The 71459-nt window shown below is 39.3% G+C and overlaps 2 long non-coding RNA genes across 4 annotated transcripts; one reads left to right on the top strand and one right to left on the bottom strand.

Moving 5' to 3' along the window:
• Positions 1-17447: 17447 nt before the first annotated feature.
• On the top strand, positions 17448-44123 carry LOC135205302 (uncharacterized). Of its 3 annotated transcripts, none has more exons than XR_010312514.1 (3): positions 17448-17500; positions 37941-41069; positions 41848-44123. It is a non-coding gene; the product is annotated as an uncharacterized LOC135205302 (long non-coding RNA). The 3 variants fall into 3 exon arrangements; XR_010312522.1 differs by having other exon boundaries at positions 17499-17633; XR_010312516.1 differs by lacking the exon at positions 17448-17500 and adding an exon at positions 17864-18053.
• On the bottom strand, positions 44071-54641 carry LOC135205378 (uncharacterized). The gene is made up of 3 exons (XR_010312526.1): positions 54405-54641; positions 53401-53504; positions 44071-44158 (listed from the first exon to the last, which is right to left on the bottom strand). It is a non-coding gene; the product is annotated as an uncharacterized LOC135205378 (long non-coding RNA).
• Between the last annotated feature and the right edge of the window lie 16818 nt (positions 54642-71459).

Raw genomic sequence — 71459 nt, 5'->3', positions numbered from 1 at the left:
GCTATTGATCTTCTAAGCCGGTTTATTTTGGTGACGTATTGGATCTTTGGTTTGGCATACTCTTTTGTGGACTGTTTTTTGGACTTGGTTTTGGATATTTCTCATGATGTCGGATTCTAGCTTTACGGTTAGAAGACAGTGTGTAAATGAGGGATGCATGGTGAGGCTACCGAAAGCTTCGGTAGACCCTCACAGTTTGTAAGGGGTGTAGAAGGAATGAATGTTCAATTTCTAACACTGTGATGAATGTGTAAATATGAATGAGGAAGAATGGAAGAATTTAAATTCATATTTAAGGACATTAGATATGGATAGGGCTAGGAAGGCTTCCTCCAGAAGCGTAAGTAGGTCTCGCTCTAACGAGCCTATAAATTAAACACCTAACCCTAAACCTGTATCTTCTTCCTCTAGTACTAAGACTGCAAATCCGGCAACGGAAATTGCAGATCTTAAAGCTGCACTACAAAGGATGGAACGTCAAATGCTGACGTTGAAAGGTAAGCACAGTGATAGTGAATTAAGTGTCCCTAGTGCAGTGGAGGGTGCGTCTGATCGGCTTCATCTCGCTCCCAGGCCTAGACCTCTCCAAGCTCACAGGCCCAGAGGAGAAGGAATGTCAAAAGCCTTACGGAGGTTATGGAGAAATCCCCACCGATCAGGCCCGCCCCTCGGCAGACTTCTGTGACGACCCGAACTGCCAAGGATCGCTATCGAAAAAGCATCCTAAAGAAGTGTTTTTCTTCGTCAGATTCTTCACCGAATGTAAGGGGCTGGAGTTCTGATGAACTGTCACGCCCCTTAAAGAGAAGTTGGAAGGCTCCAACTTTGGATTCAAGCCCTGAACTTTTCTCCGATCTATCACCTTGTGAGAAGAAGAAAAGGAGATTGGTTCCTAAACGGAAATCGGAGTTTCCTTCCGCTTCTAGACCTCCCTCACCTGAATCAGGGAAGGAAAATGAGAATGCGGCTGCGAAAATTCTCCTAAATGTGCAGGAGCAACTTTCGGCCTTAGTAGGAGTTTTTACTAAGGATACTCCCAGAAGAAAGGACTCTTTCCTGCCTATAAAGAAGACGAAGGGAAGGAAAGAAGAAACGAAAGTTTCGGCTTATACTCAGAGGAGTATGAAGAATGTGCCAAAAGCAACCAATGGCGCAATGCCCAGATTGATGCGTTTGAGACTCCATACGAGTCAGAAGAGCCAGAAGCCGCAGATGCGCCAATATGCGCCAGAAGCGCCAGCCTGGCGAAATGCGCCAGATGCGCCAGAAGCGCCACCCTGCCGAAATGCGCCAAGCGCCAGCTTGGCGCAAGGAATCACGAGTGCCAACCCGGCGCAATGAGCCACAAGTGACAAATAAGAGACGGACTTCTTCCAAAAGACAACTAAGCCAAGAGGATTTGTTTAGCTTTCGGAAGGATAAAACCTTTTACCTGGCAGGGACTTTAGTTGTCGCACAGGCGGCCGTAGCCCTTGTCAAGAAACATAGGGTGGTTCCGGAGAAAGCGATAGGAGAGGACATCCTTCGTCTGACAGGAGAGAAAGGTGTCGCACAGGCGGCCATCGCTCTTGCCAGGAGAAGGATAAGGTCGTTTTGCAGGATCAACCTATCTCTCGTAGGGACGCAAGTTATCGCACAGGCGGTCGTCGTTCTTGCGAGAGTGGGTGGATGTTGCAAGAGGCCAGCTCCTATTGAAAATAAACAATCCTCTTCGGAATTGGATTTGGAAGAGGTTTCAGACTCTGAAGACCACTCGGCGGTCCGGGTTTGTCAGATTACAAGACTCGGGCAGCCCTCTTACTTCAAGAGTTGGGGACTCTTTAAGCCCGACTGCTGCTCCTTCTCCAAGGTCCTTATTTACAAGCACGAAGGTCCCGAAACAATCATCTTTTATTAAAATGAAGCCAAACATTTCCATGAACAAGGCTCTCCGATTCGTAGGAAATTGGTTGGAATCCAAGGAGAAGGCGGGGAAGACAGTCTTTACCTGCCCTCCTTCCAGACTATCAGGAAAGAAGGGAATTTGGTACGAGACGGGCAATCACGGGGTCTAGCTCTCCCGACCACTGCTGAAGCAGATTTTTCGAATCTGGTAGATTCGTCTAGGAGACTAGCCTTGTCATCAGCAAAGATCCACATGGGGGACTTCTGAGATGGACCATCTCCAATCAAGGGATTGTTTAATGTCTTAGAAGTTTTTAACTTCTTAGACTGGTCCCTTGGGGTGTTGGCCAAAAGACACAAGAGAATGAATCTCTTAGTCCAGAGTCCTTCATAGTGTTCTTTCCTGTATGGACAAGGCGGTCAGGATGGATCAGGAGAGGTGGCCTCTCTGTTTGGAACTGGTATTCTGAAGAAAGAGAGTCTTATTTAGCTCTTTTCTGAACGAAAGCAGTTACTCCTACTCAGAGGTCATCTCTTCTGTATGCTCCTCTGTCGGACCAATTGTTTCCTTCAAATCTAGTGAAAGATATTTCTCATTCTTTGACAGAAAAGGCCACACAAGATCTCTTGGTCCAATCTGCAAAGAAATTGAGAACTTCGGGTCCTATTAAGAGAGAGAATCGGACTCCTCAACAGCCCTTTCGAGGGAGCTCCTCGGCCAGACCCTCTTTTAAGAAAAGAGGAGTGCAGAAGAGAGGTAGGTCTTCTTTCAGACCTATCAAGAAAGCGAAATGAGACAACAGTCCTTCAAGCACCGGTAGGAGCCAGACTTCGGAAATTTTCCAAAGAATGGACTCGGAGACAGGCAGAAATATGGTCCCTTTCAGTGGTAAACGGGATATATGATCCCCTTTCGAGACAGACCTCCCTTGACTATGAACCCGAGGGAACTGTCAGCCCAATACATTGGACCCTGCCAAGAAACGAAGCATTATTGCAACTGGTTAGAAACAGATGTTGCAAAGGAGGCCATCGAAGTGGTTCGGGATCCGCATTCCCGAGGATTCTACAACCGTCTTTTTCTGGTTCCGAAATCCTCGGGAGGGGTGGAGACCAGTCCTGGATGTGAGCGCATTGAACCGATTTGTGGAGAACACAAAGTTCTCTATGGAAAACATCAAAATCGGTTCTTGCGGCTCTTCGTCCAGGAGATTGGATGGTCTCCTTAGATCTACAAGATGCATACTTTCATGTCCCCCTGCATCCATCATCGAAGAAATATCTCCGATTCATGATGCAGGGGAAAGTATACCAACTCAGAGCCCTATGCTTCGGCCTTTCTACGGCCCCTCAAGTGTTCACAGGCTAATGATGAATGTTGCGAGATGGCTACCATCTGAGGGGATAAATATATCCCTTTATCTGGACGATTGGCTAATAAGAGCAAAATCGGAACTTCAGTGCTTGAAGGACTTGGAGAAGACTTTGAGCTTGACAAAATCTCTGGGACTGCTCGTGAACCTCGAGAAATCACAATGATCCCCAGACAGAACATAGTCTATCTGGGGATACAGATGGATTCTCGGGGTTTTCGGGCATTTCCATCTCAAGACAGAATTACTCGAGGCTTAGAAAAGATCTCGAACTTCTTAGGGAAAGAACGGACCTCGCGAGGGAATGTCTCAGTCTGCTGGGCACCCTTTCCTCGTTAGAGCAGTTCATTTCCCTAGGAAGATTAATCTCAGACCTCTGCAATTTTATCTAAAGAGGATGTGGAGTCAAAAGACAGGAGACTTGTCAGACGTTTTTCCCATCTAACAGGGGATAAAATCTGACCTAAAGTGGTGGTTAAACCCCATTAACAAGGGGAACGAAGGGGTGTCCCTCTTGATTCGGAACCCTCACCGAGTGTGTTTTCCGATGCCACGGAAACAGGTTGGGAGCAACACTGGGTCCAAAGGAAGTAGCAGGTATTTGGACCAGACAACAAACTACCCTGCACATCAATGCGAAGGAACTCCTGGCAATTCATCTAGCCCTGGAATACTTCGAAGCGGAAGTCAGAGGGGTGGTAGTTCAAGTCAATTCCGACAACACCACAGCTCTGGCTTACATCCGGAATCAAGGGGGCATCACTCTTTCTCTCTGAACGAAATAGCGAGAGCTCTATTAAACCTGGACAGAGGAACGGGGCATTATTCTGCGTACAAGGTTTTGTCCAAGGAGTAAAAAACCTAAGGGCAGACAGGTTTGAGCATAAAGAACCAGGTTCTCCCGACAGAGTGGATGCTCCACTCAGGAGTCTTCAGACAAATATGGTCACTCTGGGGGAGACCCCAGATCGACCTGTTTGCCACGTAACTCTCCAGGAAAATGGACAACTTCTGCTCGCTAAAAGAAGATCCCAGAGCCACAGCGATCGATGCCTTCCTCATGGATTGGTCAGGCATAGTAGTAAGGAAATTTGTGGCATCGGAGGGAATGAGAATGACTCAATTGCTCCCTTTTGGCCTTCCCGAATCTGGTTCACAGAGGTACTGGAATGGATGGTGGACTTCCCAGATCTCTACCAGACAGGACAGATCTGCTCAGACAACCCACTTCGAGAGGTTCCATAAAAAACATCCAAAGTCTCTCCCTGACTGCCTTTCGACTATCGAAAGACTGGTCAGAGCGAGAGGCTTTTCAAAGAAAAGTGGCAACTTCAATTGCTAGAGCCGCAGAGCCTCTACCCTGCGGGTCTACAATCGAAGTGGGAAGTTTTCCGTAGATGGTGTAGGTCGAAGAAGCTGTCCTCTTCCAATACCTCTGTAACCGAAATCGCGGATTTTCTCCTCTTATTAAGAGAAGAATCCAAATTGGCCGTATCCACTATCAAGGGATATAGGAGCATGCTCTCAGCGTTTTAGAAACAGAGGGCTGAATCTCGAGAATAATAAGGATCTTCATGATCTCATCAGGTCTTTCGAGACTACGAAATTGAGATCGTCGATTCCCCCGAGTTGGAACCTGGACGTTGTCCTAAAGTTCTTGATGTCGACAGGTTCGAACCTTTAGATAAAAATCTCATTCAGAGATCTTACTAGCAAATGCATATTCCTGTTGGCTCTCGCAACTGCTAAGAGGATCAGTGATTGCATGCTTTGGACTCTCAGGTGGGATTTAGAAAAGATTCGGCTGTCATTTCTTTCCAGGATCTATTCCTAGCAAAGAATGAGAACCCTTCTAAACCTTGGCCTAGAAGTTTCGAAGTCAAGGGACTCTCTTCTCTGGTAGGTAGAGAGTTGGATCAGTCCCTTTGCCCAGTGAGGACCTTAAAATTTTATTTAGAAAAGAAGACACAGCTTCAGGGATGTCGATAAGGTCTTTGTGTTCGGTAAGAAAAACCCCAAAAGACCTATGTCAAAGAATGCACTGCGTTCTTTGTCAGAAATGTAATTACCGAAGCTCATAGGAATTGCCAAGAGAACTCTTTAAAGCTGCTGAGAGTGAAAGCTCACGAAGTCCGGGCTGTGGCAACGTCCCTTTCTTTTACGAAGAATAGTCCATGAGAAACATTTAGCAGCAACTTATTGGAGGTGCAATTCAGTATTTGCATCCCACTATTTAAAGGATGTTAGAATAACATACGATAAATGTTTTGCTCTTGGACCTTATGTATCAGTGGATACTATGCTGGGAAATGGAGCAGACGCTGATCCTTAAATTGTTTTTTAATATTTTTTAATAATTAGTTTTAATATTGTTGTTGAGATGTGGGTTGCTTGAAAGGATGTCGGGGATGACTCCTTTCAATCTTAGTACTAACCCCAATGAGGATCAGGTGATCGGGATTAGTGTCGTGCTCTATGATCATGCCAATAGGCAAGGTGTTTTGTCATGTAAGTGGATGGGACCCCATTGACAAAGATCCTAAGGCTCTGAAGCGTAAGTGGTAAGACCCCTGTAACAGACCATCAAGAACTACCTCGCTGAGGCTCTTGAAGCGATACGGGCTCCTTTAGGCAGTAGCCATGAAGTCTTTCACTAACACAGGTAGGAATCAAGGTTTTTAATTTTATTACCTACAACATATGTTGTTTCCTGTCTATTTCAGTAAATTAGCTGTCTCTTACCCTTCGCCAAAGGTGCCAATCAGCTAAGTATATATCTGACAGGTAAGTTGAATGCATAAAAATGTTATTGTCATGATACAATAAAGTTTTATGCATACTTAACTGGCAGATATATACGGTGTATGGCCCACCCGACCTCCCCTCAGGAGACAGGTGGAAGAGAAAATCTGTCTTAGAAAACGGGAATGATTCCTATTCCCGCCACCAGCGGCGGGGCGGTAGATCACCTGACCTACCGTAGTAAGTGTGGCCGCGAAATTCGAATTTCTTATCGGTGACGACGGAGTCTATAGCTAAGTATATATCTGCCAGGTAAGTATGCATAAAACTTTATTGTATCATGACAATAACATATTATATATCTATACACGGTTTTTTACATCTGGTATTTACACATCTGGTACTGAAGTATAAATTATCAAGTACAAGTCTAAGACCATTTTAGTGAATAATGAATAGAATATTATCAAGTTTCAAGGATCAGAGTGGCCAGTTCATGGGGGTGATTGAACATAACAAGAAATGTTGAGGGCAATTGTAAAAATTGTGTAACCTAACCAGTGGGCTTCCCCCATACCCATAGCCCCCCTTAAAGGAAGGCAATCTTAGAAGTGTAACATATAGGTTAGGATAGTAACCAAACCAACCTAACCTAACCTAGTAGAACATGTTGCCTGACCGGGGGGCTCGGACCCCCGTGCCCCCCTTAAAGGAAGATACTCTTAGAAGTGTAACATATAGGTTAGGATCGTAACCTAACCAACCTAACCTAGTAGAACATGTTGCCTGACTGGGGCGGCGGAGTACCTCCCCTTAAAGGAAGGTAATCTTAGAAGTGTAACATATAGGTTAGTAATAACCTAACTTGTAGAACATGTGCCTGACTGGGGGCTCCCCCCCCCCCCCCCCCCCCCCCCCCCCCCCCCCCAACGTAACCCCCCTTAAAGGAAGGTAATTTAGAAGTGTAACATAGGTTAGGCATGAACCAACCTAACCTAATAGTAGAACATGTGCCTGGGGGGGGACCCGTCGGAACCCCCCTTAAAAGGAAGGTAATCTTAGAAGTGTAACATAGAGAATAGGATTATAACCTAACCAACCTAACCTAATAGAACAAAATTGAAATTGTTATGGGTCAGACAAGCATGTAAAGGTGAATATAGAAAAAAGAAGGTAGAAAAAATGCATGTGTAAATTGGAATGTCTGTAAAATAAAAAGATGTAATACCAATTTCACGAAAAATGTAATACCATCAATTTAAAAAAATGCAATGCCATCAATTTCACGTCATTGACAGAAAGGTCTCGAAACGTCCTAAAACCGCCTTCTAGTCCCACCCCTCAGGAGACTTTCAGTGGCCTGCCCTCAATTGTAACGTAATATTGTAAGATATATAAGGCAACATTATGAAGTGAGAACAAGTCAGTGCACATATTAAACAATACTATGATAAACGGAACAGAAATAAAAGCTTGAAATAATATTACACAATTATAAAACAAATGAGGAAAAGGAATACATGTAACAATGCATGAATCCTCCCCAAAAACCTCCTATCGCAACGTAGGGTTAATAATGCAACATGATTGGTTAAATACATGTAACCCCCTACAAAACTCCGATCATTTATCTCTTTAGTTTGTGCCTGAACTATAAGCTCCCTTATATCTCGGCGCATGCGCAGTAGGATTCAGCGTCATAATAGCAGTAGCAATAAGTTAATTTTGGCTATGTAATGGCTCCATTATTGGTTTATTTATCGCTTTATTTAAGCTTGTATTTCGTGTTTCAAATGTCATAAATAAGAGGAAATGACACAATAACACTACAAAACTTTCCCCCAAGTGTTTTACCCCACCCAAAACTCTGCATTCCCATTGGTCCCCCTACCGTAGGATAGAGTTCAAAGGTAAATTACATGTTAATTACAGCCGGCCGAAAAAATATTATCTTAAATTCTTATTCAGGAGGTAAAACTGTATAGAAAAACATCAACTGGCATAGTCTAGTTTGCCACGGAATAAGGGCTTAGATCTACCATTTTTTGTTACGAGTCAACTCAGCGATTTTTGCATGAAAAACCATTTTGGTGAATATTGAGGAGAGGGCTGCACCAGGTTTTTAAGGTTTTAACGATGAAAAATGGCAAGAAACACCAGATTGGTAATGCAGACTGCGTAGAAACATGAGGAAACTTTTAAAACAAGAAACTATCACTTGCTCTTACACACAATCTAACCCTAATCCTACTACTACAATTAGGGGAAACAACCGACTGGACTAGCGGATCCAATATCCACCGTGTGTGAAGCCACCCTCCGAAAAAGTACTGTAACACATCCTGACACCGGAGATGGGCATCAGTCACGAGTTGTTGGTGGTGAGAGCAGGAGCTCAAGACCTCTACTCTCTTTTCGAAGTAAGTATTTTCTCTAAAGTTAGAAATGAAGGTCATATTTTAAGATTAAACAGAGGCTAATGAAAGTCTGGCTCTACACAGTGCACACATACCTCCATGACGCTTTCAAAATTTTTACTTACAACTCTGAATATTTAGAAGATTGACGCCATCTCGATGTTTGCAGAATCGCTTGTGTCAATAAACTTCCCATTCCATGTGCTAAATCCAGACACCACTTGTACCCATCATAGATGCTGGGGCACTTTCTTCACAAAAATCGTAATGACTTATCCAAGAAAACTACGATTATTTGGTAGAAGAAGAAGTGTGCACTAGAAAATTATTTAAATAAATAGTTAAACGGCAGTATAAGGTCATGAATTGCATAAATTTTTTTACATATCCATGATTATTAATTTGAAAATATTTGTTGTTGAAAAAGTAACTAGATTCTTGACTCAAATATCAACAGTTTTGATGTGAACGGTACCTACGGTGTTCTTCGCGCTCTTCTGTTGTTTATCAGTGTTGCCAATTGTTATGTGTTTACCCTCCAAACTGGGTATAAGACTTACACAAAACCTGGGAAATAAGTGAAATTAGCGTATCTGTTCGTAATATATATACAATTAGAGCAATTTTATCATTATTGCATTACTATGACAACTAGAATTCATGGAAACAGTTTGTAAATGCATCGATGTATGTGTGAAGCCCCACTAGATTGGCAACGGTGAGTCATTTTGATGTCCGCTCGTATCTACTTTAGAAATATCTGTAATTTTTCAGGGTTAATTTGGTTCCAAAAAATGGATAATAGACATGAATAAAATAAACATTTTGAAGGAACAAAGTTAAACTAATTAATGAGTAAAGTAAACAATTAAGGGAATAAAGCTTTGCACCTCATAAACCGTGTACTTGTATGCTGCCCGCAACTGTGTTTGTGGAGTGAGCGCCTAGGAACCAGGAACTGCAACATAGTTCAAGTGCAATTTGGAGTGAATTAAGACAAAAACATGCATAATTACAATCAAATAAGCACTTTGGAGTTTCAGTTGTGATGGCAGTAAGGATAAAACCACTGATTACAAAGTAAAAATGAATTTCAGTTCAAAATATGACCCCAGGAATAAGAAGTTAAATACTTACACTAACATATAGGCAACAAAATGTTTTACTATATTGATTACAACTGCAATCTTGCGTAAGATCAATAAACGTTACATATATATGCTAACATTGTTCAAATGAGTGTTGGGAAGGCTGGGAAAGTTGGTGGCTTCGCTGTGCTTACGAACGCCACCTCATGCGGGTGCCGCTATATTGGATTTCAAAACTGCCTTGAAAACATGTTTTACTAAGAGCTCACATGCTTATTTTAGTTTGTATGGCGCTTTCATATATCACATTATGTTGACAAAACTTCAATCTTTTGAATGGTATGCTTAAAGATGTAATTGTATTCTTGTTTCACCAATTAAATATCGAGTGAATAAGGCTGATCCATGTGATGACGATGGATCCACTGCAGTGTTTCCCCCTATAGGGGACCCCAGTGGGAACCAGGGTTTTCAGGTGAGGGAGCGGGAGAAAAGTGATTTGCGAGGCACTACCTAACCTAACACAACCGCCTAACCTAACCTAGGGCACCATACCCCTACGTAGGGCTAGGTGGGGGGGAGGGCTTTTCCCCCTTGTGACCCCCCTGAAGGGCACTACGTCTCTGGCACAAATCCAGTAATCTTGTGTATTTCCAGAATACACTGGACAAAAATCACCATAACTTAAATAACAGTCATTACAAGATGCTGGAATTTAGTCAACAGGATCTGGAATATTATCCCGTAAATTGTAAATGCTGCTAGGAAGTGCCGGCTACTGCCCCATGTCTAAAAAGGAACTGAAATAGCATGGGTAGGATAATGTGTTCTTGCACTGAGAAAACACCCGCACCATTGGCCAAAGTTTCTGAGGTGTCAAAAAATGAAACTGTGATTGGCCAAATGTGTGAGACATCATAGTGTACTCTTTTTCTCTGCGGATTTTAGTAGTTACATGGCACATTTGAGCTAAAACAAGACAGTAAACAATAACAATAGATTTAGGAAAAATCTGGGAGGAAGACAAGAGTAACACATGAGGTTTGATTCACCACTATTTTTTCGAGTTTTTATGAAGATTCCATCGAGGGAAGGGGGGGGGAGACCAAAAGTAGCATGGAGTTTGATTGCCGATATTTCGAGTTTTATTGAATTCCACGAGGAAGACAAAAGTAGCATGAGTTTGATTGCCGATATTTCAAGTTTTATTGAATTCACTACATTATCTCACTCATATACCACTATATATATATACATTCCAACACATTCTAGTAAAAAAAACATTGCATATATCACTGATATCTTCATGCGGCCCTCTCTTAAACATTTACCATCATTTTTTCTGTTTGCGCAAAACCCTTGTTTTCCATTGACTACCACCTTAAATATCACAATGGTAATGGGGGCACCCAGGTGGGAACCGGGGTGTTTTGGGTTGGGGAAAACGAAAATGAGCAATAAGCGGAAGATAACACCAGAATACAAAAAAGCAACAAATAAATTAACAGAAAAAATTGATTTCCTTGCAAAAATAAGAGGGTGAAAGAGCACTTACAGATTGACTTGGGACGAGGTAGCTATCTCGAGCTCTGTTTTCTAAATCGTCCCATTTTCTAAACCACGATTTACAAAAGCAGGTAACACAGAAAAAGGATAAAATAATTTAAGCTGTCTAACCTAACAAACCAACCTAACCTAGGAGAAGGTTATCCTTACTTAACGGGGTTTTGGCCCCCCTGCGACTCCCCTCCCCCTTAAAAAAATCGTGCATAAAATTATGTACAATGACAAATTGTCTTACCTTATTGATCCAACCTTAAGAAGCACGGCTTATCACACTTGGGGAACTTCACTTCTCTTGGTAACACAGCGTGTTCTCGTAAAAGGATAAACATTCTTCATTATTACGTATATATTGTGATAGTACCACATCAGTCTCGGTAAGAGTGCCTACAACTTTCCCACACGGAGGCCATCGTTGAACTGAAAATTTGTTTTTGTGGGGAAGAGCCTGTTGTCTTTCAGTTGTCTTTCATGAAAAGCCAATCAAAACTTATTATAAAAATATATAAGAATTGTGACTGGGCAAAATTCATTAACCCTTAAACGCCGAATGGACATATTAAACGTCGAGTCAAAATGTCTCCCGTATGCCGAATGGACGTACCATACGTCGACTCAAAATTTTTTTTTAAATTCGCGGAAAAATACTTATAGGCCTACCAGACAAAAACTTTTGAATCACGCGCCTTGGGGGATGCTGGGAGTTCACGGATCAAGGCGTTGTTTTGTTTACAATCGTTACGCAGGCGCGCAAGCGCGAATTTCTTTCTTATTGCACTAAAAAGTATCAGTGACACATCTCAAAAATTATTTCGTCACTTTGACATAATTTTTGCACCGTTTTAAATTATCCGTTACATGAAGTATTATATATGAACATGTGCGCAATTTCATTTAGAATACAACTAAAAAATACTCATGGTTGTAGCTTTTATCAGTTTTGAAATATTTTCATATAAACGATAAGTGCCAAAATTTCAACCTTCGGTCGACTTTGACTCTACCGAAATGGTCGAAAAACGCAATTGTAAGCTAAAACGCTTATATTTTAGTAATATTCAACTATTTACCTTCAGTTTGCAACAAATTGGAAGTCTCTAGCACAATATTTCGATTTATGGTGAATTTATGAAAAAACTTTTTCCTTACGTCCGCGCGGTAACTCTTCCGAAAAAATCATACATGCGATTGTGGTAATGTTTGCACCATTTTAAAATTAGCCGTTACATAAAGTTTTATATATGGAAATGTGCGCAATTTCATGCACAATACAACTAAAAACAACCATGGTTGTAGCTTTTATCAGTTTTGAAATATTTTCATATAAAAAATGTGACAAATTTTCAACCTTCGGTCAATTTTGAATCTACCGAAATGGTCGAAAAACGCAATTGTAAGCTAAAACTCTTATATTTTAGTAATATTCAATCATTTACCTTCATTTGTAACAAATTGGAAGTCTCTAGCACATATTTCGATTTATGGTGAATTTATGAAAAAAATAACCATATTCCTTACGTCTGCGCGGTAACTCTTCCAAAAAAATCATACGTGCGATTGTGGTAATGTTTGCACCATTTTAAATTAGCCGTTACATAAAGTTTTTTATATGAAAATGTGCGCAATTTCATGTAGAATACAACGAAAAATAATTGAAGGTTGTAGCTTTTCTCATTTTCGAAATATTTGCATATAAATCACGATAAATAGAAAAAAAACCACGTTCGGTCAACTTTGACTCTACTGAAATGGTCGAAAAACGCAATTGTAAGCTAAAACTCTTATATTTTAGTAATATTCAATCATTTACCTTCATTTTGCAACAAATTGGAAGTCTCTAGCACAATATTTCGATTTATGGTGAATTTATGAAAAAAACTTTCCTACCCTCCGCACGCGGATTCTCCGCCATAAATCTCCGAAATGCGTACATCGCATTCTCGGAAAATTTGCTCCGTTTCATATTATGCATTTCATAGAGTTTTATATTTGAAAATGTGCACAATTTCATGTAGAATAAAAGGAAAAATATTTGAAGGTTGTAGGTTTTCTAATTTCCGAAATAATTGCATATAAAAAAAAATTTATAAAAAAATTTTGACATTTGGTCAACTTTAACTCGTCCGGAATGGTCGAAAACTGCAATTGTAAGCTAAAACTCTTACAGTATCGTAATATTCCATCATTTAACGTCATCTTGAAACAAATTCGAAGTATCTATAACAATATTTAGATTTATGGTTAATTTTTTTAAAAAAAAAAAAAATATTTTTTTACGTCGCGCGTTACCAATTCATGCATCATTTTGTGATAATATTTTCTCTGTGTTGCTTTTATTGTTTTACAATGTGTTATATACCAAAATGATTGCAATTTAGTGTACATTACAACGAAAAAAAAGTAACTTGTTACCTTTAACCGTTTTGCGCACAGCGCGATTTGAATACAATTATATATGAAATTTTGTTTTTGCGCTATCATATATCGCATTATTTATATATGATGATGATAATTTTTTTTAATTTCTGATGGTTGTATACTAAACTTCAGCCAATGACAAAAGAAGGAGCCAAAATGAACTCTTAATCTTGAAAACTATGCGGGGTGTGTATTTTTGAAAAAAATATTTTTTCCCCTTCCGCGCTCACTCCGAAACACCTCCGGCACACGGGAGACAATTTTTTTTTTACCGCTTCGGCGTTTAAGGGTTAACCAATATTATTACACTACAAGGACATACAAGGCTGTAGTTAGAGGACTGCGATGAGTAGGCGGAGCTACTGTGCATGTAGGAGGAAATTGTCACAGTGAGCAATGGGGAGGACTCAAGTAGAAAGGAAACGAACATACAAACAAACAAGAGCGACTCTTTGTAACAGTGGAAACATCATCAAAGAACTTTGAAGAAATGCATACTTACCTTAATTTGATTATTTTTGCCTCCATTATTAAGCATTTGCGTAGGTAATGTATTATTTAGAATAATATCTTGCTTTCACGTCTTTTACCCAAGAAAAATATAAATTACAAAGTAGGAGGTGGGTGGACTCTACCGAAAAACAACCGAATTGTAAAGTACGTAATAGTCTAAGTAAGAAGTGAAAAAAGCAGAGGAAATGTCATAGTAAGAGTAATTATATGGGAGTTACCTAAATAAACATTTTAGGTTGGCCTCAACTGTACACTAGCCCATTAAGGTCATTATGGTAACTCAAATCCTAAAATGTAGGTATTTTGGCATCTTAGGCAACATGTCATACTTCAACTAACTTGCCATGCAAAAGGGAGCAGTGACTCCATACAAAAGCTGCAAAGTCATTGAACCCCAGAATGGCTACCAGTTTTACTATGCTGGGATTTTGTTGCCTTGTTAGCTATTTTAGTCAGAAATTTCATTAGGCTAAAAATGAGTAGCTAAGTCACCGCAATAGCTTATTTAGGTAAGAGGTGATTAAGGTTGAAGGATATGTTGATACTGCAGTGTTTAAGGAGCTGGTTCAGATTATTAAAGTGCTAGTAAACTAAAACAGTTGTAACTTTTATTTGCAAATGCTTTAAGTCTAGAAAATGTTATTTACATATAGTTCATGAATACTCTTTCCAAAATCTCGCTTCCATTTGTTTAATACAGTCAAACTTTGGTTTTTGTACACCTCTCTTTTCATATGTTAAGGTTTTCGTAGACTTTTTTCTACAGAATGTTGTCTCGGTTATTGTACGTTTCCTTGGTTTTTGTACACTTAGAAACACTCCATCTGGGGTCTAGCACGTAACCGGGCCCCATAATGAACGCCCAAACAAAGCATCCCATCTTCTTTCCTGACCCATTCTGCTTTTGTATTCATTTATTTTGTGATTTTTTATTTGAGTCCAACAGCTAAATAAGCCATCATGGGGCCAAAGATAGATCCAAGTTCTAGCTCTTGTGTAAAAAAGGCGAGAAACACTATAGAATTTAAGAAAGAACTCGTAGCAAAGTGTTGGAGGAAGTTGCTAATGCCAACAACAAGCGCTGCTGTGAAAAATTCAGAAAACTAATGGGCATACATAATGTGCCTACTTCAGGGATTAAGGACATGTTTGTAATATAAAATGGTGTAAAAGATTTTGTGGAGAATTATCATCCCAACAAATTAGTTGTAATCCGTGTCTCCAACAATTTTAATGACAATGTCGTACTTAGCTTTAGGCAATTTTAAAGAAATGCCAGAAACAAATGTCTGGACAGTTCTGTTGTGCGACAGGGGTCCAGTAACTCTCAAGCTGGTCCTAGTGCCAGTATAAAACAAAGAGGGGAAGTAACCTTAAATAGTGCAAGAAAAAAAAAAAAGAGAAGTAACCTCAGATAGGTCCTTTTTACCTGAAGTCCTTCTGTAGGGAGATTCCCTTTCCAAACAATAACCTCTCCTCCCTCTATCCTCCTCTCTGTCTTCCATACACTAACAAGTGTTTTCCATAAAGATAAGAGTGATGTTAAATGTTCATTTATTCATTTCATTAGTCATTTATATTTATTTCTCATTATTTTCTGTATGTAAAACTGTGTTTATTCCCGAGAAAATTTTTTTTTCAGGAGGCCTAGAATGCTTTAATGATATTTATATTATTCCTTATGGGAATTATTGTTTCGGTTTTCGTGGGAGGTTTTGGAACGGATTATGTACAAAAACCAAGGTTCCACTGTACTGTACTAATGTCTGGCTGCATACTGAACACAAAGCCATGATGGGTAGTATGTCATCCGTATACTAAGCTGGTAGAGTTACAGTAATGGAAACTTGTTTACATTGCCACATTTATAGTGCAAAAGCAAAGTGGAGCCATATATATTCCCAGCTGTCAACCTTGGAAATAGCTGGGGAGTTTTCATTAAAAATATCTTTTCTTTGTAAAAATTGTAAAATTAGCAAAGAAAACAAAGTGGTTACATAACCTAACCAGTGTGTCTGAGTTTGTAAATATTCCAAACAGTCGTGTTAAGTTAGGTTATTAAATTCTGGCCTTTGCTTATGTAGTTGATTAACATATGCAGACACTATCTTGTAAACACCTCTGAATTGTAGTTAATTGAAGTTAACAATCTTTCGGTTGAGATGATAATATTTTTTTGAAATCTAACTCACCTGGTAGTTCTATATATAGCTTACGTCCCTGACGTCAGCTATATATAGAACTACCAGGTGAGTATGTTCAAAAATTTATTTTATCATGAAAATAACATTTTACATTGTAAATAAATATGTTGAATAACATGTCAGTATGATAGTGACATGTTACATAGATTTATATATGATTACTATATGTCTGCAGACTGCAGCACATGCTAATTATTAGTAAATTAATATTTTGCCATGTTATTTCCCTCACAATATTTATGCCCCTTTATATTAGAATCCGTATTAACTTGTGTTTTATTTTTCATTACTCTTTTTAATGGAGCCCCTCTATTCATGATAGAAACCTTTTCAGAATTATTACTAGTATACAGTTCACCAGTATGGATGTCTGCTTCTGCCAAAGGTTCATCTCGGTTAGATAGAGTGGTTCATGGTGGTAGGTTTCTGTTTTCAAATATTAGCAGTTATGACTTAAACCTTCAACAGATGGTCTATATTTGTGGTTATGATTTAGACCATTTGTTGATGGCCTTTTTGTTTGTCAGTTTTTCATAAGTTGTATTTTAACCAGATCTTTTACATTCACAATTGATCCCCAGTCTCCTGTTTCTGCCGAGAGCAGATTTCCTGAATAGCAGCACCTATGGAACTATAAAAATGGAATAGACATAATGCGTGTAAGTGACGCTGATTGTCACTGCACCGTGGCATTGGAAAGGGTGGAGAAGACACTGAATTAAGGACGCTTCTTTCAGCTGTTTATTACTGCTTGTCAATTTGGCCTGCTTAGTCTGAAGATATTTTATGTGCCTTAATAGGTTTTGTATCCATCCCCCTAATTTTGCATGAGTTCGAAGAGTATTTTTACCTTCATCAGGCCTTGCGCTGTTGTTTGGGCAAGGATGTTAAGTCCTACAGTTCACTGAAGAGGGCCATTGATAGACAAAATTAAGGGCCTCACACTAACAAGTGGTGAATATACCCATAAGTAAACATTATCTTACAGATGAAATAGCTGTTTTTATTGTCTACTCTTGACAGTGTTTTCATGCATATATGGTTTGTCTTAATGAAACTGAAACAGGCAAGATGAATAGACATGGTCAATGGTGGTTGTAAAGACCACATTCATAACATGCATTCATTCATGTATGATAATTGTAACTGCAAAATTACTAGTAGTACACAGTGTCAGAATACCACTTTTGAAAACTTACTGTTTAACATGGATAGATTTTCTTCAATGTTGTTGCTCTATGCTTACAGGAAGAATTTAATTGTTCGTCAACATATTGAGTATCAGGAAAAGAGAAAAGGTAATCAGATATGCAAATTGGTAGTGTTCACATAACCCTCACTTGATGCATGAATTGTAGGATTTGAAGCTTCTCTGGTTGCTGCAGGTACATTGTATAAAGAAAGAGTTACACTAAGTGTGTTAGCACTAAGGTAAGAAAAATGAGCTCTAGTTATATTCTTCTCATTTAGTTTTATGAAATACAAATATCAATCAAAATAAATTACAGTGGATTAATGCTGTCCAGTCTTGAAGTAGTATTAAATTAAAGATAATTTATGAGGTTGATAAAGACAACTTTCTGGAGGAAATATAAATAATTTATTGTATAGTATTAAAAGAATTTGATGTGTCCATACTGCATTTCTATTTTAAGTAAATGAGATATGGAATTCTAATCCTAAACGAAGTTTTAGACGAGCCGCAGTGAAAAAGGATTGTTTTAAATGGGCCACAACCCAAGAATCTACATATGGATATTTGACTGGTCAAAAATTGATTTGCCAATGAGATTGAATCATAGTTTTTGCAGATGAAAATAAACCTTTGGACTACTGCTGTGAGACCTAACGGTATGCAACTTAATTATTATTTCTAAAGAAAGGTTGAAATAAATATATATGGTTTTTGTGTGTGCAGATGCGAGAGTTATTTTGTTTGATCTTATAAATGACTAGAGTATTTTTGAGAGTAAATGAATGTTAAAATTTTGATAGAACACTTTTAAAATGAGTTAATGGGTAACTATACATTTGCTATCCTAATTTTGTTTTGTAATGCTGATATATCCTTGTTAAATGGCCAAATTACCCTGGGTTTTCCATCAATTATGAGATTGCTAGGCCATGGATTCTCAGAAAACCCTACTTCCCAAATCATGCTGGATTTGAAGACAGAGTACCACAACTTCATTGCAGTCTTTGTTTGTAAGGTGTTTTTATGTCTCACGGAACCAGTGGTTATTCAGCAACAGGACCAACGGCTTTACTTGACTTCCGAACTACGACTATCACGTCTTGTTTCATCTTGTGATCTTTGACCAGGGAAGATTTTACGCACCTGTGTCTGTAATTTGTGTGTGTTGTTAATACCTTGATGGTTTGCAATGTCAGGTCTCGTTGCCGAGGAAGATCCACGTTCCCCATTTTGTCATAATAGTGGGTATTGTTGTAGGATGCGTGTTCTCTGCTCATGCTTTCAGGGAGCAAGAGAGAGGTGATATTTAATTGGGTGGTCTGATTATAGAGGTTATCATAATTGGAATTTTAGTATTAGGTTTAGTATCATTATCAGATTTTGGTTTTGTTACTGTTTTTAAGGTTAAATTCCAGAATTTGCAAGGCAGAAGAGTGATAGCCACATATTGCTTCAAAGACTTTTATTCAGACTAAATATGAAGTGACAAAGCACTGTTCAAAGTTCTTGATCACACAACAGAAGGGTTCTAAATACCTAGCCTAAGCATTGAGTACAATGAAACTATCATATCATCAGAAAGGAACACAAAGTGCAGCAGTATTGGTCGCATGATTAGAATATTGTACTGAAAGGGAATCATACATAACAGCGACAGACAATGCAGCAGTATTGGTCGCATGACTATCTAGCGGAATATTATGTGGAAATGGAATTGTACATAAACAGCGACATACAAGAGGAAAATCTACCCGAGCAGCCTCAAGGTTTTGAAGATGGCAACAGGAGGGGATAACAGTGTTTAGGCTGAACAAGTGTTTTTAAATATCTAACTTCCCTGGTAGTTACATATATATAGCAGATATTCAAAATTCGCGGCTATCGCCGATAGACAGTCAGGTGATCATACCTGTGCTCCCTCTATCCAGGTACCTGGAACCATTCCCATTTGTCCTCAGAAATTCCCTGCCGTCGTTTGAGCAGCATGTTGGAAATTCGCTCTTCTTTTTTTTTGGGTTTGCTTTTACTACAATTGGTGAAGCACCCATTACTTGATTTTTTGTTGATGGCTTTCACTGATTTTGGATTATTCTTTGCTTTTCTTTGTGAATAGATAGACTTTGTTGATTTCCGACTTGGATATTTTCACTGGTTTTCAGTTTTCTCAAGATGGCTGACTCTATTGTTAGAATGTGTGTGAAGGGGTGCAAGACCCGGCTTCCAAAAGCCGCTCTTGATCCCCACATGGTTTGTAAGCATTGCAGAGGGCATGTTTGTACTTTTGACAGTAGATGCAATGAATGTGAGAGTTTGTCGGAGAAAATGGAGAGAGTATGATAGATATGTGAGACGTTTAGAAAAAGACCGAATTAGGAGAGCTAGATCTTTTAGTGTTCTTTCTTCTAGATCCTCTGATAGTCTAGCCCTTTCTAACATCTCTAAGACTAATATTCCTAATCCTGATCCTAAGGTAGTAGTACCAGATCCTCCTACGGAGTCAGAGGTAAGTGAACCAACCATGAAAGATATTATGGCTGCTATTTCTGCCTTAGATGTACAAGTGCAATCCCTTACTTTGGATAAGGAAGTGGTGTGGGGTGCAGTGCGGGCTTTGCAATGCAAATTCGGTGATAGTGATAGTGCAGTGGAGGGTGCGTCCGTTCGTGTCTGTCATGCTCCTAGCCCTAGACCTCTTCCATGCTCCCCAACCCCTGGGAGAAGGAATGTCGACAGGCTAAGGGAGGTGAGAGACATTGAACAACGAGCGGACGTCCCCTCGAGTGATCCTGTTGACACATCCCAGGATGCTCCCCCTCGCCACAGGAAACGTGAGATGAGGAAGTGTTCGTCTTCTTCAGATGACGCAAGACCTCGACGCGGTTGGCGTCAACCTCTAGAGTCGAGACCCCTCAAGAGACGCAGGTCCCCTGCTTCATTCCAGCAACCTTCGTGCAGTAATTGGAGCTCTCCGGAGAAGTTCTTGTCGGAGGAGGACGACGCATCCGCTCCAAAACAGAGACGTAGGACGCACAGCTCTTTGGAAGAAGATGATGTTCTCTTTACGTCGGTCCCCCTGATCCCAACTCCTTGACGAGGTGGGGGGCTTATGGATCCACTGCAGAGGGAGTATGCCCTTTACGCCTACACTGTCTGCTGTGGATCCAACTGAACATTGGGACCTTTAACTCCTTTACTCCTCCTCCTTATAAATTTTCCCCTTTCCCTTCTTCTTCTTTCGTTGACGACCCTGGCATGGTATTGGACTATTGAATTGACTGCTCTTTTAACCTGATGGAGGGTGGAGTTGGACGGCATGCCACTCCACCCGTAAAATTCAAGTACTTGACGTGTTCGAGCGAGGGGAAAGTCTTATGTCAAACTTGGTCCCTAGTACTGGGTCGGATCTCGACGGACTGACGACGCCTTAAGTGCTGGGGATCAGGTGTATAACCAGGAAGTAACCTCTAGGGTGGCCCATTAATGTGACATTCCACACCCTCCCTTGTTGGGCTCCATGGTGGGTGGAGGACTACCTGGCTGAAAACATCACTCTCGTATATATGTATGAATTATTAGGCCCTAATGTTGATGACCCTAGCACGGAATTAGACTTGGCTACCGGATTCGCTCAAGAAAATAAGCCCAACATAACAACGATGGCACCATATGAGCCATTAACAAGAAATAAAAAAAGAAAAATGTACAAACCCGACCCAACATTAGTTCATTTTGACCATATTTTTGGGACAGATAATTGGTCAAGATTTCTTGTTCTCAAAACAGAGAGGAAAATTTCCTCCTATGTTTTAGAGAACAAATTATTAAGCTTATACCCAACTAGAGAAATGAGTTTCAGAGCACTGAAATTTAATGAATGGCTGATTGAAGCCACAACAAAAGCTCAGTCTGAAACATTTCAGAACATCAAAGAAATTCAAGGGATAAATGTGACGGTGAAAAGCCATGACATGCTCAACTATATCCAAGGTACAGTTGTACTACCCCAAATTGAAAATGAGGAATTACCAGAAAAGAATATTATATTAGAATCCCTAAAATTAAGATATGACAATATTCACGATCTGGAGTTATATCAAATTCCAAGTAAAAAAAAACCAAGAAGTCTCCATCAAAATAGCAAAAATCAAATTCACAGGCCAAAATTTACCAGCAAAGATTAAAATACTTGGTCAAAACAGAGAAGTACGCCCTCACGTACCGAAACCACTGCAATGTAAAAAATGTTGTAAATTTGGTCACACATTCAAGAAATGCCAAAATAACGAAATATGTGCAATGTGTGGTTCAGAAGACCATAGAACTGAGTGGAATTGCCCAAATATTAAATGTGCTAACTGTGGACTTGCTCACCATGCAAAGTCAAAAGAATGCCCATTCTATATGTACAATACAGAATTAAAGCTTCTGATGAGTAGAACTGGAATGGCAGCAAGAGAGGCTAAGCTTGAGTTAAAAGTTAGATGGATACTTGACCCAAGCAGAAATCCATCATATAAAATTATGTTAAAAAATAAGGTTCCCCAAATATCTGAAGCTTGTTTAGAAAATAGGAATCTAATACCTGAAACCACAATAAAAAACAAATATGCTGCTCTATCATCCTTAGATGATCATGATGCCAATACTTCATGTATAGAGACAGCACCTTCCAATGCAGACATTGCTGATGATTTCCCACCAGATCAGAGAGCAAGGGGAAAAAGGCGAGACCCTGGAAATGGGACCCCTCCGAAATAAAAAAAAACTTGACAACAAAGAGGACTCCCGCCCTCTAAAAAGTAATATAGATAGTATTGAAGTAGAAGCTGAAACATTAACCACCTCACAAACTAACGATTTCTCGGAAAATAACAACATTGTCCATATAACTCCATCACCCATAATAGGACAAAGAGGAAAATCCTTAACTCATCCTCAACCCCAACCAAGTAGCAGTATTCAACAAGCTGCTTCTGTTGAAATAGACTCCTCTCCCAGTCTCAGTAAAACAAACAAGACACTCCCAATCACTCAAAATATAAATGCCTTATCCACTCATGATAAATTATGTGGATGTAATGAATGTTTCATTGTTCAGTTGAATACAATGAAACTTCCATCAACAAGCAGCCTCACTAATATGATTAATAATTTTATCAAATTCAAAACTAAAAACCAACAGGAAAATCTAGAAAAACACTCCGAAGATTGCATGTGTGTAGACCATCTTATTAAAACTCGCTCATCGAGTGCTAGAGGCATAGAACATTTATTGGAAAAAATAAAACAAAAACAAAAGTCCCAAGGAGCAATTACAAAGAGACTTAACATAAAGTCAAATATTAAGAAACCTGCAGCTTTACATGAGTATGCAACCACAAAAGTAAGAGGAAGTAATGTTCTGCTTGACAGAGGCCTTCCCCCACAATAACATTCAACGCTTATATTATTCAGTGGAACGTAAATGGTTTAAAAACACGATTACATATAGGAGAAATTCAAAGATTATTAAAACAATATGAACCAATAGCAATATGCTTGCAACATACAAATGAAAATGTCGCGAGAATAGGCAATTATACATTAGCATCACATTCAGTTCCTGATATGAATACATTAGGAACAGCAATTTACGTCAATAACCGAATTACTTACGAAAATATATTAACTAATAGTTCTGAATTCCAACTATCTGGAATTAAACTTCATATTAACAACTCTACTTTTAATTTGTATAATATTTACAACCAACCTTCATGTAATTATGATTTACAAAATCTACCTCAAGTATTACCGAATATACGTGATGATTTTTTAATGGTTGGAGATTTTAATGCCCACAGCCCATTATGGGATTCCTTTTGTAATGAAACAGATTCACATGGTAACAAAATTGAGCATATGATTGACAATCATAATCTTTGCATTTTAAATGATGGAGATATTAGCACTTACTTTTCAAAATCCCATGGAAGTTTTTAGTTTTCATCCATAGACTTAAGTATTTGCTCACCTAATATAGTGGACAAATTTGATTGGAATGTTTTAGATGATCCATATACTAGTGATCATTTTCCAATTTTAATATCCTGTTTGGGACATACCCCAACACCAACTGTCCCACGATATAATGTAGATAAGGCAGACTGGGACCAGTATAAATTTAAAACCAGCCAGATCCATCCATTTACAGCAGTACAAAGTCATGATGAGACGGTAGATTTCTTCACAAACTTTGTAATTACAGCTGCTGACGAATCTATTCCTAAGTCAACTACTAATCCCAAGAAACACTCAGTACCCTGGTGGTCTGACACACTATCCCACCTGATACAAGAAAAACATATTATAGGTAGAAGATTAGAAACCCTGCATAATAGATTTAATGCCATAAGTAAAAGACCTCTAAATTTTGAGAGCACTGCCAAGAAACTTGTAGACATTACCATAGAAATCAGTCTACTAAAACCTCATTACAATCGGATCTCGGCAAGATTCAGAAGGGAAGCCATTAGAGGAAAAATAATGTCATGGCAAAAATATGTATCTAGCATATCTGATACAACCTCAATAAGTAAGTCTGGGAAAAATTTAGGAAAATTAACGGATCTCATATTAGATCTCAGAGACATGCACTAATACATAATGGCCAACCAGTACATGATAGTGCTGCAATTTCGAATATTTTAGGGCGTAACATCCAAGCAATAAGTAGTATAATCAATATAGATGATCACTTTCGAACCATTAAAGCCCGTGAAGAAGCTGTCCCATTGAATTTTGAAACATTAGAGGATATATATTATAACCAGATTTTTACAGAAGAGGAATTTGAATATGCTTTATCTAACTGTAACTCTTCTGCTCCAGGCCAAGACAACGTAAATTTTGAGATGATAAAAAACCTGGCTCTGTTAGCAAAAACATACTTATTGAAGCTTTATAATCATTTATGGGTAAATCACCTGTTCCCAAAAGCATGGAAACATGCTATAATCATACCAGTCGTCAAACCAGGGAAAGATCCAAGCAATCCAAATAACTATAGACCAATATCCCTGACAAGTTGCTTGTGCAAATTGCTAGAAAAAATGGTAAATTATAGACTAAATTGGTGCCTACGTAAGAATAAGACTCTGTCTTCAACTCAATTTGGCTCACAATCTGAAAGATCTACTTTAGATTCACTTTCCCATCTAGAAAATTATATACGGAGAGGGTTTGAACGTAAGCAAATTACATTTGCCATATTCTTTGATATCCAAAAAGCATATGATACGACCTGGAGATACTCAATTTTAAAGTCATTACAAGAAAAAGGTTTTAGAGGGCACTTACCAATTTTTATCGAGAATTTTATCCATGAAAGAACTTTTCAAACACGAATAAATAATGTATATTCCGACTCCTTCAATTTAGATTGTGGAGTCCCTCAAGGGAGTGTTTGGAGTGGAACACTTTTTGCTCTAGCTATTAATAACATCGTAAAGCAGTTACCACAGGGAGTACAAAATAGCTTGTACGTAGATGATTTTGCTATATATTATTCCTCAAGCAGTCTTCGTCATCTACAAAGAATTCTTAATAAAGCTATCAAAAACATCCACAACTGGACTTTGTCAGTAGGCTTTAAGCTCTCTATAGAGAAAACCCAAGCAATTATGTTCTACAAAAATAGTAGATGGAAACAGAATCAAGACATAGATCTTAAATTAGGTGATAGCCTCATTCAGTTTAGTAATACTGTAAAATTTTTAGGCTTGGTGTTTGACACTCATCTTAACTGGAAAGCACACATAGCCTTTGTAAAAAATAAATGTAATAGTGCCTTAAATTTGATAAGAAAATTGTCTCATACTACTTGGGGAGCTAAGAGACAAACATTGCTTATGATATATAAGGCACTAGTTTTATCCAAAATAGATTATGGAAGTCCAATTTACGGGTCAGCATCACAAAATACCTTGAAGTCCTTAGACTCTATCCACACTCGAGGCTTGAGACTATGTAGTGGAGCCTTTAAATCTTCTCCAAACACTTCAGTATGTTGTGAAAGTGGCGAACCCCCATTATCCTTACATCGTGACCTTGTAACAATGAGGAGTGCTTTAAAAATAACGTCCACTGATTCCCCCACAAAAAAACTATTTGCCATGCGAGATATATTTATTAGTAATCACGAACCACCTTTTCCAATAAGAGCTAATAGGTTATTGGAATCTTTTGGTGTTAGAGTAAATATACTCCCACCCTCAAATTCTCCACCTCCATGGATGATGAAGAAAATCAAAGTATGTTCTAACCTTTATCATCTGTCAAAAAAGCAAGATTATACTTCAGATCGCTATAAACAGTATACATTAGAACACATTCGAAATAAAGGCCCACATAAAGCAATATACACTGATGGATCCAAATGTTCTGCAGGAGTTGGTTGTGCTGCAGTGTCATCATGCAAAATAAGTCAGAATTCATTGCCAATTGAAGCAACTGTCTTTACTGCTGAGTTAACAGCAATTATATTGGCAATCAATCAAATAAAATTGTCAAATAATAAACTGAATACTAAATTTGTAATATATTCTGACTCAAGAAGCGCAATTGAATCCCTCAAAAGTTATTCACATAAGAACCCTTTAGTAAAGGAAATTAAACAAATCATCAATAAATTATATTCACGTGGGGTTAACATTGAAATATGCTGGATTCCTGCCCATGTTGGAATCCAAGGTAATGAAAAGGCAGATGAAAAGGCCAAGTATGGGATAAATTCACCAATTTTTGACAAATTGCCTGCTACAGATTATATAAACTCAGTGAAGCAGTGCATAAAAACAAAATGGCAAAATCTGTGGGATAGTGAAGCAAACACCAATAAATTAAAGTGCATCAAACAGAAAGTAGACTTGTGGAATACATCAGTACAAAATGAAAAACGAGCTGAAGTAATATTAACAAGATTACGAATAGGCCACACAAGACTAACTCACGAGTATTTAATGATAACTCCCCAAGGGAACATCCCTCATTGCAATGTGTGCAATACAATTTTAACAGTCAAACATATTTTATGTGAATGCCTAATTTTTAATAGAGAAAGAAATTTATATTTAGGCAATAAATCATTATCAGAAATACTATCAGAATCAGATAATTTTTCTTTATATAGAGTATTGATATTTTTAAAAAAGACTAATTTGATTAATAAGATTTAACATATACCATTTTAAATAGATGACTTTTGTCATTTTTATCTATTTCAGTCTTTTATAAGTTCAATTCATATTTTTAATTCCAACCTCATATATCACTTAACAATCCCCTCATTTATCATTAATTTATTAAAATTCATTAACTTCATTCCATACCATTCCATGTTTTAGACATAACATTGTATGAGCGTATTTTTTAAATAATTTCCTCCCGAATTATTTCGGGCCAGCACTGTAAGAGTCTGGTTAGACTCATTGGGCTGGTAAATCTTAACTTTATAATAATAATAATCTTTACGTCGGTTCACGCTTCTCCCCCTCCCCCGGACTGGGAGGTGTCGCAAGGAGCGTCTCCACCTCGTCGCCAGAAGACCTCTACTAGTGTCTCCGAAGCGGTAGACGTGCGTGCAGTGCCATCTCCAGTTATTCCCCAGCAGCAAGAGGCACCGCAAGCAGCGTTCTTGTCGGTACTTCAACAGTCCATTACGTCTCTGTTTGACGTTTTCAAGTTGCAAGGACTGAGTGAAGAAGTGCACAAAAGAGAACCCAAGGACGTCAACAGACCAAGCAAGAGGATACGACCGGAATCTGTTCAGAGAGACGCTTACTGTCGGCGAGACGCGGACTCGCTGCAAGCTGCAGCGATCGTAGACGCTCCCTCCTAGCAAGCTGGACGCGTGACGGGAGGCGTCAAGGATTGTGACGCTCCCTCGCAGCATGCTGGACACATACAGGACGCACACAAACAGGATGACTTATGTGATTCTCCCGCTCATTCGACTTCGGATAACGTCAATCTGCTGGAAGAGATCTCGGACGACGAGACGCAAGAAAATCTGCATGAAACGGATCTCAAGAGATTACTTGCGGTCTTGGCAGATTTGTATCCGAAAGACTTCCAGCAAGCAGTTCCTCGAAGTCTGCCCTCTCAATTTTTGAAGGGTAGACCTCAGAAGTCTTCCTCCTGCAAGTAGATGGTTTTGACCAGATCTGTTAAGAGAGCCTTTTCAACCTTGAATGAGTGGATTGTGAAGAAGAAGGAACAGGGTAGGACAACTTTTTCCTTCCCACCTACGAGATTGGCTTCTCGATCGAGCGTGTGATACACGAGACTAGGGAGGCTCTCAGCTTGGGAGTTCCTGCCTCCTCCCAAGGGGACTTCTCCAGGCTCGTAGACGCATCGCGTAGAACGGCCATGACCAAGGCTAAAGTTATGTGGTCCTGTTCAGAGATAGACCACTTGCTGAAAGGCATTTTCAGGACGATTGAAATCTTCAGCTTAATGGATTGGACTCTCGGAGCTCTCGCTGATGTGACGGACGACAAGAACGAGACACAGATGCATCTTATTGCCTGTCTCGATAAAGCTGTAAGGGACGGTACTGTCGAACTAACGGCCCTTTTTACAGCTGGCATCCAAGAAGAGGGCTATGCTATGTTCCTTCCTTTTGTCAGGAGTGACTCTGGCACAGAAGTCAGAGCTTTTATATGCTCCGTTAACCAAACAGCTCTTCCCTTCAGAGCTGGTAAAGGACTTGTCGGCTGCTCTTGCGCAACAAGCGACGCAAGACTTAATCACCAGGACTGCGAGAAAAGTTCTTCCGGCTAACTTTTTAGCCAGAAAGGAGAAGGAGGCTCCTCCCATGCGTCAGCCCTTTCGTGGGAGAGCTCTTGCGAGAGGAAGCCAGAGGACAGCTGCAGGACAACCTAGGAAAATCCCTAAACTGCAACCAAAAACCAAAAAATTATCTCGACAACCTCCAGACACGAGTGGGAGCCAGGCTATCCCACTACTGGTGAGAGTGGAGCCAAAGGGGAGCGGACAAGTGGACAATCGAAGTTCTGAAGGAAGGATACAAGATCCCCTTCCTAAGGAAGCCCCCTCTTTCATCGGAACCGTTAGAGTTGACTGCCACTTACTCAGGAAGCAAAGCAACAGCTCTGCAAGAACAAGTCAATCAGATGCTGTCAAAAGCGGCGATAGAAATAGTAGAGGACCCCTCTTCGGAGGGATTTTACAACAGACTATTTCTAGTACCAAAGAACTCGGGGGGGTTGGAGACCCGTGCTGGACGTAAGTCCACTGAACAAGTTTGTAAACAAAGTCAAGTTTGCTATGGAGACAGCAGCGTCAGTCCTAGCAGGCACCAGACAAGGAGACTGGATGGTGTCGACAGACCTGCAGGACGCATATTTCCACGTCCCAATCCACCCGAATTACAGAAAATATCTGAGATTTGTTCATCAGGCAACAACGTATCAGTTCAGAGCACTTTGTTTTGGACTAAACACGGCTCCTTACGTTTTCACTCTAGTAGTTTCAAACGTGGCCCTTTGGTTACATCTGGAAGCTGTACGGATATCGATGTACCTTGACGACTGGATAATCAGAGCCAAGTCGCAAGAAAAGTGTCTGGAGGACCTACAAGTAACTATGACGATAACGCAACCGCTGGGACTTTTAGTGAACCTAGCCAAATCACAGCTGACTCCTTCACAAGACATCATCTACCTGGGGATGAGGATTCAGTCAGTGGTTTTTTGGGCTTTACCAGCCCCGAATCGCATTCTAGAGTGCTTAAGAAAGGTGAAGCTCTTCCTAGGGAGATGGACCTGCTCGACGAGGGAATGGATGAGTCTGCTGGGGACCCTTTCCTCGATCAAGCAATTCGTCTCCCTGGGAAGACTACATCTACGTCCACTTCAGTTTCATCTAGCAAGTTACTGGACAAGAGACCAAGACCTCGAGATGTGAATTCCGATCCCTCGGGGAATCAAGAATCATTTGAGTTGGTGGGACGATCCCAACAAACTTCAAGAGGGTCTTGAACTTCAACAGAAGAACCCAGACGCATCGGATGTGGGATGGGGTGCAACACTGGGGAAGGACGAGATCTTTGGTCTATGGCAAGACCATCAGAAAGAATGGCACAAATGTGAAGGAGCTAGTGGCCATTCATCTAGCGCTTTTGCACTTCCAAGGGGAAGTCAAGAACAAGATAGTTCAGGTCAACGCGGACAACACCACAGCGTTGGCCTACATCAACAAACAGGGAGGCACTCGTTCGGATTCCCTTTGTGAGGCAGCAAAAGATCTCTTATTGTGGGCGAAAGAGAAGAACATTACCCTATTAACTCTCTTCATAGAAGGGGAGAGGAACGTCAGGGCGGATCTCCTCAGCAGAGGAAGACAGGTTCTCACGATGGAATGGACCCTAGATCACGAGGTATGCAACAGGCTTTGGAATCTGTGGGGAGAACCGTCAATAGACCTCTTTGCGACGCAGAGAACAAAGAGGTTAACTGTTTACTGCTCGCCAGTCCCAGACCAGGAAGCAGTGGCAGTGGACGCCTTTCTCATGGATTGGGAAGGACTAAACACGTACGCCTTCCCCCCATTCAAGATCTTAGACAGAGTCTTGAAGAAGTTCAGGGAATCGACCAACGGCTGCATGATACTGATAGCTCCGTTTTGGCCCACGAGACCCTGGATCACGGAAGTGATGGAGTGGCTGGTGAACATCCCCAGATCGTTACCCTGTCGGAGCAATCTACTCAAACAGCCACATTTAGAGAGAGACCATCAAAATCTCCTCCCTCTCAATCTAACTGCCTTTCTACTATCGAAAAACTGGCAAAAGCAAAGGGCTTTGCGAGGGAAGCTGCAAGAGCAATCGCAAGAGCGAGGAGGACGTCCACGATCAAGTTGTACCAATCTAAGTGGGACGTCTTTAGAGAATGGTGCAGGATTAGAAACATTTCCTCTTCCAATACCTCTCTAATTCAAATGGCAGACTTTTTGTTATATTTACGAAACCAACAGAAACTAGCGGTTTCTACCATCAAGGGATACTGCAGTATGCTTGCATCCGTCTTCCGTCATAGGAACATTGACGTATCGGGGAACAAGGATCTCTCGGACCTCATAAGGTCTTTCAGGACGACTAAGAGAAAGGACAATCCAACCCCCTCTTGGAATTTGGATGTTGTCCTGACGTTTCTAACCTCGAGCAGGTTCGAAACCCTCGACAAGGCTTCATGGAAGGACTTCACCAAGAAGACCCATTCCTGGTTGCGTTGGCAACAGCCAAGAGGATAGGGGAGTTGCAAGCCTTTAGCAAAAATGTAGGCTTCAGTGGGGAGAATGCAGTCTGCTCGCTGCAACTAGGCTTTCTTCCCAAGAATGAGAATCCTTCTCACCCATGGCCTAAATCCTTTACCATTCCAGGGTTATCTCATTTAGTAGGACAGGAAAAGGCGAAAGGCCCTTGTCCAGTGAGAGCCCTAAAGTATTATATACAGAGAACCAAACACTTAGGAGGACAGACGGACAACCTCTGGTGTTTGGTAAAGAAGCCTTCACTACCTATGTCGAAGAACGCACTGACGTTCTTTATCAAAGACTTGATAAGGGAAGCTCACCAGAACTGTGATGAGAAAAGCTTCCCAATCCTCAAAGTCAAGGCGCACGAAGTAAGAGCTGTGGCGACTTCAATGGCGTATAGACACAACAAGTCGATGAAAGCTATTTTAGAAGCGACTTTTTGGAGAAGCAAGTCTATCTTCGCAGATTGTTACCTCAAAGAGGTACAGACCCAATATGAAGATTGTTGCTCCCTGGGTCCGTACGTTGCCTCCGGCGCCGCATTTGGAGAAGGTGCTACTGCCTCTTACCCATAACCTTATTTATACCCTTGCTTTTTCTTGAACTTGGTATCACAGGTTGTCTGTGAAGGTTCATGCAACCTTCCACAGTCTGGGATGCAAGTCTAGGTTAGGTTTTTATGGTTTGTGTTTTTAGTGTGTTAGTTGGTCAGGTGGTCAGCTAATTGTCCATGGCTTTGCTGGGATAGCAAGGGTGGTGGTCTAGTCATGTTAAGGTCGAGAACCGTGTGACAGCCCCACAGAGACTTTCTACAGCCCCCTGGGTGGATTGCTGGGTCTCTCAAGGAATGCAGGCTAATGAGGCAGGAAAACTTTGAAGCCAGCTTCCTTATCAGGTAAGAACCAGATTATTAGTTCAGCTAAAGTGTAGCGATTAATAATTTTAAGAATTCCCAACGGTGTTCAGGTTCTCTAACCCACCACCAAAGATGTCAATCAGCTATATATATGTAACTACCAGGGAAGTTAGATATTTAAAAATGGTATTTTCATTTTAAAATAAGTTTTTAAATATACTTACCTGGTAGTTACATATATATAAAGGTCCCTCCCTCCTCCCCTCTGAGAACAGGGGCATGGAATTTCTGAGAACAAATGGGAATGGTTCCAGGTACCTGGATAGAAGGAGCACAGGTATGATCACCTGACCGTCCATCGGCGATAGCCGCGAATTTTGAATTTCTGCTGTGCACGCGACGAATCGGCGGGTTAAAGCTATATATATGTAACTACCAGGTAAGTATATTTAAAAACTTATTTTAAAATGAAAATACCATGTTTATATGGGTTGAAACAAAAAGGCCAAGAGTGTTAAAAGAAGATCAAAGTTATTCTCATTGGCATGGGTTTTAGCCTTCCCATGGTGACCACTGCCTGTTCACACACACCAAAGCAAGAAGTTGTATGCATGCTTGTACATTTGATGACTAGCTGTGCTATATAAATAATATCAGTGGTTCAAGGAGATGCTAAATATGGAAGATGAGATCAGAGAGCTCGGGGAGATATCAGATTTCCTATCTCTAAGGATTCAGTGATTAGACAACAGTAGCATTAACATTGGTCAGTGTGCCTACGTGGATCAGATATTAGAAGAATTTAGACTTGCTGAGGGGTCAAGGAGTTGCCTGCCCCTTCAGTGCAACCGTCTTTAACTCAAGGAATGAGGCAGACTGTGACTGCAAAGAGTATGCTTATAGAAGGATCGATGGCGTGCTGCTTTATGTGGTGAATGGTGTGAGGCCTGACTTATTGAGCTTTGGTCTAAGTTATCTGAGCCAGTTCCTGTCTGGGCCTAAGTGGAAGATCATATTTAGAAGCAGATTTTACCAGTGACAAGTCAGATAGGAAATCATTCAGCGGCCAGGTGGTGATGATGGCTGGAGGAGCTGTGGAATGGAGTTGCAAGAAGCAATTTATTGTGACGCTCTCTACACAACATGCTGAGTACATAATTATGGGTGTGGCTGCCCAAGAATCTCTCTGGCTGAAGAACATCTTCAATGTTCAAGCAGCCCTGCATTCAATCGGACAACACCAGTGCATTGTATATGGTTGAGAGAGAGATATAGTTAATGACTGCTACAAGGCATTAGATGTGAAGTATCATTTCAAAGAGGACTGTATATTAAGAAGGGACTGATCCGTGTGCAGTATGTGATGTCACATGATAACTTTACTTATCTGCTGACCAAGCCTCTGACTGGCAGGAAGACAAGAAATCTCTCTATAAGAACTGGACTGATTATTATCCCTCAAGTGGCAAATATTTTTTATTTATTACTCATTGTAACTTTGTTTAATCCTTTATGGTTTCTTCACAAGCAAACAAGACTCCCTGTCTATAGTGAACATGTACTGAAAGGGAATCATAAAGCTTGTGTTCTCCATAGACATGGATTCTTGCTTGCTTGTGAACAAACCATGAATAATACTCATAAGGCTTAAACAAAGGATACAATGAGTCATAAATTGAAAAATATTTGGCACGTAAGGGATAATAATCACTAATTCTTGCAGAGATTTCATGCATCTTCCTGCAAGTCAGGGACTTGGTCAGTAGATAAAATGTACTCCACACAGATCAGTCCCTATGAAATGATATTTCATGACTAATGCCTTGTACCAGTCATTAACCACATCTCTCTCAGCCAAAGGCAATGCACTAATGATGTGCGATTGAATGCAGGGCTGCTTGTGCAGTTAACTAGCCCCAACCTCATTTAAGATGTTCTTCAGCCAAAAAGATTCTTGGACAGCCAAAGCCATGGTTATGTACTCGGCATGTTGTGTAGAGTGTCACAATGGATTGCTTCTTGCACCTCCACTCCACAGGTCCTCCAGCCATCATCATCACCAGGTTGCTGAATGATTTCCTATCTGACTTGTCATTGGTAAAATCTGCTTCTAAATATAATCTCCACTTAGGCCCAGACATGAACTGGCTCAGATAATTTACAACAAAGCTCAACAAGTCAGGCCTCATACCATTTGCCATACGTACAGCAGCATGCCATTGACCCCTCTATAAGCATAATCTTTGCAGCCACAGTCTGCCTCGTTCCTCGAGTTGAAGAGGTTGCACTGAAGGGGCAATACAACTCCTTGACCCTCAGCAAGTTCAAATTCTTCTAATATCTGTTACACCTAGGCACACTGACCAATGTTAATGCTACTGTTGTATAATATCTGAATCCTTAGAGATAGATTTCCTGAGATCTCCCCAAGCTCACTTGATCTCAGCTTCCATATTTAGCATCTCCTTAAACCACTTGATATTATGTAGCACAGCTAGTCATCAAATGTACAGGCATACATACACCTTCTTGCTTTGGTGTGTATGAACAGGCAGTGGTCTCCATGGGAAGGCTTGAATCCAATGTCAATGAGAATTTTGATCATCTTTTACCACTCTTGGCCTGTTTGTTTTAGTACATACAAAAAAAACACTTATTGAGTTCAGCCTACACACATTATCCTCCAGTTGCCATTTTCAAAACCTTGAGGCTGCTCAGGTAGACTTCCTCTAGTAATGTCGCTGTTTATGTAAGCTGGTATCACATCAGCGTGCTTGCAATTCCATCCCTTCTCCATTTTAGTTCTAGCAAGAGTCTGATGATTTTTCTGTTTATAGCTGGAGAATGTGTTTCATGGTAATCAATTCCATACCTTTCAATAAAGCTTTTGTCCTCTCCCGAGTTCTTGATGTTGGCTCCCAAGTGTTTAATTCTTTGTCTTTTCAGCTCCTCCCACTTAGACTTTTGACTATAGAGGGCTTTCTTGGCACTCTTGGGCCTTTTACTTTTTACTCTAAGTGCAGTAGGGGCAGCTAAGGTAGTGCGAAGGACACATGGCAGATAGCTACTCAACATAGTTACATTTCTTTGGGTTGTGGACATGGGTAGGTAGATCTTCTTAGTACTGATGGTACTACAGGTTCTTGCTCTTCCTCCGGCAACACAGGGATCTCCTGAAGCGCTGGCTCTTCCTTGTTGATTTCCTCTCCTCCTGAATCGAAGTAGAGTCATTCATGTAGTACTCACTCTTTCTTGATAGGGAAGCTTCTCAGCTCACTTCTCCATGGAAGATGTCATCTCTTCTTATAATGATTTCCCCTGTCACCAAGTTATATAGGCATTACCCATCTTTAGTATTTTCTTCATATCCCAGCATCATGTATTCCACTGACTTTTTATTAAGTTTCTTATATACCTCCCTTATGGGCTGTATTTTGCATCCAAAAGGTCTTGTGTGCTTAGACATGTTGAGTTTTGTCTTCATGACCATTTCCAATTGGGTTTGGAAGTCTATTGAACTGCTGGGTGTTCTATTCCAGTTGTGTGCTACAGTTGACAGAGCCTCGCACCACAACTTCTTGTCTGCTCCAACTTCTGCCATCATGCTTCTGCCCATTTTGAGCAGGGTACAATTTGGCCTTTCACTTCCACCATTTTGTTGTTGGCAGTATGGAATGCTCTTCTGATACCAAACTCTAATCTTGTTCAAGAAGTCATCCACATATTCTCTTCAAACTCTGTCGTAATCTTCATAAGCTTCTCAGTCAGGGCCGCCTCCTAGTTCTTGAGCTTTATTATTTTCTGTGATGCCTCTCCCTTAGTCTTCATCAGCATGATGGTGAGGTCATGAGTAGTCAATGGTGAAAACAATTGCATAATATGCACCTCGACAGGACAGTGTGTCAAACTTTCCCAATGTCGCACCTTCCACAGGCTTCTTTCTTCAGTTCTGATTAATGTGGGTCTTTTTTCTTCAGTTCTGATTAATGTGGGTATCTTTACCAGAGCATGTCTTTACAAGCACTAGTCTTCTGTGCCAGGCTTGCATTGATACACCCTTGTGTAATTCCATCACTTATATCTTGCCTTCCTTCCTTTGCCTTGAACAGGCCCCTCCCCATCAATGTGGTGGTAGCACGGTTTCCATCGACGTTGAGCAAGGTCTTTCTTGAGTTGTCCTTCTTTGTGGTCAACCATCTCGACCTTATGCAGTTGGCTTGCTTTTGGGTGATTCAGACTTCAAGTCTGAATCACTTTTCTTGAACTGAATTAAACTTGTTAATATCTCTTCTCACAACAGTGTTTTGGGCCCATAACCAATTTCCCTTACACCTTTAACGCTGGTGACCTAGCTTAAGCATTGAGTACAATGTAAATCTATATAATTCAGTCTCATCTGCCTGGAATGTTCCTTCTCTGACACATTCGAGCTATTCTGTAACTTGAGCTGAGAGTTCTCTGCCACATCTTCAATGGGTGCTTGACTAATCTTTCTCATGCTGGACACCTTCATTCATCATTGGTCCTTAAGTGACCTTAGAACTCTGTCTTGACTTTGGGATACCAGCTTGCCTGCACTTTGGCAAGGTTACGGTTTCACCTGCTGTTACCCATGTCAAAAGTTGAGTCCATTAGGCAAATCTTTGCTGCAGTCTTCCTTTCCAAGATTATACTGATAAGTGTGACAGCCAACTGGCACCATTACCTGTCCTTTGTTTTCCCAAGATTGCCCTTATGTCTGACCTTATATAGACTCGAAGCAGATACTTGTCCATTCCAAACCACCCAGTACTGTTGGAGTAAGTTGGTGTAGTTCATGTAGTTTCAGGATGGGATGGTTTTGTCATCGAGCCCTATAGCACCACCGTTTGTTTTATCAAGACATGCTTCATAACGAAGTTTTCCCAAAATGAAACTCACTATAGCAGACTGTTACTGAAACGAAAGCCTACATCGTGTAGGTGATGAAGGGGCACCACTGTGTTGAACTCTGATTGGTCTTATTACATAGTTAAGTATACACACCCAGTTGAACTTTATAAAATGGTTTTTGTTTTTAGTTGTTTTGACCAGGCAGGTACCTTACCTTATCTAACTTGTTCTTATGGCTGTTGCATTGCAGCCTGACCATCATCAGTTGAACTTGCTGACATTAATGGTATGAAGCCTTTAAAAGACTTTAGTTTAAGAAATTTGTTTTATTTTTATTCAGCACCTCTGAATATTAATATCTGAATATCTGAATACAGCAATTGGCATCCTTCAGATATTCCCTTTGCTGGCACAAGTTTTGTTAAAATTACCCCTATTCTTCCTAACCGAAGTACACCATGTCTATCACAGGCTGAGTCACAGGTGAAACTTCACCTTTAATGACTTGTTGCATTAGTATCTTTTCTTCTTAAACTCTTGTCACTGGGGGTGGGATGTCTGGTGTAGTGTAGGCTTTGTAATCTGCTAATCTTGAGGACATTTGGAAATTGAGAGTTTATTTGCCCTGCTGCTAAGACTTTTCAAAAGAATGGTATTTATAAAGCTGAAAGATTCAAGCAATGTTAAAACATGGTTAACTTCTACAATATATTTGACATAATACGTACTGAAGTGCTCTTAAAGCAGCACTTGGAAGTTGAAATTTTCACATGACGGCCGTCTTGAAATATGAAAACCATGATAATAATGTTTGATAGGATTACTATTCAGTATTTACAGCATAAACTTATAATTGATTTATGTTAAATGCTAGGGAAGATACATTATTTTCGTGGCAAGCTTTGTACAAAATTCATGGAGTATTCGTCGATGGTAAAGAAATAATGTCATAAAATTTGAGGTAATACCAATAAATTAAAATCTCCCCTATATTAAACAAAGCCTTTTAAAACCAATAAATTAAAATCACCCCTATATTAAACAAAGCCTTTTAGTAACCCAAGTTTAAAAGTTAAAGTACCAACAAATAGAACATAACATTAGAATAATGAGACCCCTCAAAAATATTATAAATTTGAATAATGTGAAACTTCAAAACAGTAATAAATTGAATCTCAAAAGAAAATCCGATACAAATAAATAAAAAATATATAAGGAATAAATAAGAAGCTTAGCTCCAGGTCTCTAACACAGTGGAAGCTACTTTATGAGACACAGTGAGGGAAATAACAGAAATCATTGTACTTCAGCTGAAACTATTACTGACACTATGTTACAGTTAATACCTTGCAGGTTTGAATACCTTACAGGTTTGACTCGACATAACTACTATTCCTAACTGTACTGACCCATACGAACGTATTCATAAAATCAGTAAAATCTATTCCTTCCAACTATACTAATGAACTTTTGGTTACTGATCATATATGAACTTCAGATTTGCAGGAAAATGTCACAGAGGTCCAGCAAAGATAGGAGAGTATGGCATATCATCTTGGCATACACCCCTCAACAAGAGAATAGTGATGAGGAGGAGGAGGAATTCGGAGAGAAATTAGAATACATATATCAAGAGTGTTTCCAAGAAGTGAACTACTAGTGTTATCTGAGAACATGAATGCCCATGTAGGGGAGAGTTCTGATGGTTTTGAAAAAATACATGGAGGTGGTGGTTTGGAAAGAAAAAAAACCAGGAAGGTGAAAGATTATTGGAATTAACAGAAGCTAAGAATCTGGTAATCTTGAATAATACACAGTTAGAGAAAAGGAGAAGTCATCTGGTAACATACAAAAGTGGGCAAAAATGAGACAAAAGGGTTCAAATAGCTGTGAAGGAAAAGAGTATAGCCAGAAGAGGGTGGATAGAAGATAACTACCAAACAAAAGAGGAGTATAGACAGACAAAGAGGGAAACAAAGAGCGGTAGTAATTGCAAAGGGAGAAGCCAGGAGAGAATGGTATGAGATAATGGGAACACCTGAGGGAGATAATGGGAACACCTGAGGGAGAAAAGATAATCTACGGAATTGCAGAAGTGAGAAGAAAAGACAGGCAGAATGTAGGAGAGGTCGGAATTATTAAAGATGAAAGTGGAAATATCTTGATTGCGGAAGAGGTAGTCAACAGAAGATGGAGAGACGCTATTAAACAATGAGAATGAGTGTGAAAAACTGGAAAAAGTTCCTCCAGTAAAAGGACCAATAGCAAATATCAGAGAGAGTGAAGTCAAGAATGCTATAAAGGAAGAAAAAGTAAATAAAGCTGCAGGAAAGTCAGAAGTAACATTAGAAATAATTAAAGCACTGGGAAATCTAGGAAAAGTGTGGTTGCACACAGTGTTTGAAAATATCTAGGATGTAGAGGAAATGCCAAGGTACTTGAATGATGGTTGGAAGATTGAAATGTATATACAAAAAGGAGAAATATTAAACTGGGAACTACATAGGAATAAAACTTTTGGAGCATATATTGAAGATACTAGAAAGAATAGTATCAGGAAGGTTGCGAGAGTTGACAGATATATACATAAGCAGCAGGTTAGGTTTATGAAAGGAAAGAGCACAGTGAATGCCATTTTTATAGTAAAACAAAGTCCGAGAGAAGTATCTAGAAGGAAATAGGAAAGTTTACATGTGTTTTGTTGATCTTGAAAAGGCATATGACAGAGAGGAGTACCAGAGAAGATGGCAAGGTTAGTGAAGGTGATGTATGAGGGGGGGCAAGAGCCACTGCAGACAAAATATGGGGAGACAGTTATTTCCCCATGGAGGTTGGCCTCTATATCAGGGATCAGCTCAAGTCCATTCTTTTCCTCGTCGTTATAGACACTGACATCAGATTAAGGAACAACGAAGAACTGTGGGAACTAATATTTGCTGATGATTTAGTCATTATAGCAGACACAGGAGAACTGTAAGAAGGGGTTTAAGCATGGAAAGGAGCCTTGGAAAGGAAAGGAAAGGATTGAAAGTGATTAATGGAAAGACAGGTAATGATTAGTAGTAGAGGACTTGGGATCTGTAATGAGAGAGGAGGGAGGTACTGAGAAAGTTGCGAGACAGAATTGAAGAAACTTGGTGAAAATGGAGAAAAGTAACTCGAGTTGTTTTAGACAAATGTCATTAAGGCTCAAAATGAAGATTTATGAGTTATCAGGCCTATACTATTATATGGGGCAAAAACTTGGGCACTTTAAAGGAAAGAGGAAGGACTGTTGGAAAGAACAGAGATGAGGATGGTGAGATGGATTGCTGGAGTATCACAACTATACTGGAAAGGAGGGAAGAGTCGAGATATATACGACTAATGTGTGGTAGTATACTATATGTAATGTAAAGGAAAGGATAAGGAAGCTCGTCTGAAATACTATGGCCGTGTAATAAGAGCTTCCGTGATACTATAGCCATGTAATAAGAACAGAGGAAGTGGAACCAATCAAGAGAGCTAAGAACATGCCAGTGATGGGGAGGATGAGTGTGGGGCGTCAGCGGATCAGATGGATGGATGTGGTGAGGAGGGATATGGGTGAGGTGGGACGGGGGAAAGAAGATAAGATGCAAGGAATCGAAATAAATGGAGAAAGTCGACACGAGCAGCTGACCTGCTATACAGTGGGACTATAAGGTCAAAAGATGATGATGATGATATATGAACTTCAGAAAAATGACTGAAAATAGTAACCACCACCTACTATCACACTCACCCGGGCAAGCATATATTGAACAATTACCTTCTGGATACTGCAAATCATAAGTAAAGTAATGAAAAACTAGCCTTTTAACATACATGACTTCTCAATATAGGATGGTCAAATTATATCCATGACTACCTAATAGCTGATATCACACCTGTAAAGGTGTGTTTACACGATCGAACTATGTTCGACGGACAAAATCGTTACCATATCACAGGAGAAGCAGGATGACGTCATAAGAGGTGAAACGATGGAAGCGGACCTGGCAACAAGCAGTGGTACCAGATGAGGGTGTTTACCACCGTTTCGAATCTGCTCACAGGGCATAGACTGGTGGACAATGTTCGAAGGTGATGTCCGTTGGTAACTCAGGCATTTAATTCAGTGTGTGGCCTTGGACGACTGGTGCAGTACATCACTACCATGGTACACAGGAAAAAAAACAAGGCCAAAAAAATTGCACTATGCAGTATGATCATTGCTGTACTCTGTGAGGAGGAGGAGGAGATGCCAAGAAGGGTATGGTGCAAGGACTGGTTGCACAAACGAAATGAAAGGGGAAGCCATGCAACCGTTTTTCAAGAATTGAGAACTGGCTATGAATCGGACTTCACGAACTATATGCGCATGGACCCAAATACTTTCTACGATTTACTGGAAAAGGTTAAACCTGTTATAACCAAGCAGGACACCTGTATGAGGGAGAGCATTTCACCTGCAGCACGTCTGGAAGCAACGTTGATGTATCTTTCCACCGGGTGCTCCTACAGTGCCCTTCAATTCAGTACAAGAATTTCAAAACCGAGTCCGTCTGCAATCATTCCTGATACGTGCAAAGCCATCGATAATGTGCTTAAGGATCCATACTTAAAGGTAAGTAATGCTTGATCGTGACGGTGCATATAATATTATGAAGGTAATGAAAATGACTTGCATAATGTGAAGTACATCCCTACAGTTGAGCATAGACGCGAGATTAATTACATACAATATACATCCTGTTATGTGTATGTAAAAAAAGCTACATGCTTGGTGTTTGGCTACTCGTACATTACCCACCTTGAAGTGCAACCCGTTGGGTAAAACTACATCTTTACACATATGTAAAGTTCTTCATGAATAGTTTCTAAACCTGGGACAAACACATACTATGACTGTTACTTTCACAGCTTTATTGTAAATATGTTAATGCCAATTTCAATAAAGACATTAATTTTCCCAGATAAAGTACCTCAGAAATTAGTTTCTGTGCATGGATCCTATTTTCTTCATTCATCTTCTGCAAATCATTGGTAACAACATCACCAAAAGCACTTTGTTCATCGCATGCATCTCGTTAGTGGGTAGAGACCTTTTTCTCCCTCGGGTACTTTGAGTCTGAATGCGTGAAGACTCATGCGTTGCAGGTCGTACATTATCCTGTGATGTACTTGGGACAGGTGTGACAGGCGTTGGTGTTGTATGAGTTACAGAACCATGTTCATTTTGTTGAAGTATAGATCATTGAAAATCTGAAAATAGATAAATGCCATTAGTGTATGCCAACGTGTATTATTTTTCTTAGAGAGAGAGAGAGAGATGGGAGGGGGGATAGTAGTTTATATATATTGAGAATGCTTAAAAAACCTTAACATTCTTCTCATATTAACAGACACCCCAAACAGCAGAGGAGTGGGTGCGTGTAGCAGAGGGGTTTTCCAAGAAGTGGAACTTTCCTAATTGCATCGGAGCAGTTGACGGGAAGCACATCCTGATAAGGCCACCACCTGATAGCGGCTCCTTCTACTACAACTACAAAGGAAGCCACAGCATCGTGTTAATGGCTGTCTCCAATGCAGACTCAAACTTCATATATGTTGACGTGGGCACTAATGGATGAGTGTCGGATGGTGGAGTTTGGGATACCTGTTCTCTCAACCAGCATATTGAAACAGGATCTGTGGGTATGCCAGATGATGAGACACTCCCTAACAGCTCAAAAGTATCACCATATGTGATCGTTGCTGATGATGCATTTCTTCTGAAGCGCCATATCATGAAACCTCTCTCTCATCGAAATCAAAACCTTGAGCAACGTGTGTTTTCCTACCGACTGTCAAGAGCTCGACGCACCATAGAAAACTCATTCGGAATACTTGCTAACAGATTTGAAGTGTGCACTGCACTACATAATTACCTTCGCACAGCACCTGTCACCCCAAATGTGTATTCGGATGCAAATAACGAAAACACTGAAGACATCCCTGGAATGCTACCGCTCAAGTATGAGCAACAAACCTCCACCATCAATGGCACAATTGTACGCGATCTGTATATGAAATATTTCAATGAGGAAGGTGCTGTGATCTGGCAAAACATACATACATGAGGCTAAGTTACAATAACTCCTGAGTAAAATTATAATAGTAATGTATAATACAAATCACCAATGTTGCATATTGAACATACTTTACATTGCTTTGTTGACAAATGTATTATAAAGGTGGATTATGGCTATAAAGGTGGATTATGGCAATAAAGAAAATATGGCCATGGTTTGGTTTATATTTTTTTTTTTTTTTCTCAATGTAAGACAGGTAAACAGACAGATATACGACAATTACGTACTCACCTCATGATCAGACACTTCTTCAGGTACATGAGACACTTGGCTATCCATACTTGACACGGATTCTCTCATGCTGTCGCCATCGTTGAGGAAGCAAAGATCATCAAAACACCATAATATGGGGGTGTAAATGTCGTCAGCACCAGCCCCCGACTTCTTTGATTTCCCCAGTTTATGTAGCTCTCGCCTATATTGACTACGGATGGATTTATTTTTTTCTTCACTTCAGAAGCAGTAACAGATAATCCACTTCTATTCATTCCCGCCGTTATTTCATTGATGGCTGCGACATGTTTGTTCCTATCCTTGTACACATCAGCCTTGACATTCCATAAGCATGGATTTTGCCAGTATACTAGTTCTATTAGTAGCAGGGTCTCTTTTCTGTCCCAGTGGCAACTTTTCTCCTTGACAGGTACTGCTGGCCATGTTAACAGGACAATCGAGACTTTGAACTGACGGACTTTGAAAATCCTGTAACCAAGTGACTTTGTTCGTCGTGTGCCTGGCAGCATTGTATACTTCCACACCAGACAGTGTGTGACATTTCGATGCTAGGAACACGGACAGTGTCCGGTACACCACTTGGTGCTCGCTTCTGACGTCATCAGCGAGCCTTTTTGCTTTCCACTGCTAGTTGGTAACAATTATATCCTTAACACACAGAGATACCTCATATATAAAGACTCCTCCAGTTCCTATTTAGAAAATACAAACATTGATAATATAATGAACATTATCTTTCTTACAACAGTCGAAGGAGATCAGACAATCTCTTTCATGTATTTGGCAAGATTTTTCAGCACCAACAATGTCTCGTCTCTCATCACCTCCCCTAATTGGCTCAGTTATTTTCAGTCAGAGTAATTTGCTGCTATCTACTGAATTTCTTACAGTAATTCTCAAAAGCCAAATCATTATATATGTGAAATACAACGGACCCATAATCACTAGGAAATGACAGACAAAATGAAAAATAAAAAATTTCAAAATACCAATATTTTTATATAAAGTTATGAATACGAAAAAGATCTACATTCAAGCTCATTTTCTATTGCATTTATAATTATTTTACCAAAATTAATAAACTTCTTAAAAATATTCTAAAAGTTACTGGCACTGCTAGTACACAAGCTTCAGTTTCTCTTTCACTCTCACCAGCTGTTCAGTCTATCTTAAGCTTAGGTAAAAATCTTGAATCGATTCATTATGAAATTCTATAAAACCAACTTCTTAAAAAAAAAAAAATTATTTCATGTTCATCAAGCACCTACCTTTCTGAAAAGTGTTGCAGAACATTTTTGGAGAATTTCCTTCAAATTTCCCCTTCAAGAAATGGCTAGCTGTGGATAACCTGAAAGAATGTGAGATAAGTTAATTACAACATGGAAAACTGTGGCCTTTTGAAAAAAAAAAAAAAGCTCCCCAAATAATTACCTGCAATACAGTAGTATTCCTAATATGGCTAACCCCACACAAATGCCAGGAAGTTCAAAGGCAGTCCATCAATAAAGGCCTGTCCACACGACCTGGCCTGATCGGCGTGCTCCATGGTTGACGGGCAAATTCTGGCGGACTTATCCGTGAATGTTGTCCACACGGGTGAGGCGATGGAGAGGTGGGCGTGCCCGATGATGCCAGTATTGTGTTCAGTGCGGTACGATAAACATGGTGCCTACCGCAAAGAAGAAGATAGTGTAGCATGATAATTGCTTTGTGTGTGATGAAAAAGAAGAGGATGTGGTGCAAAGAATGGCTCAGTAAAAGAAATGTATATGGTTCACGTACGTCTGCCAGGGTCGAAGCTCAAGCCATCGGGCACCACCATTGCGATTGTGCTACAAGACCCATCGGGCAATTTGACGGTTTGCCCGTCAAGTGTGCCCGTTAGAGGGGAAGTCCGCCGATCAGGCCCGATCGTGTGGACAGGCCTTAATGTAGTCCTGGCTATTAATTCAATAGTAATGCCCAAGTATTCATGGTAGTTGAAAAATGTGGTAGTGCCAATAGTTCACAAATACTATTTCAGTGCTACTGTCGTCCCGACTATCTGATCAGTAAAAATACACTGGACATCAAAGTGAGTCAGATACGATAATTATCCTTACTCTGAATTGACTACAAATAGCATTCACATCAAAAGTAGCACAGATTATAATAGAAAGGTCCTGTCTCTTAATTCAGTATACATGTCCTGTACATTAAGTTTAGTTCAGTGATAATACAGACCTATCTTTCAGTTCAATAAAAAATAAAGTAAATTGGAACTGAAATAAAAAAGGAAGTAAATTGCGAGGAAACCCTAAAATTGGTGAAACTAGATACAGGCGAAATTTTAATTTCTGTGTAGAAAAAGTTTCATTCAAAACTGTTATTCAATACTGTCAAGACTTATAAACAGATTTGTGGATGGGAATCTTGCAAGACAAAAATTATCCCTTCAGAATCATCTTTTAACCAGTCAACAATATAAAGATATCCAGAATATGAGAAAGTTGAAATACAAGGAACTGAAAGTGGAACTTGGACAAAACCCCAAAGTTGCATTAAGAAGCTTCAGTTAGAAGTGTTGGACGGCAAGACTGAATTAAGGAAGCGAGAATGAAGGTAAGTAAAAGGTTAAAAAGTGGGTGCAACTATGAGCTTAAGGAACGCTACAAACAGTTTAGAAATGCCTACACTGAACCTCGAGATGTGCACCAACAGCACTACCCCTTACGGGATTAAACAAAGAATAATTGTTGAAATCATATTAATCTAGTAAATACTAAGCCGTAACTTGATACACAGTGTTAAAATTGGCACAGATTCTTACAGTGGAGTGATATGATTATTTTAGATTAAAGGGTGAACATTTTTATTTTGTACATTGTTGTGTCCTATTCATGTACTAGTAATATTATTTTAGTGTGTTCACTAGAATCACATTTTACTAATATTAATATATCATAGAACTAGTAGTCCATTTAATGTGAAATTACACAATGTTGAGCCTTTTACCGAGATTTTGGCGCACCACAATAATACTCGTACTTCTATAAATTCATAATAACTTCTAATTTTATTGCATTTGAACAAATCAAATACCAACTAAAACTAAAAGAATAATAATCTTCATATTGTCAGTATACGAGAATATTATTCTTCATATTGTCAATATATCACAGAACTAAATGTAATCCTAGTGGTCCCAGTGCTTGGCCTTTAGCCTAAAATTCCAATTCCTATTGTATAATACGAACAGTATGCTATTTTTAATTGGTGTTTGTTCCCCTCGATATGAGATCACCTTGACGTGGTGAGGGGCTCTTGAACCCCAATAATTAGTTGCTGGGTTTAAGTCAGTGAGAAAAGTGATGGACTCCTAAGGAAGCAGGACGCAACCCGGAACCCCAAACTATAGAAACCACCCAGTCGAATAGGATGACTGTGATAGACAATATAATAATAATAATAATAATGTGTTAAAGATTTATACATTTGCACACTGAGGGACCTGGGGCAACCCGAATGAGCTTAAGGTCTGTAAGATAAGGACGTGACTTTTCGTGATTGCTATTTCGTGTTCGATGCCTAATGGTGTTTAGCACCTGCCTGCGGCATTCGGTAGGCCGTTGGATTTGTCGCTTTATCGTAGGAAACACCTGCTAGATCACAACTGGTTCTCCAAACTCTTGTCTCATTGCTCAAGTATGATATGAACTCTCATTGTCGGATAACTCCAAGAGTCATATAATTTTATTTATTCATTTGGAGTAATATTGTGGAATTTTCCACTTTTTGTAAAATTTATATGACCTGAAAAATAGGAAAAGATATCATAGCTGGGAATGGTTTATATCCGAAGGTAAATAGTGGGAACTGTGGTGGGACCATCAACTGCCCGATAATGTTCGGACCTCAGAGTTATCGAGTTATCAGGCAGAAGTATTCTGCATGACTGGACCACACATTCAAAGGCGTCTGGTTCTGGGTAGTATAGGACTCTTGGCATTCTATCCAGTTTGCCCATAATGTGATTCGGGTGAGGATGATTGTGTTCTTGTAATACTTTTAGTCCTATCAAGTGGGTTTGGCTTGTACTTGGCCCCACTAATCATGTTGTGCCATCCCCTGTGGGGTAAGGTAGGGACGCGGACTTTGGGATTTTGTTCCTCACTTGTGCCAGTGGTGGAAGAATAATCCCCATGAAAGGCTTATATCTTTTCAAGGTTTTCAGGTTTATTTTATTTTATTTTATTTTTTTTTTACCCTCCCCTCTCAAATCTTTGTCTAGCAGATGTAAAGATTCGAGTACCCCTGGGCCCTATGATGGTGCTTTTCTGGCACAGATGACCACCTCTGCACCCACCATGGAGATTCAAAATTCTCCAAATGTTGTTGATTAATCCAAAAATGAATTGATAAAAAACATTAATAACTAATCTTATCCCAATCCTTACTTTCCCACCTCTGGACCCTCTAGCCATGCTTCATTGTAGATTACTTCAGTCAAAGACACAGACTTCTCTAAGAAATTTTCATCCAAAGTTAAATCCTCAACGCAGCCAGGTTGTGTGAAAAATTTGAGAATGCTCCATATTGAAGACTTACCAGTCTGTTGTGATTATGAAATGCTCTTGACAGCTTGGAACTTGCAGAAATCAGGATGAGCTTTATTGATAGTGAATTTAAATGGGAAGCTTGGGTTGCTCTTAGTAGCCATGATGAGGCTCTAAAGGCTAGTAGTATAAGTGCCATACAAATCGGTCAAGTTGCAGTATGAGGAGCCTTAACAGACAAAGTCCCCAAAGACTTGGATGGTTATTTGCCACCTAAATGGGCTCTAGATAAACCAGAGAAAGCAGACTGCAGAAGTAAGAACTCCTAAACCTATGTGGCTGGTAGCTTCAGCTAAGGAGGAAAATTATAACCTACAAATTTTGCAGGTTTCTTCAGAGAAAAGTCCACAACCCAAGCATATATGCTGAACTTGTTAATTATTAAAAGTGATGAAATGACTATTTGATAAAGACCTATATGACATGACAGAAGAAGAAATTCTTGTAATGAGTCCAACTTCGGTTTGGAAAGTGAAAAAGGCAGTGCCAACATGATCATTTTAACCTTTGTAAGACTCTGAAGTACCTTCTCATGTCATATTTGAAAATGGAATGTTACGAGTACATCCTTTCCAGCAAAGACCAATGCAGTTCTATCATTGTTTTTAGTTTGACCACTCATCAAAAAACTGGAAAAATGTTAAAATTTGTATATAGTATTGCTCTGGTGTCCATTATGATGATTTATGTAATAGAAAAGTGAAATGTATAAATTGCCGACTGGAACATAAACCCAATAAGAAAAATTGTGAAATACTACAAATTTGAACAGTCTGCACTAAATAAAACCAATGCAGAATATGAGTATTGGTTTTGCAAAAAGACAATTAGGACAACCTAGGGGTGCAGTGGCAGCACCCTTCAATGTAGCAGGTGCATCAACCTCTGTGGTAGTGGCCCAGCCATCTCGGTCTGTTGAGGCTAGAATGCAAACCTCCAAGGAAGATAAGTTGGCACTCAACCCAACCACCTTGGAATTGTCTCAGGCTGCATCTCTGCCTGATTTAATAGTGACTTAGGTGCAAAAACACCATAAGAGAAGTTCCCCTCATCCTATCCTCCATCAAATCCAATTAAACTTGGATCACTTAGTAATAGATATAAAGTACTAAGCTCTATGCAAGAACTCCAGCTTGAATTCAAACAATTTGACAAGAAAGGGATACAAAATGGTACAAGTAAATTAACAGATAAGAAACCAAACATGTCAAGACTAGTCCTTTCCAAATCATCTCTTGATAATGCTTATAAACAGAAATAAGCAAATGAGAAGGCTCCATCCAAAGGGCCTTCCACCAAGCCCAAAACATAGTTTTCATGTCAACACTACAATGGAACTGTACAGGTCTCGGGGGTCGGGGCCCGAAGCAAACAGCTGAAGGTACTGCTCCATGACCATAACCAAGGAATTGTGTGTCTCCAGGAAACTAAGTTTGGAAGCACACAATATTATCTTGGATTCAATTACAGCATATATAGGAGGTAGAGCTAAGGGAGGTGCAGCAATTATTGCACTTAAATTGTGCACTTAGATCGTTGCAACTCTCCTTGCTATCAGTTAATACTAATCTCCTAGCTGTAGCAGTAACTTTCATTTTAGACAAGCAGATTACAGTCTACTCCATGTACCTTCCTCCTGATTTGGATTTTACTTATACGTAATGATATTCATTTACTGATCAATCGGCTTCCTCCTCCGTTCCTCCTCCTTGGAGATTTTAATGCTCACAACCCTATTTGGGGTGGGAACATGGCAGATGCGAAGGGTAGGATGTTGGAGGGTATTGTGGATGGTCATGATATCACTAATATCTACTCTGCTATTGACCTTGCTAGGTTTGACAGTATTTTAAAACATTTGAAACAATCGTTGGATGATTGTTAACTGCCCTCCTCTACTTTTGTGTACTGAGGCGAGGTGACGTTTGTCCCTTCTGGTTTCTCCAAAGTTAGTCAGGTTTTGGATAGCAGACAGTCATCTTACCAACACTGTCGAGAACGCAACAGCAGCAGCAGGAAATCGCCTTGTTGATGGGAAGGTGATGGTCTTGATAATTGGCAAGATGATCTTCGTCTTCAGTGTGATTGGAGCAGTTGCAGTCAACTTTGTTGAGTAACGGGTGAACGACCTGTTTACTTTGGCAGGAGAATGTGTTCTTCTGCGTGTGTCTATGACTTCGTCAGTAGTAACAAGAGGATACGAAGACTGCAAAAGACCGTCTTCACGAATTGGTGAATTATTCTATGTTGAGGAGGTGTTCCTGTTTTGATAACGAAATGTTATCATTTTGATGATTCGACCGATTGTTTTGGATTTATGATTACTACTGTGGTGTTAACTGACTGCCCATTGATTAATTTAGGATAACACTTACTATGATTATGATCGAATCTTTATTATTATTGATGAGCGAGTGAAAGGCTCTTACAAGTGAATTACCATTATTATATTATTGGTGTTGAGCATGTTTACTCTAATGATGAACTGTTTAACAGCTTTATTTATTTTACAATGTTAGTTACTGCTGCTGTTGAAGGTCTTTAGATGGCGTTATAGGTTTACTCTGCTATCAGTTTATTTGCTAGTTGATAATTACTTGATTGCATTTAAAGTATTTTGGACTAAGATAATAATTTGAGGTACAACTGTGAATGTTTATAGTAATGGTTTGTCTTTGTGCTACCCAAAACCTGTACTCATTGTAAATATGTATATACTTTATTGCAATAAACTAGGTTTAAGGTACCTTGGTAATTTCTTTTACTCCCTCCTCCTTAGTTTGTTGCAGTCCATCAGTCCATTCCAGTCCCATTCTAGTGATTCATAATGAACTTGATCGTCATATGGAAAAGTGATTATAAAAATCTGAGCATCTGCTCATCTAGTATTTATATTGGTTATGAATAGTCAGTTAATGAATATCCAAATGGGAGTGACCACTTCCCATTTCATATAAAATCGGTTAAGAATCAGCCATTTGAGTCACCTAATTTAAAGAGTCTGCTCTCACGGAGAAGAATGTAAAATAATTTCCATCCATTTCGGAGGCATATAATTATTTTAATGACACTACCATCAACAGTGCAATTGCCACTATTCCAACAACGAAAGAAAACCCCTCTAGACCAGTGGTTCCTTGGTGGAACAAAACCTGCAGCAGTATGAGAAAGATCACTAGAGAATGTTATAAAAGTATAAGAGGAGTGGAAACTCACAAGCCAAAGTTCTTTACCAATGCACTGTGGCCAAGCAAAATAAATATTTTAAAAAGGCAAAAGGAGCAAAAAGCGTCGTGGATGTGCTACATAAATGGCATTAGCTCTAAAACACCATCCAAAACGACTTGGAAGAAAATTAAAAACTAAATGGCAAGTTTGTCCATGAATGATCAGATATGTAAATGAATGATCAGATATGTAGATGAACGATCAGATATGTAAATTCGTTTTTATCAGAAAGATATATTAAGGTAAGAGTTGGATATCATGTATCACGACCTCTCTTACAAGAAGAGGGAGTTCCTCTGGCTAGTGTCCTTAGTGTCACCCTCTTTGCTATTGCCATTAATGATGTGTGTATCAGAAAATATACCATCACCAGCAAAAGGCTCTTTATTTGTAGATGATCTGGCTCTGTACTGCACAGGATATGATGCAGTTTCTATTAGCAGGTTCATGCAAAGAGCCATCAATAAAGTAAGCAAGTGGGCTAATGAGCAAGGATTTCGATTTTTAAGAGAATCAAAAACTGTCGCTGATCGGTTCTGCAGGTACCGAACTAGGGGAACCATTCCAACTCTTACCTTAAAAAGGAACTATTTTACCTAACTCTACTGAAGTAAAATTTTTAGGAATGGTCTTTGATGAAAAGTTCACTTGGAATAACCATATTGACCATTTAACAAGTGACATTAAATATATTAATAGCGTCTAATTTAAATTTGGGTGCTTATGAGAAATCGTTGTTAAGGCTTTACAATGCAGTATGTTTATCAAAGTTAGACTACGGCTTCCAAGTATATTCATCTGCTTCAAAGACTAAAACTTAAGGAACTGGACATTGTGCATAATATGGGGCTAAGGATTTGCACTGGAGCTTTTAGAACGTCACCCATTTAAAGTAACTATGTAGACTCCCATCAGCTACCACTGGACCTATGGAGACATGAGCTAGGCCTGAGGTACTACATTATGCGGCTGAAAAGCACAAGGGAGAATCCTTCTTTTGAGATCTTGAAACAGCGTGATTCAATTCTTTTTAGATTTAGTAGATCTTCAACACTATTTCAAGTGAGAGCAGCTGGGTGAACTGGAGGATGAAAATATGAAAACTCAGAAGATCCTACAAGTGAAACATCCTATTCCTCCTTGGTTTATTCCAGCAATAGATGTATGCACTAAAGAGATAAAGAAGAAAGGTCGTCTGGAAGAAGTGGTCAGAAACAAGTTTTTGGAACATGATGAGAGGCATATTAATGACAGGAAAATATATACTGATGGATCAAAATCAGAGGTTGGAGTGGGCTGTGAGGGGGTAGTCTTATATAAAAAAAAATTTTTACTAGGCTCCTCATCCATATTCACTGCTGGAGCAACAGCCAAAGTTGATGCTTTAAATCTTGCATCTGATAAATTTAAATCCACAATAATATATAGTGACTCAAGGAGTGTTTTAGAAGCCCCAAAAAAGTTTAACCCTACCCATCCTTCAATTCAAAAGGCCCGGGAATGGCTTTTTTATCTTTCTGTTCGCCACAAACCAGTTAAGTTTTGTTGGGTTCCTGGGCACACTGGTATAGAAGGGAACGAACTGTCTGATACTGAAGCAAAAGATGCTGAGAGATGTGCTTTCAGTGGCGTGGTCGGTATGGTGTTGGCGTACCACCCCGTTGGCCGCGAGTTCGATTCTCGGGCATTCCATTGAGGGATGAGAGATGTGTATTACTGGTGATAGAAGTTCACTCTCGACGTGGTTCGGAAGTCACAAAGCCATTGGTCCTGTTGCTGAATAACCACTGGTTCCATGCAATGTAAAAACACCATACAAACAAACAAAACAAACAAAGGCATTTGGATATGCATCCAGTTATTAGAAGATACATCGGTAAGAAATGGCAGCAGAGATGGACTTCGCAAATGTTATCCACAAATAGGAAGTACACAAATATTAGGAAAAGTATTGATTTTGGAGTTCTGGTTGTAATCGCATCAGAAGATTTGGGATCATCCTAACACGTCTTAGGATTGACCATACCCGCTTCACCCACAGTTATATTGTAGAGAGAGCCAGTGCCCCAGTTTGTGCTCACTGTGATGGTCAGCTATCTGTTTGTATGGTGCTTTTACGTTGCATGGAACCAGTGGTTATTCAGCAACGGGACCAACGGCTTTACGTGACTTCTGAACACGTCGAGAGTGAACTTCTATCACCATACCAAGCACGCCACTGAGGCGCTCAGCTATCTGTTGAGCACTTGCTGGTGCGCTGTCCTAGATTTAATCAAATTAGGGTAAAGTACTTGATAGCTGGGAAGACTATCATAGAATTTGTAAATGATTGTGTTAAGGCAGATAACCTTATGGGTTATCTGAAAGAATCTGGTTCTTTTAATAAGACATGACTAAAGTATATTTAGTAAAGATTTTAGTTATTTTTATTTTACGATAAAGTATAGGTATATTTTGAGATATAATAAAATTTCGATATATTGTTTTTATTGGTTTTATCTATCATCAGTCTTAATTTTTTACGTTCATATGTGAACACTATTATCATTCATTTATTCATAATTTATCATACTAATTTATATATTTCATTCATGAGGGCGGTGAATAATCCCGATAGGTTCCGGCACTTGGTCCTCAGGACCTAAATTCATAATCAATGAATTGGTGTTCGTGGGAAACAAAGGTGATTCACACTGCACCAAAGTAGTCCACTTTATACAGTCATGAAAGGAAGTTTAGGACATTTCTAATTTTATCAGTTTCTCACCTTTACAGTCAGTGGATCCAGGTGACAAACTTGTTGGCTTAGTCCACTGTAATACGCGCAACCCTTCAGTTCCTGATTGTGGCTCGTTCTCCCGAGTTCTTAGCCTAAAAAGGAAGCATTTAATCAGACACTGACTGATAACAGCGAAAATGCACAGAAATCTTTATCTTAAAATTTATATTTAAAGCTGTTGAGCACAGTCTCTTCAAAAGACATCAAGTTGTAAGGAGTTTATGAACTTGCAAATGATACCATCATTGCCATATAAACTCATTTATAAAGCTACACTATTATTTTCCATTTATGAAACACATTTTGAAGAGTATAACAGGTCAAGCAGATGGCTTTTTGAAGTTGTGCAAAATAGCTGCAAGGTGACATTTACTTTAAAACAACCTCTCTATTTGCAAAGGTTAGTTGTATCTAGATTACATTTACATCTAAGGGCATTAAAAACTTGAGTTCTCTAAAGTCAGGGTGGCTTTCACAAGCACCCAAATCTGACAGATGACCATAACTTCATACCAGAATGGCTAGCTATATAAACTTTTTTCCTGCTGTAGTTACTTAAATGAGAGATTTAATCTAGGTATTTGCTGTTTACCTGAATCAAGGTAAAAATTCTCCTCTCTCAAAAGTTGTCCTGATTTTAATGCCTCTAAAGTAGTTCACCATCTCAGAAAACTTGCATGATCTGAAATGAGACTGTTATGTTCAGGAACTCACTACCCTTGGGAAGGCAAATTTTGCTTTGCTTTCGACAAAATGACGGAGTGTAGCTACCTACGACTGGGAACATCCAGACACGTCATAAATGAAGCAAATGTGCCCTTTAACAACTGATGCAATGTTATTTCGTACTCTTTGAACAGTAGCTACACACCTAACATCAAAATCCCAATGTCCCAACATCTTGTAGACATGGGTATTGCATTCTCTTAATTTCCTTCAGAATCTGCTTTCCTTAAACTGGATTCCATACTCCTAAATACTTAAGTACTCACCCAAGATAACTACCGGGTTAATCCAAGATAACCCAGAAGTGAGGTTTCTCCCCTTCCTGTTTGATTATGGCAGTACCTCCTTTTAGACCTCATCTGCTTTTTCTTGCAGGTCCTCTCACCAGTTTCCGTGCATCAATTTCTTGAAAAACGACGTCTGTGTTATTGCACTCCTTGGCATTTCAGTCTTTACAAATCTTAGTTATTATGAAACTTACTTTACATTCTTGTTCCACAAATTCTCACACTTCCATGATCCTGTGTAGGACAGTATAATTTAAAGCAGTTCATAAAAGGTGGATTCATAAACATCTCTCAATTTTCTGCTATATATCTCCTAGTTGTTTCTGGAGATTAAATACTCCTATACCACTTTGTAATTCTTCAGTCATACGGAATTGTTATTTAAACAGATACGGTATTGTTATTTAAACAGGTTTCCATATGCTAGTAGTAGTATATAACATAGGCAATTTTATTATATAGTATCTGGTATGGCCGGCAGAGTTGTTTCCCAGTCTTTTTCACTACACTACCCATTTACTGACTTCAAGGTTGTTACCTTCTGGAAAATAACACACTGCGGTTTTTGCGTTACCTTCCTCATCAGTTATGTACGTGAATCCCATAGAAAGGAATGATTAATTGTATTTTTCCCAAGTTTTCTAGCTGAAAAAAAAGAAGAAAACTATCGCCACTAGCAGGGCTAGAGGCAGTTATGAATTGATACTAATATTCAGAGAATTGGAAATTAAAAAGTTGCTTATCAAAATTATTTGGAACTGATGGCAATGAATTGAAGTCACTGATAAAATATATTATTGCACTCAAACAAGGTAACAGTCTTTTCCACATTTTAGAGCATTATCACCTGCACCAACAAATGTTAAAAAAAAACAAGCAAACCTTTAATTAATAAGGTTTCTACAATGAATATTGCAAAGATATGGTGGTTGACCGTTGAAAGAACCACGCAACTGAGATTCAGCACTCACCAGTTCCAAGTGCCATCTGCCAGTCAGGCTAAGTTGCCAACTCGTCCTTTCGTTCAATTTATATATATATATATATATATATATATATATATATATATATATATATATATATATATATATATATATATAGTAACCTTCCATTACCCACACAGATTATCCAAATTGCCTATAGGTTGGGAACCGCTGATGTAGAATATAGCTCAATTTTAGAAAGTTTTACAACAAATTACGTGTTAATGTTTCTTTTAATTTAATTACTCAATAATTTCGGCACTCCAATGTAATAATCTTGACCTACCGTTTTGATTTTGTAAATACAAATAATATTTAACAAATACAAATAATATTTAAAGGTATATATAGTTAATCTACTATTGATTTTGCAATACTAATTTACTAAGAAAAAATACTAAACTAACACGCTTAGCCAAATGGTTACTACCAAGGTCTATAGACCTTGGTTCCTACAAACTAATAGCCGATCAAGTTTAATTCAGAACTGAATGTCTCACTAACACAAGATTTCAAAACAATGCACTTGAGATCATAAACAGCGTGGAAATATTTTGCTTTATTGAGGGACATTTCCTAGCTCTCAGCTAAGAGATTGGGATTGCTGGTTTATTAGGTTCTCTATCTGGATTTAGCATCAGTAATCAAATCTATCTGAATTTAGCATCAGTAATAAAATCTATCTGGATTTAGCTTCAGTAATAAAATTATCTGGATTTAGCTTTAGTAATAAAATTATCTGGATTTAGCTTCAGTAATAAAATTATCTGGATTTAGCTTCAGTAATAAAATCTATAATGTTGGGATTACTGGTTTATTAAGTTCACTATCTGGATTTAGCATCAGTAATCAAATGTATCTGGATTTAGCATCAGTAATAAAATGTATAATTTTTCTTCTGTAATTAATGACTTGACCGTTCTGTCGAAATACCGTGAGCTGTATCAAATTGTTTTCATGGACATACTAAAACAACTGTACTAAACGACAGTAGGTCTTTAAGTGAAGCCTTGCCTGTAAACCAAAAGTAAATCTACATTAATTTTGGAAATGTTTGATACAACCTATTACAGATAAGCCTAAAATGACAAAGGAATTGTACCATTTAATTCCTCAAGTTATACAAGTTTGGGGTAATGAAAACCATAAGATTACTCTTTTCACAACACATGACTATACTCTGTTTTTTTCCATCTGTCCACCCGCCTGTGGTGCTCGCGCATGGTAACACTGCGTCCAGGGCTTTAAAGAGTTATGCGATGTGTAAGTTTTAGGTAGATAAAAGGATATCCGGGTGTTCATTTGCACCTGAAAAGTATTTTTATACTTTACTGTATGCGAATTACACCGTTAATATTCGATTAAAACACTTTTCAGTTGCAAATGTACACTCAAATATCCTTTTATTTACCAAAAACTTACACGTAGCATAACTATTTAAGGCCCGGGACGCATTGTTACCATGCGCGAGCACCACAGGCGGGTGGACAGATGGAAAACAGAGTATAGTGTCGTGCAACACATCAGAAATATTTAGAATACCATCCAGGATGCCCAATGCAGCTGATGAATAATTCTGTTACCACATTCTGATGTCAATCCCCAATTGACAAATTCTAAACGAATGGGAAGCAGTATGTCATTTCCCTTTTAAAATGGTTTTGAAAGAATTTTAAAATTAAGATCGTCAATATTTAGCAACGTTTATTTCGACTACTTCATGAAATGGCATGAAATTGCGTACAATGTATCACATTCCAAAGGCTGGAGACCTCACTCGGGATTCAGGAGACTAGATGAGTTCGTTACTGATTACCATATACGTACTCATAACCAATACTGAAATAGATGCTCGTCATATCAGTTACCGCTGGCAAGCATTCTATCAAAACTAATAACCTCCAAAGCTGAATACTACTACTTTTCACTTGGAGAATAAATTTTCTGGGAATATAACAAAATTCAGTTATAATCCGGTCCACGTTTCACTAACTTTAAAAGGAAAAAAAAAGTATTTAAGGTTAGCACAATCATTCAAAAGTGGAAAACACTTAACAGTTAATACGATACATGCTATAAATAATTTTAGGCTTAAAGGCCACAGCGCGAGTGAAGTCTCCTTTTAAGAACATTTATCTCCTCTTCGCACTTGAAATGAAGTACCATGGCTATTAATTTTCTAATAACTTCTTTACGCGTATTACCTTGATTCAGCTTTGGTATATACATATAGCCTAAACTGAGTAGAATATATCTAAGATCTTGGTTAAAAATACCTCCGTTTTACTAAAATGGTTGTATAAGTATTTGCCAACCATCCTCTACAGTGAATTCCAGCGCCTATCTGCTTTGCTTGGACTAAAATAATACCTGTATTAATAACTATTTACTCCACTAATAAAATCGACTACTAACTTATGTTCTTAGCAGTAACTGGGGTTATAACTTTATTAAAAATACTTTGAGAGCCACTCTACATCTACACTGAGTGTCTCTTCTACATCTGATAAGTGCCCTTCTTAGTCAAAATAATAATAGGTGTTCCTTTCACCAGAACAGGCCATGGGTTAAGACCTGAATATTAAATGTATGCTACGTATATTAAAACTCTGTTTCTATTAATTACTACTTTCTTGTTGTCAGACTGTGAGGATAGTGTGGATAAGACGATCATTATGAATTTAGGGAACACCCTTAAGATTCTTCGAATGTCTGCCTGCATGAGTATGTGACAAACAAATAAGGTAATAATTAGGTGTTATTTGGAAATCATGCGAGATTCCATCGTTAACTCATATCAGTAGAAATGTACTATAAAACTTACAGTAATTTGTATTTTGGAACACCTTAGACTTCCGTAATCAAGCCTTTTTGAAAAATGATCGGGATGTCTGGCTGACTATACATAAATGATCGGGATGTCTGGCTGACTATACATAAACGATTACAAAACCTATATTATCCCACGTCGTTTAAACCCCAAACGTAAAAAAAACAAAAAAAAATTTTGAAAAAAAAAAAAATCCAAAAAAGAAAACTCTGACTGAATGCCAGACTGTGAAAGGTCATAAAAGCAGTTCACTTAGGCTGAAATTATCGCTGGATTTTTACGAAACGCAACATTAAAAACCTGAAAACTTTATATATGGAAAACTTCTCATATATAACCCTAGCTCATACCTCCATTAAAGGCATCTTATTGCGGCTAAACACAATTTACCCTCACTACTACGTGCAACAAATCCTTTCCGCAAGATTACAGTAGTTCTAGTAAAAGCAGTGAAACTATATTCTATAGTTACGAAGCCGACTGTAAAATGGGAACACCTTTCTGTGGAGTACCAGAGTATGATCACTTTACCAAACATAACCAAGATTTAAAAAAACCGAGCCCGTAGGCATATACACACACGCACGCGCACACACCACCAGCAGATTTACATGTCACGTACGTGAATAATTAATATGCATATATAGCCTATTAGCAACATAAACAGTGGGCCTCCCTTTTTAGCCATTCGTAACAATATTCACAATGTTTTTCCTAATAAATGTTTTTCTGCAATAATATCATAAAACATACCTCAACTCTCATGACTAAAATATATACATACATAAAAGGAACATTCACAGTATTGTCATTTTAACCTGCCACGAAATAATGATAACACTGTGAATGTTCCTTTTATATATGTATATATTTTAGTCATGAGAGTTGGGGTATGCTTTATGATTTTTATTGCAGAAAAAACATTTATTTGGAAAAACATTGTGGAATATTGTTACGATTGGCTAAGAAGGGAGGCCCCACTGTTTATGTTGCTAATAGGGTATATATGCATATTAATTATTCACGTACGTGACATGTAAATCTGGTGGTGGTGGTGGTGGTGGTGGTGGTGGTGGTGGTGTGTGTGTGTGTGTGTGTGCCTACGGGCTGGGTTTATTTTGATCTTGGTTATGTTTGGTAAAGTGATCATACTCTGGTACTCCACAGAAAGATGTTCCCATTTTACAGTCGGCTTCGAAACTATAAAATATAGTTTCATTGTGTTTACTAGAATTACTGTAATCTTGCGAAAAGGATTTGTTGTACGTAGTTAGTGAGGTTAAAATGTCTGTTAGTTAGCGAGGTTAAATTTTCAGTTACACAGAAACTTCAAATCACAGCACAGGTACGAGATTCAGTCGGTTAAATCACATCATCCCAAACCTGGTTACAAATTCAACTTGCCTTCTATCGCCCAAGCCTAAATGCCAAGGTTTAATGACTGATTTTAACAAATATTTTTCAGGACCTGGACACTGCCACACTTAAGAGATTGGTTTAAAATTCCATTTATATCTAAGTCAGTGAATATATATACACTTATAAGTAACTGATATCAGTACGATCACATTCTTAATATCATAAAAGCATTGAGTTACAAAATATACTGCGGTTTTAGAGCGAACATAAAATTGCAACACTATTTCGCAAAGTAATGATAGTCGCTACTCGAAGCCAAAGTTGCTCGTAACCGCTGACAAGCAAAAATATTTTATATTTTTCCACGTTCTCGGACAGCATACATTTACGGGGATTACGACTTTGTACGAGTTAATGTTCTGATGCTTAAAATCATGTAATTTACACAAATAACGTCAACGCAAGCTGCTGGGCCTAATAATTTTACTTATTGTTAAGTACTCGACAGTATAAGTCCTCTGTATTAGTGGTCGCACGTTTTTCAAGCTTCGTCTTCCGTACTCGAGCCTTCTTGAAGGGAGATTGGCATGTCTGGTAAACTATACATTGCAGAACTTATACCGATGCTTTAAAAAAACTAACGCAATCAAGCCCATTGAATACAAGTCTGTAAAAGACATTACAAATAGCAGAAGCTCAAATTCTTTACAAAATGCAACACTATGAACTCATCAATTTCGACTGATGCACTGAAAACCACTCTTACTTAATGCAGGGTCATGCTACGTAGCCCTCAGCTTCATTTATTACCATCACATAAGCTATGAAACTCCCTTTTTAACTTTATGTTGGAAATTTGCCTTGATGCTTTTCTGTTATACGTTCTACTGCAATAATAATAGAAAATAAAGCTTAGTCCTCATTACCAAAACTATTTATGGTATATCTAGTGTATACCTATCCGCGGCGGCCCAGAGTATGGCAGTTGCAGTTTTTCTATGCAGTTTTACCTCTGAGCAAGAATTTGAAGTAATTTTATTTCGGACGACCTAATTTACCTTTGAACTCTATCCTACGGTAAAGGGGATTCCCATTGGGAACCGGGGTTTTGGGTGGGGACAAAACCCCCAACTCTATCCTACGGTAAGGGGGGTTACCCCCAGTGTGGGGAACCGGGGTTTTGTGGGGTTGGGGGAGAACCACTTGGGGGGAGATTTTGCCGTGTTATTGTGGTATTTCCCACATTTATCACTTTTAAAAACACGAAATACAGGCGGAAATAATAATAACAAAACTAGCTATAGTGGAGCCGTTCCACATCCATATTTGTCTACTACCACAACAATGAATCCTACTACGCATGCGCTAATGCTACTGCGCATGCGCTAACTGTAAGGGAGCTTTTGGCCTAAACTCGGACTTCTTAGTGAGGAAAGAAATGGGGGTTTACGGAGGGATATGTATTTAGCCAAACACGTTACAGTATGACCCCTACATTGCTACCGGACTGAGTGAAGATTGGGTGGTAACAGGGTTCCCAGATTTGGCAGTTTCTCGCCAAATTTGGCTTTTTTTCCTAATTTGGTGGGTAAAAATTCACTTTGGCTGCTTAGTGGTATTTTGGCTGGTTTTCAAACACTTTCTATTTGAGCTAAACACTGATCCCACGTTTGAGGAATCTCTCCCCAGATTGGGAATTTTTTAAGGTTTTCTGGAATCTGGGGAATTTGAATAGGTTTTCAGTAAAAACTTGGTAACATTCAGCAAAATATGTAGATGGAATTAAAATAAAATTCACACACACACCAGATGACCACAAAACAGGCTGCCGGATTCTCAGGGAACGAGCCTCATTTCAAAATTTCAATTCATTACTCGTTTTTTTTCCTGCATTCTTATATTAGTTTTAATATTTCTAACTAAAACTATGATGCCGCTATACAAGCATATATATGATAAAAATATGCATTATAAAGAATAGATAATTAAAAACGCACATATATTTGCCGGTTATTTGGGTTGGTTTGGATTACCATTTGGCGGGATTTTGGCTGGTTTCATGGTAGACTTTGGCTGGTTGGTAGTGGTGTCATCTGGGAACCCTGGCTGGTAACCATACGTTGAGTTACATAAAAAGCATTTAGCTATTTTGTTTATTAAACATGTTATGTGAATTCTAGTGTTTATTCCTTTTCATTTTTCCATAGTATTTGTATAATAACTGTTTGAAATATCCCCACCTAATCATTTCACCATATATAACTTGAAATATTATGTTATAATTGAGGACAGACACCTAAAAATGCCTACGTTTGATATAGAACTCAGTTTTTAGGACGTTTCGATACTACCTACCTACCTACCTGTTTACGTGAAATGCACATTGCGTTGCATATTACATACACACTCCCTATATCATTTATACACAAGTCAATCCCTCCCCTTTCCAGTATTCACGACTGGCTCTTTACGTTTACACCATTTACAATGCATTTCTCACCGATACCAATACCTATATTAAAGTTTGCCATTATTATTATAAAACCTACATTTCAATATTATTTTTAAATATATTAGTTTGCCATTATTCTTATAAAACCTACATTTCAATATATTCCATTATACACTTTTACAGACATTACAATTTACACCTCCCTTCCAGTTTCCTTACTATTACGCAGTTATGTATGGTTACTTTTTACATTTTACAACACTTCCACACCCATCAAAGTTAGGTTTATATGTCATTTTACCTACTGGGGGCCAAATCCCATCCCCCCAGTTAGGCAACATACCCTTAGGTTTAGTTTGTTATATGTTGGTTTACCTACTAGTTTTACTTCCTTGAAGGGGGTTACCCGGTTAGGCTAGGTTGGTTAGTTCTTCAAGGGTGGATACCAGGGGGGGGGGGGGGCGGGGGGGGGGGGGGTTACATTCCCATACTTGGTTGGACCGATACTAGGTTAGGTTTGGTTAGGTTACATTCCTTACTAGGTTAGGTTAGGCCTTTAAGGGGGGGTGGGGTACAGGGGGTGAAGCCCCCATGGTCAGGCAATCTTCCCTACTAGGTTAGGTTAGGTTAGGTTGGTTAGGTTACATTCCTTACTAGGTTACGTTAGGCCATTTAAGGGGGGGTTAAGGTGGGGGGCGAAACCCACATGGTCAGGCAATATTCCCTCCCTACTAGGTTTAGGTTGGTTAGGTTACATTCCTTACTAGGTTACGTAGGCCTAGTATCCCTACTAGGTTAGGTTAGGTTACGTTCCAATTACTAGGTTAGGTAGGCCTTTAAGGGGGGGGGGTACCGGGGGCGAAGCCCCCCTGGTCAGGCAATGTTCCCTACTAGGTTAGGTTAGGTTAGGTTAGGTGGTTAGGTTACATTCCATTACTAGGTTAGGTTAGGTTAGGTTAGGTTGGTTAGGTTACATTCCTTACTAGGTTGTTAGGTAGGCCTTTAAGGGGGGTACGGGGTGCCGAAGCCACCTGGTCAGGCAATATTCCCTACTAGGTTAGGTTGGTTAGGTTACATCCTTACTAGGTTACGTTAGGCCTAGTATTTCCCCATACTAGGTTAGGTAGGTTACGTTCCCTTACTAGGTTGGTTGGCCTAGCCTTTAAGGGGGGGTACTGGGGGGGCCAAGCCCCCTGGTCAGGCAATGTTCCCTACTAGGTTAGGTTAGGTTTAGGTTGGTTAGGTTACATTCCTTACTAGGTTAGGTTAGGCCTTTAAGGGGGGTGTACGGGGGGGCGAGACCCCCCCTGGTCAGCCAATATTCCACCCTACTAGGTTAGGTGGTTAGGTTAACATTCCTTACTAGGTTACGTTAGGCCTAATATTTCCCTACTAGGTTAGGTTTAGGTTTACGTTCATTACTAGGTTAGGTTAGGCCCTTTAAGGGGGGGGGGGTACGGGGGGCGAAGCCCCCCTGGTCAGGGCAATGTTCCTACTAGGTTAGGTTACATTCCTACTAGGTTAGGTTAGGCCTTAAGGGTGGGGGGGTACGGGGGGGCCAAGCCCCCTGGTCCTCCAGGCCAATATTTCCTTAACTTAGGTTAGGTTAGGTTAGGTTACATTCCTTACTAGGTTAGGTTTCGGTTTGTAGGGTTTGGTTACGGTTTACATTCCTTACTAGGTTACGTTAGGCCTTTAAGGGGGGGTACGGGGGGGCGGGGGGAAGCCCCCCTGGTCAGGTAATGTTCCCTACTAGGTTAGGTTAGGTTAGGTTTGGTTGGTTTAGGTTACAGGGGGTCCTTTACTAGGTTTGGTTAGGTTAGGCTTCTTACCTTGGTAGGTTACGTTAGGCCTAGTAGTTACCCTACTACTAGGTTAGGTTAGGTTTACGTTCCTTACTAGGTTAGGTTAGGCCTTTAACCCTTCTTTAACCGGGTGGGTGTGAGCAGAATGTAAACATTGTGTTCGCTGCCGAACTGAATCTCTCGGTAGTGACTCGAGTTTGGAGGGGTGCCCATCGTAAATATTTGCCAAAAATACACTAATCAAGACAGGCTAATGAAATTATCAGGTATTATTAGCACTATAATAACGCATATTCTCTGTTAGTTTTATCATCCTACAGGGAAAATAAATGATTTTATGAAAAAAAATGTGAAACTCAGTGTCCCTTGTACAAGGGACACTGGTGGTCGGTGAAAAAACTACGGTCTTGAATAGAAATTCGGTCTTACAGAATGTTGGTATATTGCACCTGGAACATGCACATAAAGTATTATCAAAATAGAACAGTAAATAAGCACGTAATAACAAAAAAAAAAAAAGAGCAAAAACTAAAGCGAAAGCCCCGCCAATAAATATGGAAATCGCAAATTTTATAGTATATCTTTCAAAAATTGGGCGATGTCATTTTCTACGTTTTCTAAGATTAGTTTCATCACAGAAAACAACTTTAGGGGCATTAGGGGTATCTAAACTAATTTTTCAAGTTTCTTGTCCTCAGAAAAAAATCGCTTTTTTGCTTTTTCTCTGGTTTGGTTTTTTATATATAAAGTTACTATAAGGCTTTATTTCTACCTTCATTTATCTGGTGTTCATATCTTTTATTTGTAAAATGTAATAAGTGAATAAATAAATAAATACAGTAATGATGATACAACTGGTTTTTTTACTTGGGTAGAAGTTTATTACATGTTTACGCTTGTCTGGTTTTGTGATTTTTTGTTGAGACGCAGTTCATCTGTCACCTACACACTACTATAAGCAGTAATAATACTATTTTTTGGGTTCATCATACGTCTGGCATCGTGTCATACTGTTTATTTTGCTCCAAACTCTTCAAACCGAAATTACAGAATGATTGGAAGTCCCTATCTGAAAAGAGGAGTTTTGGTGGTACTATGCGTACCACCTTTATGCACCCGGTGCGGTATAGTAGACTTCAATGGTGGTACCCACCTACCTCCAAACAAACTTTCGGTAATGAAGAGGTTAAGGGGGGGTACGGGGGGGCGAAGCCCCCCTGGTCAGGCAATGTTCCCTACTAGGTTAGGTTGGTTAGGTTACATTCCTTACTAGGTTAGGTTAGGCCTTTAAGGGGGGGTACGTGGGGGCGAAGCCCCCTGGTCAGGCAATATTCCCTACTAGGTTAGGTTAGGTTAGGTTACATTCCTTACTAGGTTACGTTAGGCCTAGTATTTCCCTACTAGGTTAGGTTAGGTTAGGTTAGGCCTTTAAGGGGGGGTACGGGGGGCGAAGCCCCCTGGTCAGGCAATATTCCCTACTAGGTTAGGTTACATTCCTTACTAGGTTAAGTTAGGCCTTTAAGGGGGGGTACTGGGGGCAAAGCCCCCCTGGTCAGGCAACATTGCCTACTAGGTTAAGTTCCCTACTAGGTAAGGTTACATCCCCTGCTCGGTTAGGTTATGTTAGGTTGGTTTGGTCTTTCTTTAAGGGGGGTTGGGTTACAGCAGGCCCAACCCCACCCCTGGTCAGGCAACATCCCCTACAAGTTTAATTAGTTTTGTTATATGCTAACCTATGTTTAATTTGGTCTTTTGTATTTATTAAAACAACTATAGGCCCTATTACACATTTACCACCCAGGACTTAAATCCCACCCCCTCCTGGGCCCGTTATATATGTATTTGTATTATTTCATATTTTGAACCCATCCCACATTTACATTTAGTTCCTTAACTACCCATTTACTTTTATTACCCTTAACATTGCCAACTTATCTTGTTAAGTGCTTGTTACATCCCCTGCTAGGTTAGGTTATGTTAGGTTGGTTTGGTTCTTTAAGGGGGGTTACAGCAGGCCCAACCCCACCCCTGGTCAGGCAACATCCCCTACAAGTTTAATTAGTTTTGTTATATGCTAACCTATGTTTAATTTGGTCTTTTTTTGTATTTATTAAAACACTATAGGCCCTATTACACCATTTACCCAGGAGGCTTAAATCCCACCCCCTCCTGGGCCCGTTATATATGTATTTGTATTATTTCATATTTTGACCCATCCCACATTTACATTTAGTTCCTTAACTACCCATTTACTTTTATTACCCTTAACATTGCCAACTTATCTTGTTAAGTGCTTGTTCATTTACCTCAGCCCCACCCTGCCTCAACCAATAGCATCAAAGCATTTTTACTACTCCACCCCACCTCTCCTACCCTGTTTTCTACGGTCTGGCCTCCTGCCACCTCCTAACTGTAAAACTCCAACATTGTTGAATCTGCCGCCATGACATCCACTGCTGCATCTACTTCACGCTCGCCCCAGCCCCTCACCAGGAACTCTTTGCCAACTTCATGTAACAATTGTTACATGAGTTACAAAGATTTTTCTGCCTTTTACTCAGGTAATTATGATCGACTAATCGGTTTTTGCCAGGACCACGGCCTCCTGAGAAAGCAGGTCTTTTGCCCCCATTCAGTCAACTCCAAGATACGGGAGGAGAATGTATAACTTCGTCGGGTACTTGGCTGTTGCTTATTTCAAGCTGCATTTTGAGGAACCCAAGACCCGCCTCCACGCATTCTTAAAAGCAGCTGCTGCTTTGTACCCTCCACCCCTTTAAGGTAAGGTCCAAACATTATTCTTAATTATTATGTTTTAGGAAAGTGAGTGTTAGGCTTTCGCCGAAAGTTGCGCCAAGGTATGTTACTATTCAGTGGGGTGCTGCTAAGACAACTCGTACCTTCCACCTTACCCCGCCCTCCCCCTGTGCGTTACCCCCCGCCCTCCCCCCTTAGTGAACATGGGCTCGGGCCCGTGGTTGGTTGGGGAACATTTAAACATGGCGGCTGTGTTTTACATCTCCTTCACCGTAACGAATACTTGGTACCTTCCTATAGGACCGTTCTTCGGTGACTTAGACTATGGCAATTGACATTTTCTATGTTATTTTAGTTGCTTTACAAGGGTTGTAAGGAATATTTTTTCGTTTGGTTGGAACTAAACTTTAATATACCTTTGAGTTTGGTGCGGCTATTATGTAACTTTCAAAGGTCAATTACTGCTTAGTTACAGCCGGCCGAATGGATATTACTTTTAAATCTTGTACAGTAACTAAATTAACATAGGAATCAGTCAATTGCCATAGTCTAAGCCACAGCGGATTGCTTCTGTAGAAATACTCTATTTATATACAAGCTTAAATTGCCACGGAATATTGAATTCTTCCTTGAAAATATCAGTTGCCAGGAAATTCAAACCAACGCAAAAATACAAGATTCAATCGATTAATCACATCATCCCAAACAGAGGGACACTTATTCAATCTACCTGCCATGGCTAAAGCCTAATTGCAAGGGTGTAATGAATGATTTCAAGAAATAAATCAAATATACCTTTCATTACCTGAGCACAACTACACTTGTACCAGTTTGGTTTACAATTTCATTTATATTAAAGTCACAGAATATGCCTTATAAGTAACTGTTAGTAGTGGGATCAGATTCTTACTATTAAAATTGCAACACCTAATTTTATAAAGCAATAAGGCCACTACCTCAAACTACACAATCGTAATCGCTGAAAAGCAAAATATTTTTAATTTTTTCAATTTTTGGAAGTAGCAACCAACCCTGCAGGTCTACGTGAACTACACGTTGATGTAATGTTGCTTAAAACACCGGAATTTGCATCTATACTAGTCAAGCCAAGCAACAGGCATTCCTTCGATCGTGTTCCTCAGTCTAATTTATGGCAATATTTCCTGATAAAGTCTTCATACAATAATATTCAATTCAGCATATTTACTTAACCATTCCATGCCAAAGTCAACACAAATAAAAGCTACTTCACCTCTAGGTGCCACCAGTGCCCTTAGTAGCTGCTTATACCACAATTCCGTTGTTATCCAGCTGTGTACGTGACTTTTAAATTCACTACTTGAACACCTGATACCAATTCTGCCAGAACGAAATGAAATAAAATATAGAAATGAAATATCTCTGCAACCCAGAAACACTTGCGATGTAAATGACACCAATTAGGATTTTTCGAAACCTTCAAAGGATTTCGGTCATCGACATTAGTACGTCCAACTCGTCTCAAGCAAGACTGGTGACTAACTTCCCTCACCAACTGTGACCAACACCGACTGGGCCAGAACCATGCAATTCTGGTCACCTGTCAAGTTACTAAGAAATACGGCGGTGAACTTCGTTGGGAAGTGAACATACATTAAAGTCAGATTTATTTTTAAGATATATGGACTTATAAAATTATCTAAAATACAAACAAACCCTACATTGCACCAAAACGTTTAAACTTGACATACCAAAATGCCTCACCTGAAATTTTCGAAGAACGTTATTATAGAGATAGAGAGAGAGAGAGAGAGAGAGAAAGACGAGAGAGAGAGAGAGAGAGAGAGAGCTAAATATTTTCCAGTCTAATCTCTGTTAGAATTAGGGGAATTCAGGATTTTTCATTCAAATCCGGCTAATGAAATAACAGTTGGGCGTGGCTGTCAAACAAGTGTTACACACGGCTGATAAAAGTAACTGGAAAGCTTTCTCTCTGTTTCTGACAAAATACAGTGCAGTACGAATGTAAAAAAACACGTGTTTAACGTGCGTTCGAGCTCCTGCGTAAATTTGCAATATCTGTCACCATAGATCCTATCCACAGAGACAGTTGGTGCAAAAGCCGGCACAGTTTGTCCTTTTGATGACCATGTTTGAAAAACCACAAATTTATCAGGTAAGAAGTGTCCCGAACCTGCAGCAATGTCCACACCCTCAACTGATTTGAGAACTAAGGTTAGGTCTCACTATAACCCATTATCTACCTTACAGTAAGCAAATAATTTACCTGTGATCACGGCTGTTCTCCTAATTCAAACATTTTGTTGCAAATTCGTGAAGATTATTAGGCAGGTGCTCGAGTGACTTTTATTATTACAGAATAACTGATGAATTATGTGATGAATTCTGTATTTTCATTCTGCAAGTACTTGGTCAGTAACTAGTTACCAATGTCACCCAAATAAATCTCTCGACACTATACAAGCACTGGAATTTCTAACATTGATAATATTTTAAGGGACGTTATCGTCTCAGGTCTAGCTATCCCCTTTCCTTCTCTTGAATTATATTTTCTTCTAAGATAATGTTTATTTTAAAATGAACTTATTGAACTCTTCAGTTTGGTTATATAACAGCATAGCAGATCGAAATTATTGGCTCTTTGCCTATTGCCACATTACCCGAGATCGAAGAGGACTGTCGGAAATCTCGTCTGTGTTGATTTAAAGAGGCCCGATGTTCACATCAGGCCTCTTAACCCCTTCAACCCCTTATTGGACTTACGATAAAAGCTCTATCACGCTACCCTAACGTCTAACACGGACCCCTAACCACGATAAAAGCTCTATCACGGACCCCTAACTATGATAAAAACTATCACGGTCCCGAAACACGAAAAATACTCTATCACGAATCCCCCAACCACGACAAAAGCTTTATCACGGACCCCGAATCACGACAAATGCTCGATCACGAACCCTAACCACGATCAAAGCTCTATCACGGACTCTGAACCACGATGAAAGCTCTATCATGAACCACCCCTAACCACTGTAAACCTCTACCACAGATTTTTAACCACAACTATGTTCAAGAGCTTCAGAATTTTAACAGAAATTTGGAAAATTACGTTTCAAAAGTGCACAACGGGCTTTAGCAAAGGACCTCACATTTTTTTCCCGAAAAGTTATAAAATTGCAGATTCCGTGACCACAATACTGCTCTCAATGGGCATATTCTTATATTACAAATGGGTATTGAAACCTCCAATGCCTGCGAAGTTAAGAATGTAAGATAACCAATCTGAAATGCCTCGTCCTTACCACAATCCTTTCCTGCATTTTCGTAAGCCAGTTTGTACAGTCATCCGTACATCCTCGTGTTTAGACAGAGCTACACTGAGCCTTGAGCCTTCCTCAACGTAAGGATAGGAAGTGCTTCGACCAATCAGAGGTCTCCACCTTACCAGAAACTTTCATTGGCTGAAAGCTTTCGTTTTTTGCAAACCGTCTTGAAAAATGATCTCCCATTGGATGAAGGAATGAGAACCGATTTTCAGATGTTCCTTTGGGTACCAATCTCCTGCCATATCTAGTATGTATATTAATTCATGAAGTTATAAGTATGTAAATGATAATAAAATTTGAAACCTTTCCAATCCCCTCTATTTTTCTCAAGAAGAAACCATCGTTTTGCAAGCGATAAAAAGTTTTTCACACCACAAGTTACATAAAATTCCTCGGGTAAAACTATTTTCACAATAGAAGAAATCGAATTTGAAATGCAAGAAGAGTTCATTTATCATTCGAAAGTACTGAATGTATTGATATATTAGATATCTTTCGAAAAATAAGAATAAATACGCATTAAAAGCAGACTTGCTTACTGACTCACTAGGGTTTTTATTTTCCAGTTTAGGTCATGTTCTAATAATGTACGCCTTAAATGTTTTTGTTAGACCGCACATTGTTAGAATATAATGGGTTTTATCCTTAAGCAATAAAACGCCATAAACACCAATAGCAGCTTAAGGAGAAAATATCAAACGATAATTAGTGATTTTCGAAGGAGACTCGAGTTAAAATGGAAGCTCAAACTTAATTCTGTCAATCGTCGGTACCACTGATGAAAACAAAACAAAATAAAATAGAATTAGCTGAAATGAAGATATTTAGACAGATGAGCGGAGAGGCGAAAGGAGTTGGGATAAGAAACAAACAGATATCCGGAGGTCAGTAAACTACCAGATAAAGCCCAAGTTTAAGACTGAGGTAGTTTGGGCACCTGATGATGAGGGTTGGGAGATGCTGAGAGGAATGCAAAGGAGAGCAGGGAAATGGAAGGCGAGGAAGGACTGAGAGAAGGCCGTGAGGCAATCGGAAAGACAAGCGAGACAAAGGAATAAGTGAAGGGACGAACGACACAAGAGTGGAACGGCTGGAGGAGACTCATTGAATACAGCGAATCCGGCTGGTTATCAAGATTAAGTTGAGGAGTACATAAATATATATAAATCACGTGTCAGTTTAATAATAATCATATATATATATATATACATATATATATATGTACATATGTATACACACACACACACACACACACACATATATATATATATATATATATATATATACATACTGATATACATCAAATACACATCTTCGGGGCACAAAATAATACACAGCATAAAACGAGTGAGCAAGAAAGCTCTCACAATAGTAAAGTGAAGAAGAAAATATATAAAAAATATTTATAATAAGACCGTTACAAACAGAAACAATGTTAGACTAGAGCACTTAACTACTTACGCACCAAGTCAAAAAGGAATTGCCCAGTGACCGCATTACATACAAAAATGCAAAAAGGTGA

The sequence above is a fragment of the Macrobrachium nipponense genome, chromosome 11 (assembly GCF_015104395.2).
Source record: "Macrobrachium nipponense isolate FS-2020 chromosome 11, ASM1510439v2, whole genome shotgun sequence".
Lineage (NCBI taxonomy): Eukaryota > Metazoa > Arthropoda > Malacostraca > Decapoda > Palaemonidae > Macrobrachium > Macrobrachium nipponense.
The sequence above is the reverse complement of the archived record's forward strand: the minus strand, read 5'-3'. Positions and strand labels throughout refer to the sequence as shown.